This window comes from Myotis yumanensis, unplaced genomic scaffold (genome assembly GCF_028538775.1).
Source record: "Myotis yumanensis isolate MYYU_CA2020_CCGP unplaced genomic scaffold, mMyoYum1.0.hap1 SCAF_4, whole genome shotgun sequence".
Lineage (NCBI taxonomy): Eukaryota > Metazoa > Chordata > Mammalia > Chiroptera > Vespertilionidae > Myotis > Myotis yumanensis.
Genome location: NW_027223755.1, coordinates 113,064,344 through 113,135,908, shown reverse-complemented (window position 1 = coordinate 113,135,908; position 71,565 = coordinate 113,064,344). Strand labels below are relative to the sequence as shown.

The 71,565-nt window shown below is 50.3% G+C and overlaps 1 protein-coding gene across 1 annotated transcript; it reads right to left on the bottom strand.

Annotated features, from left to right (window-relative positions):
- Window positions 1-15,286: 15,286 nt before the first annotated feature.
- Window positions 15,287-64,534, bottom strand: GPR139 (G protein-coupled receptor 139). Its single transcript, XM_070411682.1, has 2 exons — window positions 64,414-64,534; window positions 15,287-16,221 (listed from the first exon to the last, which is right to left on the bottom strand). Exons 1-2 carry the CDS (start codon window positions 64,532-64,534, stop codon window positions 15,287-15,289), a joined length of 1,056 nt encoding a protein of 351 aa, XP_070267783.1.
- Between the last annotated feature and the right edge of the window lie 7,031 nt (window positions 64,535-71,565).

Below are 71,565 nucleotides of genomic sequence, written 5' to 3'. Positions count from 1 at the left end.
CTAATCTAGCCTTTGCCTACGGCTATCCAGCAAAAGCCTCCCTGCAGGACTTGGGCGGGGTGGGTTAACAGGGCCGGGCTAGCAGTTATGGCTGCTCTCAGTCTTGCCCTCAGAGGCTCTGCTTCTCAGTGTCCTGGTAGGTAATTGCTGCAAGCCCCTCGGAGAGAAAGCTGCCCTCCGGTTCAGACCGATGCCAGACAGTCCCGCTTCTCCCGTATGAGTCTGGGTCCCTAGAGACTTGCCTGGAACTGGAGCTCAGAGCCTGAGACTCCCTCCTGATTGAAAACGACAACCGTGCCCTCAGCCGCCAGCCCGCTCTGCATGCACCTCTGCACCTTAGTATTTTACTTCCGTACTGCGCCTCCTCTGAGTCTCGGTATGCTTTTCTCTTTCCTTCTAGTTGTAGAATTTCCACTCAGCCAGCCTTCCTGTGGTTCTGGATGATGCCCGTTCCATCTTTTAGTTGTATTTTTGAAGTGGTTGTTCTAGGCAGCAAACTCTGGTGTTTACCTATGCCGCCATCTTGGTTTTTTCTCTCATTTCTGATTTTATTTATTTGGGTCCTCTCTCTTTGTTTCTTGATGAGTCTGGCTAATGGTTCATCAATTTTGTTTATCTTTTCAAACAAAAGCTATGCCAAGTGACAAAGAGGAACACTACATAATGATAAAGGGAGCAATCCAACAAAAGGTTATAACCCTTCAAAAACATTTGTGCACCCTACATAAAAGCACCTAAATAAGTAAAGAAAATCTTGATGAACATAAAGGGAGAGATGAACAGCAATACAGTCATAGCAGGGGATTTTAACACCCCACTGATATTCAATGGGTAGACCTTCCAGACAGAAAGTCAACAAGACAACAGCAACCTTAAACATCACACTAGACCAGCTCTTGGTATGATTGATCTTCTGTAGAGTATTTTGTATATTTAAGCTCTGATCTTTATTATTTCCTTTCTTCTACTCACTTTGGGCTTTGTTAATTGTTCTTTTCAAGTTACTTTAAGTATAAAATTAGATTGTTTACTTTAGACTTTTCTCATTTCTTGAGATAGACCTGTAATATTATGAATTATCCTCTGAGAACTGCTTTCCCTGTGTCCCATAAATTTTGGGTTCTTGTGTTCTCATTTTTATTTGTTCAAAGTGTCTTTTAATTTATTTCTTGATCTCATTGTTAACTTAGTCATTATTCAGTAACATGTTTTTGAGCCTTCCATATCTTTGTGTGTTTTAGTTTTTGTTCTTGTGATTAATTTCTAGTTTTATACCATTACTAGAAGCCCAATGCACAAAATTTGTGCAAGAGTAGGGCTTCCTTGCCCTGGTTGCCGGCACTGGCTTCCCTCTGGCACCTGGGACCTGGGCTTCCCTCTGGCCCTGGCTTCATCTGGAAGGACATCTGGTCTAATTAGCATATTACCGTTTTATTATTATAGATGGTCAGAGAAGATACTTGATGTGATTTCATTTTTTTAAATTTATTGAGACATTTTGTGTCATAGCATGTGATCTATCCTAGAAAATGTTCCATTTGCACTTGAAAAATGTATATTCTGCTGCTTTGGAGTGAAATGTTCTTAAGATATCAATTAGACCAGGTTGACCGGCCATCTTCCAGATGTCTGACTTCCTTCTGGACAAAGCCATTGTGGTGGGGGCTGAGGCAGAGGCAGTTAGGGGTGATCAGCCTGGCAAGGGAGGGCAGTTGAGGGTGAGATCAGGCTGGCAGGGGGTTAGGGGCAATCAGGCTGGCAGTGGGGGGGGGCAGTTGGGGGCGACCAGGCTGGCGGGGGGGGGGGGGGAGTTGGGGGATGACCAGGCCAGCAGGAGGGCAGTTAAGGGTGATCAGGCAGGCAGGAAGAGCAGTTGGGGGCAATCAGGCTGGCAGGAGAGCCATTAGGGGTGACCAGGCAGGCAGGCAGAGGTGGTTAGGGGCAATCAGGCAGGCAGGCAGAGTGGTTAGGGGCAATCAGGCAGGCAGGCAGGTGAGTGGTTAGGAGCCAGCGGTCCCAGATTGCAAGAAGGATGTCCGACTGCCGGTTTAGACCCGGGCCTAAACTGGCAGTAGGACATCCCCCAAGGGGTCCCTGATTGGAGAGGATGCAGGCTGGGCTGAGGAAACCCCCCACCTGTGCACAAATTTTGTGCACCGGGCCTCTAGTATATATACATATATATATAAATGCTTTCTTATCATTTGCCTACCCTATGGGTTTTTTTTTATTGGAGTATTTAATTTGTTTACATTTTAATTGATTATCGATAGGCATGTATTTATTGCCATTTTATTCTATTAACTATGTTCCTCTGTTTTGTTTTGAAAGGCCCTTTAACATTTCTTGTAATACTGGTTTGGTGGTAACAAACTCCTTTAACTTCTTCTTTATTTCTCCTTTAATTTTAAATGATAGCCTTGCTGGGTAGAATAGTCTTGGTTTTAGGTCTCGCTTTTCATCACTTTGAATATTTTATGCCAATCTCTTCTGGCCTGAAGTGTTTCTGTTGAGAAATCAGCTGACAGTCTTTTGGGAGCTCCCTGTGGATAACTAACTGTCTCTTGAAACTTTGAGAGGGACAGTTATCCAAATGATTCAGTTATCCAAATGATCCTCTCTTTGTCTTTAACCTTTGCCATTTTAATTATGATGTGTCCTGGTGTGGGGCTCTTTTGGTTCATCTTGTCTGGGACTCTCTGTGCTTCTGGGACTTTTGTGTTTTCTCCTTCACCAGGTTAGGGAAATTTTCAGTCATTATTTCTTCAAATAGGTTCCCAATGCCTTGCTCTCTCTCTTCTCCTTCCTATACCCTATGATGTGGATGTTGTTACACTTGATGTTGTCCCAGAGGTCCCTTAAACTATCCTCCTTTTTAAAAAACTCTCTTTTTGGTGTTCTAGTTGGGTGTTTTATACTACCTTGTATTTCAAATTGCTGACTCAGTCCTCTGCTTCATCTAATCTGTTGTTTATTCCTTATAATGTATTCTAAATTTCAGATATTGTATCCCTCATTTCTGACTGTTTTTTTTTCTTAATGGTTTCCATGTTGTATTATGCTTCTTATATCTTTGCTTAAGTTCTTACAGAGTTAATTCATTCTTTCCCTAAGTTCCTTGATCATCCTTATAATCATTGTTTTGAACTTTTGATCTGGCAGATTGCTTGCCTCCATTTCATTTAGTTCTTTTTCTGGGGATTTATCCTGTTCTTTAATTAGAGGCATGTTTCTTTGTCTTTCCATTTAGCTACCTATTTTTACTTGTTTTTGTGTATTAAGTAGATCTTTTATATCTCCCAGTTTTGTACGGTGGCCTTATGTTGTAGGTCTCCTGTGTGGCTCAGTGGCACATTCTCACTGATCACCTGAGCTAAGGGTTCCAGAAATGTCCCTCCTCTGGGTTATATGAGCTTTCCTATGGTAGTTGAGTCTTGATTGCTGTTGACCCGTTTGTGGATGAGGTTGACCCTCAGGCTGGCTTCTTGTGAAGTTATCCAACCACAGGGTATGTATGAGCTGCTGGATGGGAGCTGACTCCGTGAGGTGGAATTCACCTCAGCAGGGTCTGGTACCTGCCAAGATCTCCCTGCGAATGTGAAGCTTGTGAGTTTAATTGGCTTCTACTCTGATATGGTCTTAAGCATATCACCAGGTGTGTTGCTTCTGGAGCCTCGTGGGAAGGACTCCAGTGTAAGTCAATGTCAGACACTGCCTGTGACCCACCCTGGGCTACCTGCTGGTAGCTACAAAGTGGCCTTGGTTGGTAGCTAACTCTGTTGGGCCCAGGTGTGTTTAAGAGAGGCCAAGCTGCATATCAAGGCCAGCTTCCACCTGTACTGAGCTGGGGGCAGATCAGCCAAGGGCTCAAGGCACTGAGACCCACCTCCACCTGCTGAGTATCTGTTAGGCTCCTCTGGTATTGCATGAGGTAGGTTCTCAGTAAGTCATCAGGTAGGGTGAGTTGTGTTCACCAGGTTGATAAAGATTCAAACTTGGTGCCAGTGCTGGGTCTGAGGCCACTTAAGGAAAGTGTTGGGGTCCTCCAAGGCCAGCCACCGTTTGAGGCCTGGGACCTTTACAGTGGGGCAGGGCCTCAGGGAATCATCAGTGTGGTGAGCTGTTTCTGTTTCCCGCGACCCGCACGGGAAAACGACAGGTTCTTGAGCGGAGGAGCTGGGGATTAAGAAAATAAAGAAAAAACGAGACCAGACACAGAAATAGAGAAAAGCTGGGGCCAGGTGGGGGGCTGCCACTCTGATGGAGAGACAGTCACACCCCACCACAGACAACACAGCGCATTTATTTACTTCCAAAGGGGAGATTTAAGGTCAAAGGAATTTTGGGTGTACCCAGGTCCTATTCATTCCTCATTCCTGGCACAAGGACAGGATTTAGCATATCAAGACCTGGGTGGGTCAATTCATTCCTTATTCCCAGCACATGGATAAAGATAAGATATCAGTACTGATAACAGTCTCCGACATTTTGGGAGGCTGTTTTTCCGGGAGACGGCCCTGCCAGTCACCTCGGACTCAGCTGACATTAATTTAAAGGTCATCCATGTGCATTCCCAGGGGGCCCTCTACAATCAGGATGAGGCCAATCATGTTTATCAGGCTAAAACAGGTTAAAGTTTGGATGTGTGAAATGGGAGGGTTGTGCACAGGAATGGTGACACTGGTCAGGGTGCCTGGGACAATGGCCTTACCATAGAGCAGTGGTTCTCAACCTTCTAGCCCTTTAAATACAGTTCCTCATGTTGTGACCCAACCATAAAATTATTTTCGTTGCTACTTCATAACTGTAATGTTGCTACTGTTATGAATCATAATGTAAATATCTGATATGCAGGATGGTCTTAGGCGACCCCTGTGAAAGGGTTGTTTGACTGCCAAAGGGGTCGCGACCCACAGGTTGAGAACCGCTGCCATAGAGCCATGTAAGTCAGCCTTACCCTGTGTGACACTGACACCTCCCGAGTCTGCCTGGACCTCCTGAGAGCCTTCCAAGAAAGACTGACCACAGGCCTCAGCTGGACACAGCCCTGATCTCTCTACAGGTGGAGGCTAAGCAGGTGCGGCCCCCAGGATTTGGGTGTGTGTGGCTAGTGCAGTGTTCCAGGTTGGTACCTTATAGAGAGGCATGACTGGCCCAGGAAAGATGGCACTGATAGGCAGGACAGGAGAGGAACTCAGCAAGGGACACAGGCAGAGGTCCTTCCAGCACTCTCCCTGGAGCCACACCACCCAACCTCTCCCTGCATAACTCCAGTCCCCTGACTGAGCCCAGGGTGCATGTCCATGCATGAGATTGTGTGTTGGCCCTGTGAGAGGGTGCCTTTGTGTCTGCAGACAGAATCTCTGCTGATTTTCACAGCCAGATGCTATGTGGTCTCCTCTTCCTGGCTTTGGTGCTTTGGGCTGGGGAGCTCAGAATAGGGCTGAGTGCCCATGTTCCTCAGGTGGGACCCATGTAGCTGAGATAGCCCTCCTGCTTCACAATTGCCACATGTGGGTGTGGGGCCAGCCTGTTTTGCATCACCACCCTTTATACTAGTCATGAGGTGGCTCCTTCATAAATCCTTGGTTACGAGGCTTCTGTTCAGCTAGTCCTTAGTTAGTTATTTAGGTTGATGGTTATAATTTAACTAGAGGCCCCGTGCACAAAAATTTGTGCACTCGGGGGGTCCCTCAGCCCAGCCTGTGCCCTCTCGCAGTCTGGGACAACTCCGGGGATGTCCACCTGCTGGCTTAGGCCTGCTCCCCGGGGGATTGTGCCTAAGCTGGCAGTGATACATCCCTTGGGGGATGTCCACTTGCCAACGGGCCAAAGCTGCAGTTGAATATCCACAGAGCTGCTGAGGAGGCAGGAGAGGCTCCCACCATCGCCAATGTGATGCCTTCAGCCTGGCTTGTGGCTGAGCAGAGCTCCCCCTGTGGGAGTGCACTGACTACCAGGGGGCAGCTCCTGCATTGAGCATCTGCCCCCTGGTGGTCAGTGTGTGTCATAGTGACCAGTCATTCCCAGTGGTTCTGCTGTTAGGGTCAATTTGCACATTACCGCCCTAACGGGTTTGGCTCAGTGGATAGAGCATCGGCCTGCGGAGTGAAGGGTCTCAGGTTCGATTCTCGTCAAGGGCATGTACTCTGGTTGCGTACACATCCCCAGTAGGGGGTGTGCAGGAGGCAGCTGATCGAAGTTTCGCTCTCATCGATGTTTCTAACTCTCTATCCCTCTCCCTTCCTCTCTGTAAAAAATCAATAAAATATATTTGGGGAAAAAAATTGCATGTGCACATTACCCTTTTATTATATAGGATAGAAGCCTGGTGCACAGGTGGGAGCCAGCTGGTTTGCCCTGAAGGGTGTCCCAGATCAGGGTGGGCAGGGGACCCCCAGCTCCCTACGATCGCCCACGCCGCCCCTGCTCACGATCACTGGCTCTGCCCATGCTCACGCCTAACACCTGTGGCCAAGGCATTAGGCCTGGGCAAGAGACCCCCAGTTCCCGACCATCATCAACTCGGCCCCTGCTCCCTGCAATTGACCGCTCCGCCCTAATGCCTCTCGCCCAGGCATTAGGCCTGGGCAGGGGACCCACAGCTCTCCAAGGGACCTCCTGCTCCACCCCTTCCTAGGCCTAACGCCTGTGGCCAAGGCATTAGGCCTGGGCAGGGGACCCCAAGCTCCCACCATCAGCGACTGTGCCCCTGCTCCCCATGATCGCTGGCACTGCTCCTGCCCAGGCCTAATGCCTCTGGCCAAGGCATTAGGCCTGGGCAGGGGACCCCCGCAACTGCAGCCTCCCAAGATCATGGGCTCCACCCCTGCCCGGCCTTACGCCTCTGGCCGAGGCGTTGGGCCCGGACAGTGGAGACCCCCAGCTGCAGCTGCCCCTGCCCCGGCCTAACACCTCCTCTGGCCGAGGCGTTAGGCCTGGGCAGGGGACCCCCCCAGTTGCAGCCTCCTGCGATCGTGGGCTCCACCCCTGCCTGGGCCTTACTCCTCTGGCTGAGGCGTGAGGCCCAGGAGTGGGGACCCCCAGCTGCAGCCACCCCTGCCCAGCCTAACGCCTCTGGCCGAGGCATTAGACCCAGGCAGGGGAACCCCCAGCTGCAGCTGCCCCCGATCGTGAGCTCCGCCCCTTCCCGGGCCTAAAGCCTTTGGCCTAGGCATTAGGCCCGGGCAGCAGGGAGCCCAAGCTGCAGCCGCCCACCCCGCCCCCCCCCCCTTCGTGGGCTCCGCCCCTGCCCAGCCTAACGCCTCTGGCCGAGGCATTAGACCCAGGCAGGGGAACCTCCAGCTGCAGCCGCCCCGATGGTGGGCTCCGCCCCTGCCCGGGCCTGAGGCGCTAGGCCCGGGCAGCAGGGAGCCCAAGCTGCAGCCGCTCCCGCCCCCCCCCCCCCCCCCATCGTGGGCTCCGCCCCTGCCAGGGCCTTACGCCTCTGGCTGAGGCGTGAAGCCCGGACAGTGGGGAACCCCAGCTGCAGCTGCCCCTGCCCAGCCTAACGCCTCTGGCCGAGGCCTTAGACCCAGGCAGGGGAACCCCCAGCTGCAGCCGCCCGGGCTCCGCCCCTGCCCGGGCCTTACTCCTCTGGCTGAGGCGTGAGGCCGGGGCAGTGGGGACCCCCAGCTGCAGCTGCCCCTGCCCAGCCTAACACCTCTGGCCGAGGCGTTAGGGCAGGGGACACCCCCAGCTGCAGCCGCCCCCCCCCACCCAGCTGCAACCGCTCCTTGATCGTGGGCTCCGTGGGCTCAGGGCGGCTGCAGCCACCCCAAGATCCCGGGCTCCACCCCTGCCCAGCTCCCATTGCTGGCTCCACCCCTACTTCCTGCTATCACTGGCCAGTGCGGCAAAGGCCAGGATTCTCCATCATGGCCTGGGGGCCGCCTTTGCCCTGCCCTCCAGCTCTTAGCTCCCCCCTGGGAGTGCCAGGGGGCTTCTTCTGTGTTTTCCATTTTGCCTCCCTGCATTGTGCCTACATATGCAAATTAACCGCCATCTTTGTTGACAGTTAACCGCCATCTTGGCTGGTGATTAATTTGCATATCTCGCTAATTAGCCAATGGGAAGGGTAGCGGTCGTACGCCAATTACCATGTTTCTCTTTTATTAGTGTAGATTGTGATTTCTATTTGGTCCTGGGAGGAAGTGAGTGTAGCTTCCACCCACTCAGCTGCTATTTTAGATCTCCCTCCATAAAATTTTCTAAATTATATTGTCTGTCTTGCTCAAACCAAAGTTGTTCCCAAATGATTTCAGCACCATGACAGGAGCACAGGTCATTGTTTTAAAGTGCCAGCACCTACGCTTGAGAAGGATCAAAAGTTGAAATCTGTGTATAAAAGTATTTGCAAAACAATGACATTGAAAATATAAGTAAGGGTGTTGCAGGAAAGTTTAAAAAGTATATACCTTTTTAATGCCTCAACTACCAGTAGAGCCTGCAATCTTGTGGGGCTGTGACTATCAGATTTTATCAGACACATGAATTGGGTCATGAAACAGAACCATATGATATTATGACCTGATCATTTCTGACCCCTCAGTAATGAAACTACAAGATGTCTTTAGCCTAAATATCAACCTTGCATGATGAAAAGGCTGTTAGGAACGAGTTGCTAATTCAGAAGAGTGGGTATCAGATGACAATGAAAAATGTCCTAATGAAGTGGCTCATGGGACCAGATAGGACTGAGCTTGAAAACAAACTCATAAGCTACTCATTGTGACCTTGAGAAAACTTAATTTAATTGCCCTGAGACTCAGATTTCTCTTCTGAAAAATGGAGGTAATAATATTCCCTTCATGAGTTGTTGTGATGATTAAGTGAGGTAAGAAGACATCAGTTTCTGACTTAATATTCCCACATGGCTTCCCACTGTTCCTCACCAGGGCCCACACATCTCTTCATGCTGTTGCTCCTGCCTGCCCCTCCCTGCCTTGTTCCACCCACTCCCCTAGGGGCACTCAGGTCATTTCCATCACAAAGCCCTTGCCCTTACTGGTGCCCGAGCTGGATGCTCGCTGCATGGCTGCCTCCTTCTGATGTGGGACCGAGTTCTGTTGCCACCTTCTTGAAAAGATCTTCTCTGCCTAACTTACCTCACCTGTTCTGCCTGGCCCAGCTGCTCACTGCTACTTATTTACCAGCACTTACCATGGCCTGGGATTTTCTTACTTACTTCTCTGGGTGTTGTCTCTGCTGCTAGAATGTAAGTGCTCCCAGGGCAGGGTCCCACCTGTCTTCTTCGCTGGTGAGTCACTACTTCTGTAACAGATCCTGACACACAGTCGTTTCAACTCATATTAGTCAAGTAAATGAATGACCACAGAGTACCTAGGACATCTGGTTATAAAATGAGTGCCCACCCTCTTGACCTTCTCCATTTTATTCCTGAACATGTTCAGGTTAAGAGTCTGATCATTAGAAATGCTAAGCATCAATAAAAGAAATGTCTAATGATGACAGACAGAAAACAAGTATGTGATGGTCTATACTATGTTTTTGGGGATGTGCTAGAAAATTGTTGGAAATAGGACCTACCAACATCAAAGTTGTGTGACTTTGGGTCAGGGGATCTCTGAGGCCTTAGCTTCCTTTGATATTTGAGTGACATGCTCCTTAAGGTCCCTTCAATATCCAATGGTAGAGAACTAAGACTCTAACCCTTGCTGGGCATTCTTCAATAGTTTTATGTCTCACTTCACCCTGGACCTTTTTTTTTACTGTTTTGTGTCTGGGTGTCTGGCCCCTGTGGACTGCACCACTTGCTCTCTCTTCCTGACTGACTTCTCTTTGAGCATGGCCAGGGGAGGCATCAGATAATATCAGGGGAGGGAGAGCGAGATAGGGCACCGCCCTCCTTTCTGGCATCATGGCCCTGGCTGGGCGTGGGTGCTTGCTGGGAGGCTGCCTCCACAGCACAGCCTGGCTGGGCTGCAGAGGCGGTTCCCGCTGTCACCCATGGCCTCAGGAGGGAAGGCTTCTCTTACTTCTAGTTCCTCGGTGCCTCAGTGGCTCCTGTTGGTTTCCGTATTCCTGCTCAGACCACTTTTAGCAGTCTCTTGATGAAAGGCTTTTCATTGAAACTCTCTGAGTGAAAGTTGATTCCCTCCAAGACTGACTGATAGTCCATGTGGAAATATGTCTGGGAAAATAGGTCCTACGGATGCCTGCAAAGACCGTTTGCAAAGTTAGTAGCATCACGTGGAGATTTCTTCTTGGAGTTTAATCTGGATGCTTCATGCTATGTCTAAGCCTCACCCTCCTGTCCTGTCTCCGGTGGAGAGAAAATGTGCTCCTGACACTCACAGGCAACAAAGCGCCTGAGACCCGTGACTCCTCCCACAGAGCTGATGAGAAAGCATCCTCTTCCCAGTGGCCCTGGTTTATTTTCTCTGTTTATTTTTTTAATCAGAAAAGTTTTATTTTTCTGGCATGACAGTGATACATTCTCGCAATAAACCAGGAAACTCCTGGTGTCTATTTATCCCAGTTGACACAAGCCTCTTTTCCTTGTGGTGCCTGGCAAGCATGTGGATTCATCGCACGCGTCCGCAGAGGCTGAGCCGTCACACTTAGCTGAGCACACCCACCAGAGGCTTATTATTACACAGTTCAGCTGCCATCACTTCACTCTTCTCCCGCCTCCCTGCATGGTGAGCAAAATTAATGAGGACGCTGTAGCTATGCCTAACAGAGTCTATGTGTGACCTTCCTAGCAAAGTCTTTGCTTTCCTATATCTCCTTCTCAACCGCTTGTAAGTTACTTTCATTCTCCAAGTTGATGCAAAGGTGGATTGTGACAACAGTTTGTGGGTGGCTGTCAGAATCTATGGTGGTTTGTGAGGAAAATGCATAACAAGTATGAGAGCTGTGCAGCCAATTTGAAGTATTTCCCTCACAGGGGAAGGTCAAACCAAATATTTTAATTATGATGCTTTTATAATAGATCTCGGGCTTGAATGCTCTGGGTTTGAAGAGTTGGAAAACTATGCAGTCTACCCAAGTCTAAAAAGGGCAAAAACTAATGTGACCTTTTGGAGCATGAGTCAGAATCGTGGAAGCGATGAGGCAGAGTGGGGAGGATAGAATGTTAGGTGACCTGCTTCTACTCTGGACAAAATCATTAACCTCTTTGGGCCCCGCATCCTCTCCTGGGAAAGGATGTACACTTGGCGGCTCGTTTTAGTTATACTGCTAGTAATTGCCCCATGAGGTATGTCCTGGGTTATTGTTACCCCTGTTTTAGGAGGGGAAATGGAGACCCAGAGAGATTGAGAACATTGCCCAGGGCCATGCAGGTAGGAAGTGGCAGAGCCGGGAAAGTTATAGCTCACAATAATGGACTCAAACCTTGGCTTACTGACCATGAAAGCTCATACATACCTTGCAGGCAACTGGGAAAAAATTATCTCATGCACCATTTTTCTGCCTGAGGATCACCTTTCAGAGGTCTCAGGGCTTTGCTCACGGCCATACATCTGGTCAATGGTGGAGCTGGGCCATGAACCCATGATTGTCTGACTTCTAAGTCTAAGCTCTTAGCCTTATGCTAGGTTTCTACCTACAATGAGCTCTGACTGTCTGGAAGACACAGAGAAGATGTGGACATAAGAGCATTCAGATTTACACCCAGCAAGCTGCCTAAGTCAGGACCGCTGGAATCTGAGTTCAGCGGCCTTAAATTCTGAAATATATCTGACTCACCAGGATGTAGGCCGGATCAGAACGAAGTATAAGCAAGATGCTCATCGAAACAATTTCAGTCAGTGTTCTGCAAGGGCTTGAACATATATGCAAATACCAAACACCACGTGTGCACCATATTAGAATTTATTATAATACAGACAAGTCCAAATACAATGTATTTTCTAATTAAGAAAATATGAACATTTCCTGGTTTTCTATTATAATACTCTATCCCGTTACTTGAGCTGGAATAGCCTACATTTAGGCCTCCCCATTGGACAAGGAGGAATAACTGTGCAAAGTAATCTTCTCCAGTTGCAGTGTTTGCAGAATGAAGTGTGTGCCCTCTCGTTTCCTGGCTTTTATGGTTTGTCTCTCATCCTCCTCATTTCCTTCCCCATGAGACACGTCAGTCCTCACATTATTCACCCAGAAGACATAGTGCGTGTGTCTGGAGCATCACTGTGTGTCCAGAAGGACACAGACACGGAGAACTAGAGGCAGCTAGCGGCACCACAGAGACCTGGGAGGGAGCTGCCTGGTGCTGTCAGCAGCAGCTGCTTACATGGCAGCTCCAAAATGTAAGGCTTTATTTCCAAACTGGCCTGAGGAAAAGACAAAATTAAAAAAAAACCTTTTTCATTATTGCCCACAATTATTACTGTAAATAGTAATAAATTGAAAATAACAATAAATTAGAAGTCCATAGATTATTTGAAATGCATTTAGGAGACATATATCAACCTAACCCAACAGGCATTCATATGCATTTTAGTCAAAAGACAGTACCGCAGAGTGCCTACAAGAATCAGACCGTCTGTAAAGGGTGAAGAAGTACCAATGGGCAGTAATGAAATAGCGTTGGGATGTGAAGTACAGCATTTTGTACTTTAATGTTGCAGCGTCATTAATATTGTGATAACTATATATGGTGCCAGGTGGGCACCGTGAATATCAGGGGGAAATTATGTGATTGAAAAGAATGTGATTGTCTAACTCTGAAACTGATACAAAATAATACTGAAAGCAAACTGTAATTGAAAAATAAAAATAAACAATGCAAAAGGAAAAATTTAAAAACTAGACCTCTTTTAAATATCATTCTATCAAAATACAAAATACAGTCAGAAGGAAGGGGTCACAGGGCCACTTGGTGCAGCCTCTACTGTTAACAGAAGTGACAAGCGAGTGAACAAGGAAAACACCTCGCACACACGCCCAGCTTTTACTTTTAAACATCAGCAATGACCTTTCACGTGTAACTCAAACCACGGAGCAGAGAGCACTGAGCGCACACGTACCTCTCCCATCTTACATGCATTCTAAAAAAGGAACTGCCTAACCTTCATGGACATTGCATTGTGGCCCGTTCACATGTGCTCAAGCTGGCATGTTCAGAATGACGGGCTACTATAAATGTAAGTGTAGGCAGCCACTGGTCAATGTTTATTCATAGGAGGTGTGGTGGAATCTCCTCATACACATGTTAAATGAACACACATCTGACTACATATGCTTAGCAAAAAAGAAACAGAAAAATGCAACTTCAGGGGTGTGGGAGCCTGCCCGCCATGCCACTCGGGGCGCAGGTGCCTTGGGGAGAGTGGCAGGAACCTGCTTGCTCCCCAGTCTCATGGCTCTATGAGCCTCTGCTAATGGGAGCCTGCCACTGAGCCTAACATTGTCACACACTGTAGAGTCAGACCTTGTGTCCCCAAACACAAGCCAGTTCTATCTTGTCCTCAGACTGAGATCAGCATCTGTTCGTTGCCGGAGCAAGACTTGCTGTGTCGGATTGTTCTAAGGAGAGAATGCGGCCCCACTAGGGCTCCCTGCAGAGGGTGCTGCTGGGCGGGCGGCTTCGGCTCTGCTGGTTTTTGTTTTCTGCACTGACTTTCATATCGGAACTTTGGGTAAGATGATATTCTACTGTGACTAGTAAAAAGGAGCGGGAATTAGGATCATCAGGACTAACATGACCTAAAATTACACGGAGTCAGCACTGAGGGCACCGGCTGACGTTCAGGGCTTCTGTGGCTCTGGGCGCTCACTACTGCGCTCATGCATCTAATTCCCTAGAAAAGGGGGACATGTTTTCTAATTTAGAAACAAAAATGCCGAGGAACCAAGGGTTCAGGCGGACCGTCTGCTGTTTGTTTGGTCACGAAGACTATTTACGCAATTCCAAAGCTGTTCGGGTGATTTACTCCAGAACAGGGAATCTGAGAGAGAACGAAAGGTGGAATAAGAGGAGCTCCAGTGTGGCTTTTCCTTTCAAACACATCACTAGATACACAGAAGCTAATATAGTCAACTGTGTGTATGTGCGCACGTGCATGTGTGTGTGTGTGTGTGTGTGTGCTCATGCATGCGCACGTATGAGTGGTAATTTCCAGGGAAGCTGCTATTAATTACCACCTCGTACTGTTCTTGCATTGGATAGGCAAGGGGAGAATAAATACATAAATTTATATTTTATCATTTTGCAAAGGATCTGGGTTAAATAGCTTCACCACCATCCTGTGCCATGTGCATCCAAGGGCAGACAAGTGGACAACACGGGCACCATGTCAACTGTGTCTGCATGTGTGTGCCTGCACGTGTGTGTCTGGATGGCAAAGCCAGCTGGCCTGTGGGCAAAGCAGAGAATCCCGTCTTCACACCTGGAGAGCTACAGCTCTTGGCCCTTGAAAATCAAATCCAGCTCAGAAGTCACTTCAAATAAAAGGAGGTGGTGGCGGCTTCAGCAAGCAAGGAGGCGGTGGCGGCTCTGTGTGCGAAAGGCTTCTCCGGGAAGGGCAGCAGAGCTGCAGCAGGAAGCTGTTCGACTAACAGGACTGCACACAGCTCACATGGGTGAACTGAAACAATGGCAAAGTGGGCTTTTTTCTTCTGGGCTCAAGAAACCATCCTCTCCGCCATGCAGCAGTAGGGTTTCTGCGTTGAAGGAGATGGATAAAGTGTCCACATCACGGTGAATAGAAAGACTGTGCCTCGGACCTCAAAGGCTGAGGGTAGAGTGATGTTGGTTTGGAGTCTTTCCGAAGAAGCTCTGGCCAGGGTCACACATGTCTCTACCCCGTCCTTACTGGCCACAGGGTGATGACACGATACCTCCCTGTTCTCACAGATTCGTTTTGCAGCGAGGAGTGCTGGGGTCACTCCAAAACCACAGCTTCTCTGGGACACAGGGCACTCCAGAAAAATCCCAAATTGGTCAGCACTGCTAGCTGCTGGGAAGAGCACTGGGAAGTGACGAGTGACCCCAGCTCTTTGACGAAGAGTGGCTCAGCTAGGGGTACTGCGCCTCATGCACCACATACAGTTCCGGTGAGTGTGACTGTCGCCAGGGCCAAGTCACAGACTATTTCACACGTGTCTCTACCCCATCCTTACTGGCCACAGGGTGATGACACGACCTTCAAACTGGCAGGGACTTTAGCTGTCACGGTGCCTTTGTGACAATAATGGCGCAAGTGGAAACTTTGTTCTCTTTTGTCTGTTCTCACCCGAAGTCTGAGCTGCTCAGCCCCTGGAGGCAGGCAGCCTCTGTCGCCGCCCTCCTACCCCGGCCTGGATCAGCCCGGGGTCACGGGGAGGCGCTGGCAGGCTTACCATCCCTGTCGTACTGGTACACCAGCATCTTGATGCAGTGTGAGTTGGCGGGGGAGACCCAGGGGCTGCTGGTGATGGAGAAGTTGTGGCTGGCGGGGAACTGCGCGGGCTGCTTGCGGCAGGTGAACAGCGCCCTGAGCGTGGTGGCTGCCAGCGCGCGGAAGCGCCTGCTGATGAAGCAGTACAGGAAGAAGTTGGCGGCCGTGTTCAGCAGCGCCAGCATGTTGGCCACGTCCACCACCACGTGCGCCAGCCGGCGGTTCCGCACGGGCGCGCCATACAGGTGGTAGAGGATGACGGCGATGCGCGGCGCCCAGAGCGCGGCGAAGGCCGAGGTGATGGCGAGCAGGATGGCCGTGGTGCGGCCCGCGGGGCAGCCGCGCAGGCGGAGCGCGCTCCTCCGCCGCAGCCTGCGCACGATGGCCGAGTTCAGGGCGAAGAAGATGGAGCAGGGCACCAGGTAGACGGTGACGCAGTGCGCCCAGACTAGCGCGTGGTGCGCGGCGGAGCTGGCGTGGCCCTCCGCCCAGAGGTCGGGCCACCAGTAGTAGGGGACGCTGGTGAGCAGGCAGGCGGCGTACACGCCCGCGATGACCCTGCGGGCGCGCGCGGGGTAGGACACGGCGTGGTAGCGCAGCGGGTGGCAGACGGCGATGTAGCGGTCCACCGTGAGCGGCACGGTGATCCAGGTGGAGGTGTGGATGGCGGAGAACTCCAGCACGCCCACCACCTGGTTGGGCACCGCGGGCATCTGGGTGCGCAGGATGAAGTCCTCCAGCAGGAAGTCCACGAACACGATGAAGAAGAGGACCAGGATGTCGGCGGCGGCCAGCGCCAGGAGGTAGTTGTAGGAGGACTTCTGCCTCCGCGCCACCAGCCGGGACAGGATGATCACCGTCAGGATGTTCGCTGCGGGGAGAGGAGGACCTGCTTTATCTCGGAAGCCAGAGGTCTCCCTGGCCGCAGGGGGCCCGGGCATAGGCGGCCGGCCCTCCTGCGAGAGTGGGGGAGACAGAGCCAAGGCTTTGGAGAGATCACGTTTGCCCGGCAAATCACACCTCCCGTGAATGTGCGGGTGCTATTTTGACACAGTTTGGTGCTCATGTTGCAACTTACTTTTTCCTCTGATAGAGCCGGTGGGGCTGCCCCATGCGCCCTTCAGGAATGCCCCGGGGCCCAGGGAGCTGAGGGAACTGCCCAGCCTCCCTAAGCACCAATCTCACACCCTCTCCTCCCTTTGTGCGACCTCAAGGCAGCATGGGGCTGGGTGTTCAGGGAGGAGGCTGACTATACAACCTCGTGAGAGCCTTTCATAAATGGGACTCAGGGCCTCTGCTTTTTGAGTAGGTTTAGAATGGAAGGAACGGACAAGATCGCGGCCTTTCAATTAATTTAAAAATAATACTGTTTTCTGAGCAGGTGACCTGCACACACGGCACATCATTTAAAATAACAGCAGAGGAAAGTCAAGCTTCCCTTCCACCACCCGCGCCCTCCCTCTGGCGGTCAGTCTGCGCAGACCTGCGCTGGCCGTGTCCGGGCCTGCGGTGCAGAGTGTGTGCTGGGACAGCAGCACCTGTTATTTCTCTTGGCGTCAGATTTGCTTGAAGCTGCACCCACATGATTCCTGATCAGTTTTGAAAACAAATGTCTCTCTGCATAGGGCACCTCTGGAAAGGCACTGGGACTCACGCTCCTACCACATGGCACGGCGTCCTGTCCCTCCCTCAGACGCCTCTGCCACCAGCTTGCAGGGCCCTGAATTGAGTGTTACTCATCCTTCTGTGAGAACTGGCCTCCGAGAACCTATGTCCTCTGTCTGAGGTCCAGTGGCAAAGCTGGAATCGGGGGTTGGAATCTCATTTCCTTTCTCTCCCTCCTTTTAAAATATGAAATATACATACCCCAGTGCATTCACGTTAAACAAACTGTACCATTTTGTCATATTTTCTTCTGTTCTCTCTCTCTCTTTTTTTTTTTTAAGAAATGACTCTATCCACACAGCTGAAGTCCTCTTAAATTCCCACAGGCCCATCCTCTCCCTCCTTCTCTTTCTCCCTGAAGGCCCATTCTGTATTTTTAAATATATTTTTAATTTCATTTTTTTAATCCTCATCCGAGGATATTTTTTCCATTGATTTTTAGAGAGAGTGGAAGAGAGATGGAGAGACAGAAAGAAACACTGATGTGAGAGAGACACATTGATTGGTTGCCTCCTGTATGCCCCCGACCAGGGCCGGGAGCCTACAACCAAGGTACATGCCCTTGATCAGAATTGAACCTGGGACCCTTCAGTCGCAGGCTGACGCTCTATCCACTGAGCCACACTGGCTGGGGCCCTGCAGTCTCACTCTTTCTCTCCCTCCTCTTTCCCATCCTTTCCTACCTCCTCTTGCTCCCTCAGGGGCAGCCACAGTCTCAGGGCCATGCTGTCTGCTCTTACTTTCTTTTACTGAGTCCACCATCCAGCTACTTTTTTCACTCAACGTTAGTTCTTGAGGCCTGTGTGTTTTGGGTACTTGTAGATCTCTTTCACTCCTTTTAACAGCTATGTGGCATTCCTGTGTGTAAATGTGCTGCAATTTGTTTATTCATATACAAACATATATAGACATATCTCTGCAAATAGACACACATCTATATATGTCTAGATCTGTTTATATACACACATATAGACATGCACACAGGTGCACAAACATGTCAATATGTGTTTATATATGCACAGACATTACACGTACATGTATGTGGGAAAAGCATTCCAGGCAGTGGGAACGGTAAGTGCAAAGCCCCTGAGGTGGGAATCATGGAAGAGAAAGGAGGCCTCTTGTCATGCCTACATCCACATTTTACAGATGAGGCTGGATTTTTAGGGATTTGCCCAAAGCCACATAGTGAGTGGGTGGGGGAGGGAGCAGTCGACTCTACTTGCCTGACTCTAGGCATGCCAAACTCTGCTCCGCTGATTTGGGTCATAGGAAAGGTTATCAGCTGGAGGAAAGGGACCCTGTCCCCCTGACTTAGAAAAGCACCTCATTTCTCAGAATCTATTTTTTCTATCCATTGAGCCATGCCCACGTTCTCTCACCCCACCTTGCCCGCAGCCCTAAGGAGGCAGGAATGAATAGATGCTAGGGTCTCCCCAGAAAAGAACGTTATATGTATCCTGACTTTTCACCAGTCTCTCACTCCCAGTTGAACCCTGCTTGACGGGTGGTGCTAAACTTCTCCATCAAACGCTTTCAAATGTCTCTGTCCCGTCTAATTATGCCTCCATCACGCGGCCGTCACGCAAACGCTCGGTATTCATAGCTGACATTTCCTTAGGTCTCTGCTCACTGCCTCTCCTGGGAAACTAAGCCACAGGCCCTGGTTTCCGGTTGCTTCTGTGCAGGTAGATGCCCGAGGCCCTCCAAAGCCACTCCGGTGGTCCTTGCAGGAGACAGACCTGTGCACCAGGGGCCCGCAGGGCGAGGAGGCCCGCTGGTGCATCGATTTTCTAAAAAGGAAACGAGAAGGCGGAGGTTTAACTCGGCAGGAGCGGCGTTTGCTGTAATTCCCGCAGCAAAACCGTCTCCTCCCCGAGGCACGCGTTCCCCCAAACACAGGGGGTTGTGGGCGGAGCGCTGTGCCGGAGCAGAAGCCCGGGCCCTGACTGAGGTCCTGCCTCAGTTTCCCTCGCCAGCCTCTGGGAGAGCCGGCCTCGCCAGCGCCCGGCCCCGGGTCCTCAGCCTCCGGGAGGCGGCCCTCTGTCCGGGCGTCATGGGAAGGTGTGAGCTGCGGCTCAAAGCCCAGGCTCCGCGCCCCGCAGAGCCTCTCAGTCACATTCCAGGACGGCTTCGCGCCTCTGCAGCGGGCTGTGCGGAAGCGCCAGGGCTAGGGGAGTGGCCGCCGGACCCACCGGACCCGGACCCGCCCGAGAGGCCCAGGGCTCCAGGGCATTTCCCGGGGGGCGCGGGGGAGGGCTCGAATTCCGAGTGTGTATCTCTTAGTGCTACGCGGTTTCTTTTTCTTTTCCGTCTTTGAAAACGATGTCTTCAATCACAAAAGGAAAACACACCGTGAAAGCAGGCGCTTCCGTGCACAGCGCTCGCAGCCGGCTTTACCGGGCATCCGCCTTGAGCGGCGCTCCCAGGCTGAGCGATCTGAACGTCGGCGCCCGGGGCGGCCAGTGACCGAGGCCACCCAGCAAGAGGCGCGCCAGCCCGGCAGCCGGCCTGGTCCCCTCGGTGATGCAGGAGCTGCCACTTCCACTGAGAAGGCGCAGGCCCGCCCGGCCCGTGGGTCAGCGCCCCCGCGACCTGCTCCAGCCGCAGGCAGGTCCCCGCGGCCCCCGGGCCCCCCCCCCCCCCGCCGCGCGCAGCCTCCTCTTGCTGAATTGGAGCTGGTTCTGACCAACAGACTCTGGGGGAGTGACACCCCAGCCAGGGCCATCGCTGGCTCTTTCAATACTTGCCTCTGGGGTGCTCCCTCTGGGAGCCCAGTGAGAAGCCCACCCTCATGGACAGGCCATGCCCAGGGACTCGGGGTGAGAGCCGGGTGGCTTGGTGACTCAGCAGACAGGGCACTGGGGCCGGGCAGGGGACCCTAGTGGCTGCCTCCCTGTGGCCCCCCGCGGGACATCAGGTGTGGCTGAGAGCCCCTGCGAGCAGGTGCGCTGTGCGGCCCTAGCTCAGCATTGTTACCCATGGGGTGGATGTCCTCAGGTGCTGATGTGCCCACATTCTAAAGACTAGACCGCACAGCCAGCGCCCGGAACGCTACTGTTGAAGTATGGTAGCAATCATCTCAGGTAGAAAATGCAGTTTAACTTTAACCCTGCTGTTTGGTTTCTGTACTTACTTGCTTTGTTTAACAACAGAAAAGTTACTTTGATTTTCTGAACTTATGTATGCTATCCCAATCGATTGAATCCTTCTCTGTTGGTGGTTTGAATATCCCATTGATTGTGATCTTACTGGTCATCAAAGCACATTCTTCTGTACCTGGGAACCAGGACAGCACAATTACCCTAAATTGCCTCAGTGGCTACAGATAATGCGTTCCGGTTGACTCAGTGGTCCCAAGACCAGGACAACACAATTATTCTAAATTGCCTCAGTGGCTCCAGGTAATGTGTTTCCGTTGATTCAGTGATCCGGAGACCCAAAACTATAATTAATCTTTATAGTTAACTAACTTGCTCAATTTCGCTTCTGTAACTGCTTTGTGCAAACCAGGTTCCTCATTCCAAACCCAAAGATGTAATCGATACCTTTGTAATATTTGCCTATAAGCATGATGTTGCCACCATTTTGGGACTGGGAGATTTGGAGCCATAAGTCCCTCTCAGTGGCCAGCTTATTAAATGACTCGATCTGGTCTTGCGCCCTGAGTATTTACTCGCGGGGCACAATACAACATTGTGTGCACCTGATTGTTTTCTGTTAGAAATAAACCAGGGGCTTTTTTTCTACGTCAGTAAGACGTAGAAATAGTCACCCAGGGCCAGACATTGCTGATTTTATTTTTTGTCCACTGCAGACCTTCATTAAGCATCTTTATCTATTTCTGTCGAATAAACTCCCCAAAGTAAAAATGCTTGTTCAAAGGGTGACACTATTTCCCCCTCCTCCCCTTCCTTCCCAAGGCAGCTGGGAGGGTTTGTAAGCAAAGAGCTCAGGCCCGAGCACCAGAGATTTAGGTCAGACACCGAGACCTCCTCCCGCATCGGCTGGCGCCCGGACGGAGCAGCCCTGATGGCTGGTCCCTGGTCCAAAGAGGTCTTCGGAAGGACAGGGACCTGCTGATCTCAACGAGTAAACTCTGGGACTACATTCTGCAAACCCTCTGTCTCTGCCCTCTGAGTAGGTCCTTGTGAATTTCCCAAGGAGAGCCACCTGCCCCTTTCACCCTGCCCCCTGACCTAAGTGCATCCTTCCTCCTCCAGCTGCCTGTCTTCTGCTCCTTTGCACCCGAAGAATCAGCCCCCAGGACTTGCAGACACATACAGACAGACCCTCCACACCAGGGGCAGTCCCAGTGGTTCTTTCAGTTGCTCCTAGGGGTGGCCCTTGTGCAGACCAGGTGGGAACAGGAGACTGAATTGCATGGGGGGACGCTGCCTCCCTCACAGCTTCCTGTTCCACTCCTGGAGGAAAGGAAAATGAAAGGCGGTGCTGGCAGGACTTGGCACTCGGCCTTCGGCCTTCGCCGCTGAGAGAGCGGGGTCCTCAGGAGGCTCTGTCTGTGGCTCCCTTCACAGAGCAGGAAGGGTTTCCAGAGGCAGCGGTCCCACCTGCCACTTTCCACTTCCCACCTCCCACCATGGGGTTCCAGCTCCAGCCACTGCCACAGGCCAGTGCCCTCCCTGTTTCTATCACCCACTTGCCCAAGGCAGAGACTTGGGACACGAGGTGTTTTTCCTGCAGCTGGTTACCAGGGGCACGGAACTGGCTGTGGTGGGTGAGTGGGGGGCAGGCAGGGGAGCTACCTCAGGTGAGACTGGGATCTGACATGGACCCCATGTGCCCAGGGACCAGCCCTCCTCCCAGGGCTTTCGTTCTCTGCTCTGCAAAAATAGTCCAGTCGATAGTGAAGCAATAATAATAATGACAGGATCACACCTCATATCCGGTGAAGGCGAGAGTCTAAAGGGCAGATGGGCCACAGGGCTCTGCAGAAGCGAACAGTATGTGCAAAGGCAGAGTGTGAAAGAGAGGGCCTCACGGTCCTTCAGAGCCGCTGGAGGCTGTCCCGGGCGTACCCCGAATTCAGCCTGAGCTCACATCTTCATGAACTATTATCTAATACTAGAGACCTAGTACATGAATTCGTGCATGGGTGGGGTCTGACCAGCCTGCCGCCATCAGAGCTGATCAAGGGTGGGGCCAATGTCCCAAATAAGCTTCTATTTCTTATATATTTAAGGCCCGTCACCTATGTCGAGGTGCGGGGGGTTCCCATATAGGTGCTGCTCCTAAGTGGAACATGCACAGGTGGTCTGGACCATCTGCTTGAGGCTTGCACCAATACCTTCTGGTCAGACACTTTCACAGAGACAGCACTGCAATCTGAGCCGAGCCGGAGAAATTACACACAGACAAACAGGTTAGATGCAAGCACACAGGGGGTTTATTTATCAGTTCCTGATGGGTCTCAGGCCCTGGGAAGGATCCACCTGGCGATGCTCGCTGACACACACAAAGGGGTAGACAGCGCTGTTGGCTGCTGGCTCCTTCGTCGATTGACAGTTAATTGGGCAGAGTTTCGTGCTGGGAACCAAGACGTGAGTACACACAGGTCTTCACGCTCTGGTGACAGGAGAGCTATGAGCTGCTGAGTTGATCAGACTGTCTGATTATATACCCCTCTGTAGGCGTGGTCTTCATTGGTGTGTGTGTTATCAGCGGCTGCCATGTGTGGATCCACCCGGGGTCTGTTAATCTATGTGTGTGTTATCAGCAGCTGCCATGTGTGGATCCACTCGGGGTTTGCTAATCTATGGGTGTGCACAGGCTTTGGGCATTCCCATCAGATAGGTTATTTACCAGTACTAGTGGGGTTACAAGAGTGCATTCTTGAGTCTCACACAGTATTCCTATATCTAACATTATGTACTATAATCTACACTAATAAAAGAGAAACATGGTAATTGGCATATGACCGCTACCCTTCCCATTGGCTAATCAGCGTATCCTTATGCAAATTAACTGTCAGCCAAGATGGTGGCCGGCAGCCAGGCAGCTGGAAGCGAACATGAGGCTTGCTTGCTGCAGTGACTGCAGACTGCAACGTTCCCCGCCTCACTTGCCGGCCTCTGAGCTGGCAGTTTGAAACATTCTAACAAATATAGGCCGGGATCTCAGAGCTGGAGTTATACATTGTTTCGATTATAGAACCGAAACAAACCAGATACCTGCTCTCAGAGCTAGAGCCAGAGCTAAAGCTGGCCCAGAATAAAATAAAAAAAAGGAGCCGTTGGGAGCTTCAATCAACAACCACCAGCCTGAAAGCAGCCCTCAGCCCCTCATCCAGGCTGGCCAGGCACCCCAGTGGGGACCCCCACCCTGAAGGGTGTGTGACCAGCTGCAAACAGCCATCATCCCCTCATCCAGGCTGGCCAGGCACCCCAGTGGGGACCCCCACCCTGATCCAGGACACTCTTCAGGGCAAACCAGCCGGCCCCCAGGCCTCTGTCCTATATAGTAAAAGGGTAATATGCCTCCCAGCACCGGGATCAGTGGAGCCTCGAGGCCCCCTGGCACCGGATCAGCGTGACAGGGGGCAGCGCCCAAACCCCCTGATAGGCCCTGCTCTGTGTGTGACAGGGGGCGGTGCCCCAACTCCCCCCCACCCCCTGCCCCACGGGCCCTGCTCTGTGTGTGACAGGGTAGAACCATAACCTCCCCATCGGCCCTGCCCTGAGTGTGACAGTGGCGGCGCCCCAACCCCCTGATCGGCCCTGCTCTGTGGGTGATAGAGGGCGGCATCCCAACCCCCTGATCCGCCCTGCTGTGTGTGTGTCAGGGGGCGGTGCCCCAACTCCCCTATCGGCCCTACTCTGTGAGTGACAGAGGGGAGCTCCTCAACCCCCTGATGGTCCCTGCTCTGTGTGTGACAGGGGGGAGCTCCCGAACCCCCTGATGGGCCCTGCTCTGTGGGTGATAGGGTATGGAGCCCCAACCCCGCTGATGGGCCCTACTCTGTGCATGACAGGGGGCAGCGCCCCAACCCTCTGATCTACCCTGCTCTGTGTGTGACAGGGGGCGGTGCCCCAACTCCCCTATTGGCCCTACTCTGTAAGTGAGAGGGGGGAGCGCCTCAACCCCCTGTTGGGCCCTGCTCTGTGTGTGACAGGGTATGGAGCCCCAACCCCCCTGATGGGCCCTGCTCTGTGGGTGTCAGGGGGTGGCACCCCAACTCCCCAATCGGCCCTGCTCTGAGCCCGACCAGGGGCTGCATCCAGGGATTGGGCCTGCCCTCTGCCACCCAGAAGCAGGCCTAAGCCAGCAGGTCATTATCTCCCGAGGGGTCCCAGACTGGGAGAGGGCACAGGATGGGCTGAGGAACCCCCTTCCCCCCCGAGTGCACAAATTTTTGTGCACCGGGCCTCTAGTAATTACTATAACAGTCCACACAGGGTTACATGCTTTAAGTCTTACATTCTAAGGTCCTAACATTAAGTACTATAATGATTACTATAACAGCCAACCATGGGGAGGGGCCTCAGGCAGTTGGCCAGTCGGCCCCACCCCCTGGTCAAACTCCTGGTTGAACTCCCAGTCAAGGGGACAATTTTCATATTAGCCTTTAATTATATAGGATTAACTATCCAGGTTAACGCCTCATTAATAACATGTGTATCATTTCCACTCCCTGGGTGTTCATGAGAAAGGCTGAGGTTCAGGAGGGGTGAGAAGAAGACTGAGGCTGGACACAAAGGATCAGTTATCCACTTATCACACCTGTTACACAAGAGCTGAGCACACTTAACAGCAACTGGTACATTCATTAACCACAGTCCCCTTGACGGAGCACTTACCATTGTGGGCCACTTGGGAGAGGCATTACTTGCATTAAATCTAATCCTCACAGGACATTAGCAGGTAGTACTATCAATATCTCATTATAACAACTGGACAGACGCATCCAAAAAACTGAAATGAGACCACCAACTTATACCACACACAAGAATAAACTCAAAATGAACAAAAGACTTAAATGTAAGTCACAAAACCATCAAAATCCAAGAAGAAACCATAGGCAGTAAAATCTCAGACATCTCATGTAGCAGTATTTTTACCAGTACACCTCCTAGGGCAAGAGAAAAAAGGAAAAATAAATAAATTGGACCACATCAAACTAAAAAGCTTCTGCCCAGCAAAATAAACCATCAACAAAAGGAAAAGGGAACCCACTGTATGGGAGAACATATTCCCCAATGATACATCTGATAAAGGGTTAATATCCAAAATATATAAAGAACTCATACAACTCAACACCTGGGAGACAAACAATCCAATTAAAAGATGAGAAAAAAAAACCCTCCACAGTGGACATACAGATGACCAGTAGACATATGAAAAAATGCTCAACTTCACTAATCATGAGAGAAACGACAATGAGGTTTCACCTCACACCTGTCAGAATGGCTACCATCTACACATCAACAAATGACAAGTGCTGGCGAGGATGTGGAGAAAAGGGAGCCCTCATGCACTGCTGGTGGGAATGCAGACTGGTGCAGCCACTGTGGAGAACAGTATGGAGTTTCCTCAGAAAATTAAAAATGTTATTGCTGTTTGACCCAGCGATTCCACTTCTGGAAATATATTCTAGGAAACCTGAAGCACCAATCAGAAAGAATGTATGCACCCCTATGAGCAGCACAATTTACAATAGCTAAGATCTGGAAAAAGCCAAGTGCCCATCAGTAGATGAATGGATAAAAAAAAGCTGTGGTGCATTTACACCATGGAATACTATGCAGCAGTAAAAAAGAAGGATCTCTTACCCTTTGAGACAGCGTGGAGGGACCTGGAGAGTATTATGCTAAGTGACATAAGCCAGTCAGAGAAAGACAAGTATCATATAATCTCACTTATCTGTGGAATCTAATCAACAAAATAAACTGAAGAACAAAAATAGGTCCAGAGACCTGGACATACGGAACAGACTGACAGGTCTCAGGGGAGGGCGGCTGGGAGAACAGGAAGAGATTAACCTGTGAAGGCAGGGGGTGGGTCCGGGGCTGGATTGAGGAGGGAAACAGGGAAAATGGGGAACATCTGTAATACTATCAACAATAAAAAATAAAATAAAGTGGACCAAGAGTCTTTCCTAGGGTATTTTTATAATTAGCCATGTAGTTTGCTTTTCCCCAGAAAAGACAAAGCAGTTTAATTGTATTTTTATTGATATCAAAATAAACTTGTTTATTTTCCTGTTTAAACAAATATATCCCCATTGTAGAGACCCGAACACCGAAGCTCAGTGGATAAGAGCCTGGCCAGTCAGACATTAAGCATCAGCCATACCCAATGTACTAAACGCTAGAGCCCATTCGATGCCCCTGCTCACCCAGATGCTTCCAGATTAGCTGGAGAAAATGGACCATTAGCCAGAGGTGCACCTGTTCATCCCTCGCTTTCCTTTGCAAAAACAAGCAGTGCCTATCAGCCGGCAGGCTGTGCCATGGGGTCTGGGGAGGGATTCCTGGGAGGCCTTGCAGGGCCTGTGAGAATGCCTGCCACTCCCGCCCGGGGTTAGGGGATAGAGAGACAGTGAGTTCATCTCTGTGCCTGAGGATCAATCACTTTCTTGAAACCCACAGCACATGACCGAGACCCTGACCACTGCCCCTCCCGGCATCGCATGGCACCCCCTGGCTAACTCTCCCTGTACTCATCCGAGGGGCTGTGTCCAGCCACACCGCCCACCCCTCACTCCCAGCTGGTGGCTGCCGTGTGCACCGGGGGCTCGTTTGGCTTTTTTTTCTTTTGCAGACCAAAGTGACGAGCACTGGGTGCCAAGGGACCCGCTGGGGTGTCAGCGACTATGCTACGGGGGCTCAGCTGGGAGTGTTGCTGTTTGATTAAATATCTTCGGCTCAGCACCACCCACCTGCCCAGCGGCTACAGGGGCAGGTAGTTTAGCTGCGGGCAAACAGCTTATCAGTTTGCATACAAAGCACAGCCGACACAAAGCCTTCATTTTCTTTCCTTTTTAAATTTATTATTTTTTTATTTTAGTTTCATTTTTCTCTTCGTTTTTATCCCCTCTATGCCCACCCCCACAGTCACCACACTGCGGAAACCTGCATTTTCTGTTGCTGCTCTTCTTTGGGAGAATTAAAGTAGGTCGTCGGCACTCACTTATGCACTCAACAAACATTCGCTGAGCCGCCCGCCATGTACCAGGCATTGTGCTGGAAACGGGCCGCAGACAGGAACACACACACATGTGGACTGAGCCCACATGGAGCTTAGAGTCTCTGTGCAATGCCACTGGCTCCCTGCAGGCTGGGTGCCCTGAGCAGGTCACACATTTTTCTGGGCCCCTTCTTCCAGCCAGACCGCGTGTGCTGTGTGCCCTTCAAGGTGCGAGGCTGCTGGGGAGGGGAGTGTCCCCCCTTCCAGGGAGGAAGGCAGAGAGGGGGGGGGGGTGGCATGATAAGCAGCAAATGTGACCTGAAGCCCAGGCCTCTTCTTGGGCCAAGAAAGAGAAAAGGGCTCCCGATGCATTTAGAAAAGCACACCGAGGCCTGGAGGAGGAGACGGGCAGCCCTCCAGGACCAGGTATGGCAGGAGCAAAGGAGGCCTGGCTGGCCTGCTCTCCTTGAGGTGTCTCTTCCCTAGGACCACGTCCCTGGACAGCTGGCTGCCTTGCACATAGAGACTGCAGCTGTCAGTTGCTGGTCGCAAACCCGCTGCCTCCTAGTGCTAGTCCTGCATTGGGTGCCTCCAACTCAAAAGAAGAAGCAGAAACGTGTGCCATCAGGGAAAATTGGTTACTATGGGCACGAGTCAGAGCCTGCTGTTGGAGCTCCTCTGCCTCCAGGGTTTCCATTGCCCTAGGCAGCGCCAGGGCCGGCCACACCCGATGACCAGCATGCTGAGGCTCAGCGGGCACCTCCCAGTGCCATTCCAGCAGGACAAGCGGCAATGAGGACAGACTGGGGGCCAGGCTGCGAGGGCCCGCTCTCCAGCTGTGTGACTGTGGGTATCACCTCCGCGTGCCTCGGTTTACTCACCTCTGAAATGCATGATGACATGGCACCCATCACAGACTTAATGGTACCCATCACAGCATTAAATGAAATGGTTTAGGGAAGTGCCAAGCACAGTGCCTGGTGCCATGCATGCCATATGAATTTACCATCGTTACTATTAAGCAGTAAGTCAGAAGAGCAAGAAGTATGTCTGCTTTGCTTATTATTGTTAATAAATTATCAACCTCTTATATAATTTCTGGCATTTATGGGTGCTTCATAAATACCTGTTGAACCAACGAATAAATGAATGAACGGATGAGTACGATATAGATTCACACAGCATCACAGACATGCTGAAGGACTGGTTAACGTTTTGAGTAGAAGCAATGAAGGGTTTACTGCAGGGAATGTGTCCGGGAGTGCGATCACGGCGATTGGAAATTAACTCAGTGTTCACTGTGTGAGGACTATCAGCTACCCGAAAAGAGGTTTTGTGCCAGAATCTTTCATGTGAATCCAATTCGGTTCAACATAAATGTAGTGATGCCCAGCTGTGTGCCAAGCCTATGTCGGGCTCCTGGGAGCCCACTCCCTGTGTGCAGGGTGCTCAGAAGACAGACTGAGGGCTCATGTTAAACTCCAAGCTCCCTTTAACAGCTCTATGCCAGGGCTTGCACACTCACCTGGGGACAGGGGCCTGGCAGATAACACCAATGTGTGAGGGGGATGTGGGCAACTTTCGTGAACCGGATAGCTCATGCCCCTTCCAAAGGGCAGTCACTATTTAGGTCCACTTGTGGTTTCCCAGAAGGAAAGGACAGCCACCTGTGGCAGGTCTTCCAGTGTTTCAACAGAGGCTTGCCAGCAACACACACACACGTGCACACACATGTGCACACATACACACATGCACACACACATGCACACACGGACACACACGCACACTCCTTGGCCAGTGGGTTGCTGGTTTAAGACTCCACACTATAGCCCAAGGCCAGTGTCTTTGCACAGTCCACACCATCAGCTCCTCTGCAACCTGAGATGCACCTGCTCTTTGCTTTACACGGTGCCTGAGTGAGCAGTGCTCCCTCCCTCCTCCTAGCATTGCACGACTAGTTTTTCTGCCTGGAAGGCCTTCCCTGCCTGCAACCCTTCAATTGGCAGACCTTTTATTTTAAAGTCATCCCTGATCTCAATGGGCTGAGTTAAGAATCTCATTGAATAAAGCATTTAAAACAGTTTTGTAATGATATTCAAAATCTCTCTCACCTGCTCCCTGGGTGCTCCTGGAAGGCAAGGACTGTGTCTCTTTTTACTGCTCAGAGGGCCTATCAGGGCATAAAACTGTGTGCACTTCATCAGTGTTTGTGGGATAAAAGAGTGACAGATGGATGAGTGGATGGATGGATAGATGGGTGGGTGGGGGATGGAGGGTGGGTGAATGAGTGGGTGAATGGATGGATGATGGATGGATGGGTGTATGGATGGAAAGGTGGATGGATGGATAGGTGGGTGGGGGATAGAGGGGGGTGAATGAGTGGGTGGATGGATGGATGATGGATAGATGGATGGATGGGTGGGTGTGTGGGGGATGGAGGGTGGGTGAATGAGTGGGTGAATGGATGGATGATGGATGGATGGATGGGTGGGTGGGTGGGGGATGGGGGGTGGGTGAATGAGTGGGTGAATGGATAGATGATGGATGGATGGATGGGTGGGTGGGTGGGGGATGGAGAGTGGGTGAATGAGTGGGTGAATGGATGGATGATGGATAGATGGATGGATGTGTGGGTGGGTGGGGGATGGAGGGTGGGTGAATGAGTGGGTGGATGGATGGGTGTATGTATGGAAAGGTGGATGGATGGATGGATGGATGGGTGGGGGATGGAAGGGGGTGAATGAGTGGGTGGATAGATGGATGATGGATGGATGGGTGTATGGATGGAAAGGTGGATGGATGGATGGATGGATGGATGGATGGATAGATGGGTGGGTGGATAAGTGGATGATGGATTCCTCAAGGCCCTCTCTGTGGAACATTCATCTGCTTGCTGTCACTTTTCTGTTTTTCCATTATATATCCATGTTGACTGGTCTTATTCTTTCCCACTGCTTTCTTCTCTCTAAACCCAGTCTCTCTAAGTAGCCTCTTGGGAACTCCCCTGTGTTACCTCCTGTGATGGCTGATGGATCTGAGTTCCAATTCTCCATTTACTCAACTCAGTTTCCACCTCTGGGCAATGGGGACAATGGCATCTTCCCATAGGGCTTTTAAGAAGCCCGAGTAACTTAACATATAAAAGTACTAGTGCCATGCCTAGCTGCAGTTGGAGCTCAGACATATTGTTCACTTTTCTATTGAATGTGAGTTTCTTTCTTAGAGTCCGACCCCTTTCTTTGTTGAAAGGTGAAGAGGCCCTAGTGGGTTTGGCTCAGTGGATAGAGTGCCGCCTGCAGACTGAAGGGTCCCAGGTTCGATTCTGGTCAAGGGCACATGCCCAGGTTGTGGACTTGATCCCTGGGGGGGACGTGCAGGAGGCAGCCAATCAGTGATTCTCTCTCATCATTGATGTTTCTCTCTCTCCCTCTCTCTTCCTCTCTGAAATCAATAAAAATATATTAAAAAAAGAAAAAGAAAAGTGAAGAGGTCTGCCAGAGGCTAAGACCAACAAGTAGTTAGCATAATTATGTGAGAAGTCTGCTGGAAGGCTAATGGACTTTGATATTCAGCAAGGGCTGAAAATCAGCATAATATTGCCCTGCTTTGGCCAAATAGCTGAAGGCAATCCCCTAACCTGATAATCCTTTTGTTGTTTACCAAACTTGACCACTGATATGCCTGTTTGCTTTGCTAAAGGGCAAATGTGTATTCTAGTAAATAAAAGCTAAAGGGTCTGGGGATTGAGAGAGCCTCTCCACTGGAGAGTGAGGTCTCCACTTGGCTCCCCATGCCTTCTAAATTTATATTTCTTGTCTAGTAAATTCATTTGTGTTCAGCCCCTTCTCCAGACCTTGAACCCTATCCGCAAATGGATGCAGCATTCACATCTGGCTACTCGAAAAGGGACATGGAGAAGAAGATTCACTGGAGTGAAAAACAAAGAAAGTTCACCAGAAAGGTGGGAGCACTGAAAAGGTGGGAAAAATCACTGCATACAAAGCCCGTGCCAACTTTGGAAGTCATGAACCATAAAGTGGGTAGGAATGTCTTTTATTTTAGTGAGGCTATAATGGGGAAGAATTTGAGTAAAAGGCAAACACATCATTGTAAATTTTTAGCTTGTATACTCAAGGATAAAGAAATTAAAATGTCAAAAGGCACTCTCAAAGTGCCCTTGTCATCTTTAACTAGATGGGCTCTTGTTCAAACTGCATTATGCCTAATTCGTATTGTGGATCAAAAGTTTGTAATACCTAAGGCCCCAGATCCTCTGCCTCTAGTGTGGGAAGGCTCAACAGCTAGAGAAAATAGGGCTACCAGTCATTTTACAAAAGGATTCTTTAATGCTTTGTCTGAAAATTACCATATGATGCCTTGGGACAGGCATATTTTAGCTAAAATAAAGTTAGAGGCCAGTCAATGCTATGGAAAACAGAATAGGAAAAGATCCATGAAAAAAACTCTGATTTATTAAGTCTTGTCTATGTGTTATGGGTGCTTGTCTGTTGATTGTTGTTTTATCTGTCTTTGTTGTCTATTGTTAGTTAATTAAGATGCATTTAATTTAATTTAATTTAATAGTAAAGAAACAGTAGGTGGCCAGGCCATTACTAAATTTCCCCAGAGCAAACAGAATGTGGGGGTAAAAAGAAAGAATATGAGCAGTACATGTGGCTGATAACAGGTCCTAGGAAAATTCCCGAGGCCTAGACCAAGGGAGTGACTGAAAAGGCTCCAGCCCAGTAATTACTAGGTCTTTTGGTGATCCTGTAAAATGGATGCCCACTCCCAAGAGTGCTATTAAAAGTCTCATTTTCATCATGTTTTTATTTCCCAGTCCTTCATTTGAATAGATGAGACATTTCTCACAATTAGGGATACGTCTGGGATTTCTGTACCCGTGAACAGAAAAAGGCTAGCTTAAGAGAAGGCAGGCCCCGCCCAATTTGGGGTGGCCTCTTGAGCCCCACCTCTTTACGGATGCTATAGAATAAACCCAAGATTGTTTTTCCTTAAAAGATGGCAAAAATGACACAAGGAAAATATACAGGCTGGGTTTAGGCAACAAGATTAGTGTTTCCATACTAAAGGGTCATCTACACTAATAAAAGAGAAACATGGTAATTGGCGTACAACCGCTACCCTTCCCATTGGCTAATTAGGGAGATATGCAAATTAACCACCAGCCAAGATGGCGGCTAATTTGCATACTACAGGCGGGGCCGACAGTGCCAACCGCCAGGTCCCCTCCATCCAGGGCTGGCGGCAGAGGTCCCTGCCCTCATGCGGGCCTCCCGCAGGGAACCCGGGGCTGGCGGGTGGGACCGAGGTGTTGAGCACCGGCTCCACCCTCATCCGGGCCTCCCGTGGGGAACCCAGGGCTGGCGGGTGGGACCGAGGTGTTCGGCACCCGCTCCGCCCTCATCCAGGCCTCCCGCAGGGAACCTGGGGCTGGCAGGTGGGACCGCGGTGTTTGGCACCCGCTCCACCCTCATCCGGGACTCCCACAGGGGACCCAGGGCTGGCGGGTGGGACCGAACCCGCTCTACCCTCATCCGGGCCTCCCGCAGGGAACCCGGGGCTGGCAGGTGGGACCACGGTGTTCGGCACCCGATCCGCCCTCATCCGGGCCTCCCTCGGGGGACCCAGGGCTGGCAGGTGGGACCAGGGTGTTCGGCACCTGCTCTGCCCTCATCTGGGCCTCCCGCCGGGTCCTGAGGTTGGGGGTGGGGCCGCAGTTATCAGGTACCCACCCGGGTATCCGCTGTGCTACGGGCCGGGCGGCAGCAGTGATCTGCCCGCTGGCGCATCCCATGTGCTACCCAACTTGGGCGGGCAGGTCACGGGCATGCCTGGCAGCCTCAGTCAGTGCCTCAAGCCACAGCAGCAGCAGCAGCAGCAGCAGCAGCAGCAGTGGCAGTGGCAATAGCAGTGGCGGCAGTGCCCCCGACCTGCCCGCCCAGGTTTGAGCGGCCCCAAGCAGGCAGTGCTTTCCATCAGCCTATGGTTGGCGAACACGCATGCAGGTGAAATCACCAGCGCCTGCTTTCCCACAGGCCTGAGCCCCTCAGGCCTGTGGGAAAGCAGGCGCCCTGAGCTGGTGATCCCAAAGGCCTGATAGCCGGGCAGTGGAGGCCTTGTTGGGACTGGGGAGTGGTGAGCAGGCAGAACATGGCCCTGATTGGGCCAGTCGCTATGACGCCCACTGTAGCCAGCACACCACCTGATCAGGGGGCCAGCAGCCAACCTCGCAGCCCCTCCCCCCTGCAGGCCTTCCCCTGATCAGACTCTCCCATCCACAGGGAGAGCAGGGTGCTCAGAGCCTGGACCCTTCCTGGCAGCCCCGAGTCTCTGGGGTTAAGAATTCTGATGGCCCTGCCCAGAGTAGAGGTGCCTGAGGGGCAGGGACGGGGACCACAGGCCTCCAGGGAGCACCGCAGAGTTGGCAATGAGAGGAGAGGGCCTGTGAAGGGGGAGAAGGTGAAGCCAGTGGACATCAGCCCAGAATCCAGCTCTTCCCCTCCAGAGGCAGCAGGACCTAAACCCCAAACCCCAGCCAAAATTGGAAGAGCCTGAGGGAGCTTCAGGAAACTCTACGAAAAGCTGCACATTGAGAATGAGAGATTTCGTGAGGCCCTGACCCAGACCATGCTGCGGCTGGAGCAGCTCAAGGTGGAGCTGGAGCGAGCCATGAAGAGGCAAGAGCACTTTGCAGAGAGGCCGGCCATCCTGGAGCTGGCGAGATTTGAGTGCAGGGCCCTGGAGTGCAAGGCCGCTGAGCTGGAAGAGGAGCTGAAGGGCCTGTCCAATCTTCGAGCTGACAACCAGCGCCTCAAGGATGAAAATGTGGCCCTGATCTGCGTCATCAGCAAACTGTCCTAGTGACCCCGGAGGACTTGCCCCTGCACCCGCATTTATACAGCTGCTTTTGCCACATGCACCCCTTCCCTGTGTGAACATGAGTGATAGGGCTGTCGAGGAGTCTCTGAGAAGCCATAACGTTCCTTGAGATCTCCAGGTTAGGAGGGGAGGACAGAGCCCCCAGGAGCCAAGGGGGCCATCTGAGGCCAGGTAGGGGGACCAAGGCTGCAGGCAGGACCAGAAAGGAACTGGGGACCAGGAAGTGCCAAGACCAGTAGCCAGGACCAGAGTGGTCACCCAGAGGTCCCCTCTCACGTGTGCTGCCACCAGTCACCCCTCCAGGCCCTGAGCAGGGATCCTAGAATGTGCCAAGCATCCCGCCGGCCTGGGCCAGGTGAGCCTGTATATAGGGTCTGTGTGCAACAGGGAGGGATGTCTTCTATTTTTTGCTGCCCCCTCCCCATCGCTCTCCTGGGCAGGGGAAGAAGGTCTTTTTCAGACATAGCATAGGCACCACAAATTAAAATTGTGGAGTTGCCAAAAAAAAAAAAAAAGAAGAGCAGGCCGGCTGGCCAAATACCCCCTCTCTTCCCACCCCCCTCCCCCCCCACCAGCCACATCCTTGACCAACCTGCCCCACCACAATAGGCCCACAGCCCCTCCCCGTGGCTATCTGCCCCTGATTGCACCCTCCCACCCCAAGAGGGGGCAGGGCTGGGTGGCCAATGTCCTGCAGCCCCTCCCCAGGTTGGCCCCACCCTTGATCCTCCCACTCCAATAGGGGGCAGGGCTGGCCAGCCAATCTCCTGCAGCCTCTCCCCTTGCCCAGCCCCACCCCAGATTGCCCCCCCACCCCCACCGCAATCAGGGGCAGGGCTGGCTGGCCAACCACCCATGGCTCTTCCCCCAGGCCACTGGCCCTGATCGCCACCCCCCAACCCATTTGGGGGGGGTGGTTGCCCAGCCCACCAACCACAGCCCCTCCCCATGGCCAGCCCCACCCCCAATCGGCCCCCCAACCCCAATCAGGCTGGTGAAGGGGGGGCAGTTGGGAGCAATCAGGCTGGTGGCAGGGGGTAGTTGGGGGCAAACAGGCTGGCAGGGGAGGCAGTTGGGGGTGATCAGGCCAGCAGTTGGGGGTGATCAGGCTGGCAAACAGAGTGGTTAGGGGCAATCAGGCAGGCACGCAGGCAGGTAAGTGGTTAAGAGCCAGCGGTCCTGAGTTGCGAGAGGGATGTCCGGCTGCTGGTAAAGGATCGGGCCTAAACAGGCAGTCTGACATCCCCTAAGGAGTCCCAGATTGGAGAGGGTGCAGGCCAGGCTGAGGGGCCCCCTCCCCCCAGTGCACGAATTTCGTGCACCGGGCCTCTAGTTCTTAAATAATAATGGACCGCATTCCAAGGTTAACATTAAAGCCACTGAAAGTCAATAAGTTATCTCTGTTACAGAATTTGCCAAAGAAAATGCCTTGGATAATAATAATTGGCTTTAAAATCTCAAAAATTGTTAAAAACATAAATAAATAAATGTAACTAAAATGAAGACTTTGTAGTGGAGCTTTTCAGTAACAATTATAAATACATTAATGATGACGGTCCAGTCACTGAGGAGAGGGCTGACTGCGCTCTCTGTTGGAGGAAAGGGCCAGTCGCTCTTCTACCTGTAAAAGCAGAGAACCCGGCAGCAGCAACCTCAGATGTTATCTCTAAGGAAGAATGTGGCAGTTTTAAAATTTAAAGTAATTAAGGCTTGATGTAGTTTACTTACAGGATATTTCTTCACTATTCTCCCTTTTTTGTTTTTCAAATTGGGGTTTTTAGATAAGGTCTTAACCAATTAATGTCCTCTAATAATTATAGTGAAGAAATTTCCTGTAAGTAAACTACATCAAGCCTTAATTACTTAAAATTTTTTCACTTGTAATGATGATGGCAAGACACCATGGAATTACACTGGTGTCAGAATAAGCCAAAGGAAATGGTCTGGTTAAATAAAAAGAAATCCTAAGTCTACTTTATGGAAGGATCCCTTTATTTATCTTTGGTGGAGGATATGCTTGTGTATTTCCAGAAAACTCCTCGGAGCCTGTGTGGATTCCTGCAACAATGGATCTGAGAGAGGAACTGATCAGACTACTCCAACCACAGATAGCAGTAGCCCCAAGCAACATGCTGACAGGACAAAGGAGAAACAGTCCAGAGATGTGGGATGGTAAAGACGCCTTGCCATGCTAGCAGTCATCAGCTGTGCATCGGTGCAGGTTGCCCTGGGCAAAGTCAAAGAAGGTGGGACCTGCATTGCCATTGCCCACCGTTTGCCCACCATCCACAACTGGAATATCATTGCTGTCAGGTCACAGGGGACAGTGATTGGGAAGGGGACTCAAAGAACTGATGGGTCAGAAAGGAGCCTGCTGCAGACTAATTCCTTAAATGCCTGGCAGCAATTCAAAGGACATGAAAGAACTCAATCCTTTTCATTGAATCTAAAAGTCTTAAAAAGACTCAAGCCCTGCAAATGGCGTACACCTTTCTAAAATTATTAAGAAAACAAAAAGGGGGAAATGCCAGAGCTAAGACCAACAAGTAGTTAGCATAAGTATGCAAGAAGTCTGTTGGAAGGCTAATGGACTTTGATATTCAGCAAGGGGTGAAAATCAGCATAATATTGCCCTGCTTTGGCCAAATAGCTGAAGGCAATCCCCTAACCTGATAATCCTTTTATTGTTTACCAAACTTGACCATTGATATGCCTGTTTGCTTTGCTAAAGGGCGAATGTGTATTCTAGTAAATAAAAGCTAAAGGGTCTGGGGATTGAGAGAGCCTCTCCACTGGAGAGTAAGGTCTCCACCTGGCTCCCCATGCCTTCTAAATTTATATTTTTTTGTCTAGTGTGTCCATTTGTGCACATCCCCTTCTCCAGATCCTGAATCCTTGCTGCAAAAGCTTGTGGCAGAGTTCAGACAAGAACTTGTGAAATAAGCTTGCCCATTTGTGATCCTGTCTAAATTTCCTGAATACTCTGTGCCTTGCTGTTTCTTATCTGTAAAGAGGATACTTGGCACCATCTCAGGGGTTCTGGGGGGATTAAACCAAGTGCTTCGAAGAGTTTATGGCACAGAGTGAGTGCTCACCCACCTAGCCGAGAGGTTCTGGGGGTGGATGGGTTGCACTTCACTAAGACCACCCAAGCTGCTTCTTCTGTTAGAGACCTGCTCCCTCTGTGTGCAGGTGCCTTCTGTGAGCTGCTTCACAGTAACACCAAACCTTTCTCCTCCCCGAGCACCTCCAGCCTGGCAGGAGCAGAGACAACCAGGGCAAAGGCCCAGGTCCACGAGGAAGGCGAGGAAGGCGTGGAGGGCGAGAAAGGCGTGGAGGGTGACAACCTGCCTTGAGGGTTATGGGAGGCTTATTGGAGGAAGGGGCATGTGTGAAATGAGGTGGAGGGGGAGTCAACCCATGGCCTGGGAGCAAAGCAGGCTGACCAGAGGACAGATGCTTAATGGCCAGGAGATGAGCGAGAACAGATGCTGCTGGAGGCTAGTTTGGTGAATTCCAGGGTGCAGATGCGTCTTTAAGATTTTCTAATCAGTTGCCATGACAAATTGGAGGATTTCATGTCCAACCAAGGATTTGAGCTTCTTTTGAAAATCAGAAGGAGAGGCTATGCTGGGCCCACATTTCCACCTGAGGCTGCCCTCTCGCTCCACAAGTCCCTCTGGCCTCACCCATTTCTCCCCCTGCCTGTCCCTGCAGGGGTTAAGCTGGGGAGGGGGGGTGGGGCGGCTGGCAGAAGCAGCATGGACAGGAACCAGTCAAATGGCTTCTCAGCTCAGTTTGAGCTGCTTTTGTCCGAAGGCAATGGAGGGTTTTTGATGGGTTTTTAGCGTTAAAGGGTTTTACTAAGTACAGGGCTTATTATTCCTGTACCAAACCACAGACATTCCCAAAGGGAGACAGGTCGGGGGTGAAGAACAGAGAGAGGGCCCTTTATGCACCTCATTGAAAGTGTCAGATGTGGGCTGGCACTTAGCTCCCTTGACAGGAGCCGGCAGAAGTGCTGAGAGGCAACGTCTTCTCCCATGACCTACCCCCTTCCCCTCTAGGACTTGTGGGGTATACTCCATGGCAGTGGTTGCCAACTGGTGGTTCGTGAGGTCAGAAAGTTTGGCAACCGCTGCTCCATGGGATCCAAGTGTTCAAGGACATTTGGACAAACTATAGTCCAGCTTTATTCGTTTGCATGTGGCTTTCCAGTTTTCCCAGCACCATTTATTGAGGAGACTATCTTTACTCCATTGCGTGTTTCTGGCCCCTTTGTTGAAAATTATCTGCCCATATACATGTGGTGGTATAGCTGAGCTCTCTATTCCATTCCATTGATCTGTGTGTCTGTCTCTCTGCCAATATCATGCTGTTTTGATGATTGTAGCTCTGCAGTATAATTTGAAGTCAGGTAGCATGATACCTCCGGCTTTGTTCTTTTTTCTCAGGTTTGCTTTGGCTATTCAGGTCTTTTGTAGTTCCATACAAATCTGATGGTTTCTCATTCTATTTCTTTAAAAAATGACATTGGGATTTTGATGGGGATTGCATTAAGTCTGTATATTGCTTTGGATAATATGGCCATTGTCTCTATGTTGATTCTTCCAATCCATGAACACAGGATATTTTTCCATTTTGTTGTGTCTTTTTCAATCTCTTTTAATAATGTTTTGTAATTTTCAGTATATGGGTCTTTCACATTCTTTGTTAAGTTCATTCCTAGGTATTTTATTCCTTTGGTTGCAATTGCAAAGGGAATTTTTTGTTCATTTCTGAAGTTTTATTGTTAGGAAGGCAATGGATTTTGCACATTGATTTTGTATCCTGCAACCTGACTGTATTTGTTTATTGTTTCTAATAGTTTTTTGGCAGAGTTTTTAGGGTTTTCTATACAGAGAATCACATCATCTGTAGAAAGTGACAGTTTGACTTCTTCCTTCCCTATGTTATGCCCAGATTTCAAGATCCCCAAGAAACCACATCAGGGAGCCAGCCAATCCGATGCAAAAGCATAAGAATCTGTATTTCAAGCTAGCTTGAGCTCCCCGTCCATGAGACTCACCAACACAACAGCAAGCCAAGTGGCTGAGAGACCGAACCCCGCGTAGAGACGGGGATTTTATAGCGGGGGTTGGAGTAAGGGGAGGAGAAAGGACTGTGCTCTGCCGCCTGGGTGTGGCTAGCAGAGTAGGACGTAGCCCCTACCCTGGGGCAAGGTGGAGGACCTAGCCCTTGCTCTTTCACCCTATTTTGATGCCTTTTATTTCTTTCTCTTGCCTCATTGCTCTGGCTAGGCCTTTCAGCACTATGCTGAATAAGAGAGGTGAGAGTGGGCATCCTTGTCTTGTTCCTGATCTTAGAGGAAAAGCTTTCAGTTTTTCACCATTGAGTATATTAGCTGAGGGTTTGTCATATATGGCCTTTATTATGTTGAGGTACTTGTCTTCTACTCCTATTTTACTGAGTGTTTTAATCATAATGGATGTTGTAACTTATCAAATGCTTTTTCTGCATCTCTTGATAAGGTCACATGATTTTATCCTTCCTTTTGTTGATGTGGTGTATTAGTTTGATTGATTTGCATGTGTTGAGCCATCCTTGTGCCCCTTGAATGATGGTTTATTATTATGTATTTTTATTTTTGGTGCACTGTTGTATTTGATTTGCTAGTATTTTGTTTAGGATTTTTGCATCTGTAGTCATCAGAGATATTGGTCATGCAAAAGATGAAACAGGATTACAGTAGGTCCTCATGTACAAATACTAATTCAAAATGGATCAAAGACCTACATACAAGACTGGAACAAGGAAATTGAAACTGGTGGACACAGAGGGAAGGGGGTGGGAAGTGAAGGGGGTACCAATAGATGGTGATGGGAGATTTGGGTGGTGAGCACACAGTGTAATATACAGATCTTGTAATATTGAAACCTATCTATACTAATAATAGAGGAATATGCAAATTGTCCAGGATGCCGTCACAGTAACAGTAACTACCAACAGGCTGCCTGGGGTGACAAGGCCAGCAGGGGGGTTAGTAAGGGATGACCAAACGACTGAGCAAGCAGGCTGCATGGGGCAACCAGACCATCAGGGGTTAGTAAGGGATGACCAAATGACAGAATAGCAAGCTGCGTGGGGCAACCAGGCCAGGCGGGGGGCAGTTGGGGGTGACCAGGCCAGCAGGGGGGTCAGTTAGGGGCAATCAGGCCCTCAGGCAGAGGCAGTTAGGGGTGATCAGGCTGGAAGGCAGGTGAGCAGTTAGGAGCCAGCGGTCCCAGATTGTGAGAGGGATGTCCGACTGCTGGCAGTCAAACATTCCCTGAGGGGTCCTGGATTGGAGAGGGTGCGGGCTGGGCTGAGGGGATCCAGTGCATGAATTTCATGTGCCGGACCTCTAGTATGATCATATTAACCAATGTCACCCTAATAAATTTAATAAACGAAACAAAATAAAAAAACATTGGAAGCTCTCTGGTGCCCATTGCCGACTGCATGCCCTCCCATGTCGCTGTCCTGGTGAACATTGTCCCCCATGGGCGCTGCGTTTTCCCAGCATAGATGATGCTGACATGGCAGAACCTGTACCAGGGGTGTGGATGGGTAGGGACAGGCCATGTCCAGAATGTCTGATTGCCCCGCATCTCAGGAAGCAGTTACTCTTGTTGGAAAAAGGGGTTTTTGTGCTGCCAGCCGATGCACATAGCCCAGTAACATGTAGGTTAAGGAGGATTAATTATACGGAAATGGTTTTATGTTTAGAAACTTCTAAAAACCCACCTGTGCACATTGGGAGGGGCAGAGAGAGCTCAGTGTCCACTCTGCCCTAACCAGGTCAGTTTCCACTCCACCCTAGCCGGGTCAGCGTCCTTTCCCCCTAGCCGGGTCAGCTTCCACTCCACCCTAGCCGGGTCAGCGTCCTTTCCCCGTAGCCGGGTCAGCGTCCACTCTGCCCCAGCCGGGTCAGCGTCCACTCCTCCCCAGCCCGGTCAGCATCCACTCTGCCCCGGCCAGGTCAGCTTCCACTCCACCCTAGCCGGGTCAGCATCCTTTCCCCCCAGCCGGGTCAGCGTCCACTCCACCGTAGCTGGGTCAGCATCCACTCTGCCCTATCCGGGTCAGCGTCCACTCCGCCCCAGCTGGGTCATCCGGTGCAGGTGGCTTGCTTCCTCTCACTTTGGAAGCCTGTTTCCTCCCTGGCTCCGGGACACCTGCCTCAGTGTCACAGAGGAAAGAGCAATGCCTTCCTGATGCAGCGTGGACGCTGGAAACAGACTGACATGTCCTTGCTCTGTGACTTTGGGCAAGTTACCTAATGCTTCTGTGCCTCCCTTTACTCATCTGTAAAATGGGCTGACTGTGAGGACTAGGTAGGTAAATGCACAGGAAGGGCTTAGGAGAGTGTGGGTTGCATAGAAGACACCAGCTGTGGCCTCTGCTCCCCTCTGCACCCATTTCACTCCTGCCGACCCTCTGTCCTGGCTAAGCCCCACGCTCCTAGCCTCGGGGCGTGTGCCTATGCAGTGTCCCTTCCGGTACTTTCGCATCCACCGTCTGACCTCCAGGACCCAGCTTGTCCCGCCCCAGTGAAGAGAGATTGATGCCTCCATCACTCTGCTGTCCTCCCGCCTATGACAAAACAGACTCCTCCCACATCATTTTCAGGGGAGGATAGGGGCTGTGTTAGCGGGAAAAGCAGGCGGGTGTTCCTGGTAGAAATAAGTGAGGATGTAGATAATCCTGGCAGCAGTAGCAGGAACAGTGATGAAGATGATAAGGGGTCTTGTACGTTCTCCTGCCATGAGGTAAGTGTCTTAATAATAAAATAATAGCTTCTATTTAGCAATCTGTGTTATATGCTGGCAGCCTGGATACGTGTTTTACGCTCAGTAGCCACTACTGCTCGCTTTACTTTGAAAGTGGATATTATTGGGTCCTTTCCTACGGTGGGCATTTAGGACGAGGCTGAGGGGCCCACGGAGAGTAACAGCTAGGAAGTCACAAAGGCCTCAGCTGCACGCAGGTCAGCCCGCGTGTTGCTGCCGGTGACACCCGATTCAACTGTGGAGCAGGACCTGTGCCTGTGGCCTGCTGCCACCTGAGGTGCATGCTGTTGGCGCTCCACTCCAGGCTGCCCAGGCCTTCTGTGCCTTCGCCACCCAGGGCGCAAAGGCCTTTCCCATCTCGCTGCGGTCCCTGGAGTGAGCAGGGGTTCTGTGGTGAAACACGGAGGGATGGGCTTCTCTCTGGGCAGAGGGAACTGCCACGCAGTCAAGGATGCTGGGAAGCAACAGGCGTGGCTGGTGTGTGGGTTCGAGGGGAAAAGAGGTGTGAGAATCCAAGAACCCAGTGTGCTAACCTCAGGGAAATTGCTTTGCAACCCCCTGAGGTGGTTGTGGGGACTGAAGGGAACAATGCGGGGAGGGGGGATGAGCAGCTTTGCAAACAGGAAAGTATTTACTTAGGCAAATGTTAGTCATCATGAGACAGTTCAGAGGTCGCCTGATTGGTGTCAGCAGTGAGAGAGCAGACAATTAAAATATCTGCTAATTTCTTTGCAACCCATATTCTCAAAGCATTCATAAATTTTAAAAAGTTCTAATCTCATTGCTCTCCTCTCCTTTTTCTAGATTAAGAGATTGTCACACATTTCAGAAGCTTATACAGTCACTACCTTGGTCATTATCAATGATAGCCCCCCCTCTTTGAGATTCGCAGTAAGTTTTGTTGCTCCCCCCCAACCCCCCACCCCCACCCCCAAGGCCATGTGCAGAGGGTTTGCTATGCAAATGCCTCTCAGATGCATTCTGTCCTCTCTCTCTCCTTGGTCATCCTGGCACGGGGAGCTCTGGGCGGGCAGCTCTTTTCTGATGTGTTTGGGGCCATGTTCTTAATGCCAGCACCATGCCCACCACAGAGTAGCTGCTTGACAACTGTTTGGTGCGGCATCTGAGCCTAGCGGTCCTCATAGTCCCACCCGAGCTCCTGCAGGCTGCTCGCTCCTGCTGTGGCCCCTCGTTGCCCAACTGCCTGCATTTGCTCAAAACTCAGTCCATCTCCCCCAGTTTAATAAAACACTATGGTAAACGAATTTAACTAATCTTAAACACTAATGCTACCAGTGAAGAACCCAAACCTACAGGTTAGCCAAAATGATAAGGTAGGAAGCTAAAATGAGAGCTGTAACTGGAAGTAGGCATAATAATAATTATTATGTGCACATAATGTAATAGTATGCTTAGAAAACTCAAGAGCATTTGCTGAATTGTTACTGGAACCAGCAAGAGCCTTCAGGGGGACCCAAGCTCAATGCAATGGCAGCACTGGCTAGACAATGGGGTGGGAATGGATTCCACACACAACGCTGCCCAGGGCTGCACTCTGAGCACAGCTGTGGACTGCAGGGACGCCAGCTCCCAGGAAGCTTTGCATGTGCTCGCAGTCCCCAGAGTCTCCCACAAAGTTCTTCTCTCAGCTCTAGCTCTTACCAGTGCGAACAGCCAGCTCCGGCCCAGGCTGCCCGATGGGATCAGGTGCCACCCTCCTCTCTACCTGGTGTGTGAAGATGCGCCTCTGGCCCCCCCTGGGCAGACTTTGCAGTTCCCTCCCCTGAGGGTGGCTGTCTCACACATCTCCACTTCACAGCAAGAGGCCGGGCTTCAATGAAAACGCCCACCTGTGTAGTCTTGGAGCTAGTGTCCTGAGCAAAGCACGACTGAGCAGGTGGGAGCACAGGCTCCGGGTCCTGACGTGGGGGTCAGAAGCCTGACCTTGAGCCACATGACCACTTAACCATGTTCCTCAATGTCCTCATCTATAGAATGGGGTAATAATAGCACCCATTTCATGGGGTTAGAAGGATTAAGTTAATTTATGAAAAGTGCTTGAAACAGTGCCCAACAGGATGCAAGCGCTCAAGGAGTTAGTTATAATTTTGGTAAATGACTATTAGTTTCTACCAGCAATTGTGCTATCCAGGGATGCTGCTGTGTGCGGGACAGGGTGAGGAGGCGTGGATGCCGCATTGGGCCCCTGCTTTGGGGCTCCCATATCACCCCAAGCTTTTCTTCAGGACAGCAGATTATTACACTACAAGGTAAAATATTGAACCACATAAATGGACATTTAAAAGGTAAGAAGTGGCCAACTATTGACAATTTCACATGGTACAATAATACTTTTCAATTTATTTGTTTTTCGCACTTGACAGTACATATGTCGAAGCACATGTATTCACCCCTTTTGTCCCTGGTCCTGATGCTCAGGAGACGCTCAGTGCGTGCGTATGATGGAGAAATGGACGTGTGATCTGAGCACATGGCATATCGGCTCCCAGAAGGAGGAAGGTGAGTGCCAGACAGTGAGGCACAAAGTCCCATCTGACAGCTCTCACTGCACCCACAGTCCTGCCTCCTGGGCAGGGCTGGCACCCATGCCTTCCTCCTTGTCCTGTGGTTGGGGCCTCCTCCGAGAGAGCACTCGCATGGATCTTCACATCAAAGCAGTCTGCGCCTTCATTTCTCCAGCTAGAGGCTGTCCTCCCTGAGGGCAGGAACCTGCATCTATTTGTCTTTGTCAGTAGCTAGCACACGATTTGCAAATGAATGTATGATTCAAAGTCCCAGCAGGATTCAGGGGGTGGCTCTGCTGTGGGGCCGTCCATGCTTTGACAGCTTTGTATATTCAGTGCAACCCTCACCCTGGGTTTGGGTTTTCAGCCCTGCAACCAGCAGTAACTTGGGAAAGCATCTAACCCAGCCAGGCGCCAGCTTTGTGATGATGAGACAGTCCTTTGGACATTTTCATTCACTTTGCATACTGGCCAGCACTACATTAATATTAATGTCTGTTAATGACAGTGCCTTTAAAGCATTAGGAATAGAGCCTGGCATGTAATAGGCGGTCAGTAAACATTCACTATCTAAACCGCATTCTGAGCACTTAGCTGAAAGGGAGCCAAGTTATGGCTGAAAAGGGAACCTTGGAAAATCACAGATATTTTCAGGGGAATTGTTTCATCACAAAATGCTACTTTAAAAAAGAGGCAACTAAATATTCATTTTGTAGGTGAGGTGTGAGGAGGAAAGAGAATTCACCTGCCTATCCTCGCTTAAAAATAAAAATTTTAAATGTTGTTCTTTAAAAAGATTTTCTTTATTGTTGAAAGTATTACGTATGTCCCCCTTCCCCCCACACTGACCCACCCCTCCTCACACCTGCCCATCCCAAGTCTTGTGTCCAGGGGCTATACATATATGCATATACATTCCCTGGTTGATCTCTCCCCTTCTCACCCCACCCCCGCCTTCTCTCTGAAATTCTTCAGACTGTTCATGGTTCTATGTCTCTGGATCTATTTTGTTTGTCAGTTTCTTTGTTCATTATATTCCATATTTGAGTGAGATCATGTGATACTTGTCTTTCTCTGACTGGCTTATTTTGCTTAACATAATACTCTCCAGGTCCCTCTATGTTGTCTCAAAGGGTAAAAGATCTGTCTTTTTTACTGCTACACAGCATTTTTTGGTGTAAATATACCACAGCTTTTATATCCACTCATCTGCTGATGGGCACTTAGGCTGTTTCCAGATCTTAGCTATTGTAAATTGTGCTGCTATGAACATAGGGGTGCATACTTTCTTTCTGATTGGTGTTTCAGGTTTCTTAGGATATAGTCCTAGAAGTGGGATCACTGGGTCAAATGGCAGTTCCATATTTAATTACTTGAGGAGACTTCATACTGTTTTCCACAATGGCTGCACCAGTCTGCATTCCCCCCAGCAGTGCACGAGGGCTCCCTTATTTGTCCTTTGTTAGTGGTAGCCATTCTGACAGGAGTGAGGTGATACCTCATTGTCATTTTAACTAGCATCTCTCTGATTATTAGTGACTTTGAGCATTTTTCATACGTCTCTTGGCCTTCTGTATGTCCACTTCAGAGAAATGTCTATTTAGGTTCTTTGTCCATTTTTAATTAGATTGTTTATCTTCCTTTTGTTAAGTGTATGAGCTCCCTATAAATGTTGGAGATAAAACTCTTATCAGAGACTAGTAGCCCGGTGCACAAAATTCGTGCACTGGGGTGGAGGGGGAAGGAAGGGGCCCCTCAGTCTGGCCTGTACCCTCTCCAATCTGAGACCCCTCAGGGAATGTCCGACTGCCTGTTTGTGCCCACACTTTTAACAGATAACAGCTCCATTGTTGTTTCTTTCTTCTCATGCTTAAAACCACTGGAATTAGTAGGTATTCAAAGTGTGTATACATTTTGGGGAGACACCCTGTATATCTCTAGTCAGCGGTGAAAGAAACCAACAGCAGATTTGGAACCCCCAGACAGGGAACCTCACTCACTCCCCACATGTCTCCCCACTTCACTTTCCACCTTCGTGGGCAGCAGGAGAATCAATGTTTTCTCTCATTAATTCGGAAAAGCACGTCCTGTCACCCGCTGCCCGGCAGGAGTGCGCTAGGCCCCAAGGAAGTGAGGCTCAGTCAGGGCAGCCTTCTCTCATGGGTGCTGGCACCCAAAGTGCACATTCTTCCTCTACAGTTGCCCCGACTATCCCACTGTTTCACTAAGAGGAAGGAATTCCTCTCCGCCTCTGGGTTCTTGATCTTGAACACTGACCGAAGGCACCTCAGCGAGGGCCGCCTGCGCCCACCTGGTGTGTCTGTCTGCACCTGCTCCCACTTCAGCACCTGCATTAACTCCCTAGAGGTGATCTTGTAGCTGCATTGGCCTCCTGCGGGAACATGATGTCACCACTCCGCCCTCTCACTGGCATCTCACAGGCGCCCACCCTCAGCACCCAGAACACCAACACTCTCCACAGGACGTGAGCGCATCAGAGGGGACGTGTGCACATCCTGTGGGGGTGTTAGGCATGCTGGGGTTGATGGAAATGCAGCAGAGAGGCAGGGGAAACTTGCGCACGCCTAGGTCTGTGACTGTTGCAGGCGCGAGGGTGACAGTGTGCTGGGGGACGTTCGCACGCAAGGGGGAGGAGGAGAGGATGTGCACACCAGAGGCCTGTGGCTTTGCAGATCTGCAAACCCCCGTGGTGTGGCCAGGAGGACGTCAGTCTGGCCCCCCATGGTGGCTGTCCCTGAGATCCTGCACCTTCTGGGCCAGGAGGCAGGACTTGCGCAGCCACTCCTCAGCGCTGATGGCCTGCAGGTTCTACTTCAGCTCAGCCTGCAGGCTCAGCTTGGCATGCTCACAGCTGCCACCGCAGCCATGTGGGGAGTACAGCCCACCCTCCACTGGCCTGTACTCCCCTGTCCAGAGGCTCTCTGCACGCTGCTCACCTGCCCAGAGTGACTGGGGCTGGGCGGAAGCCAGGGGTCCTGCCCTGCTCTGCCCAACCCCGCCAAGCAGGGTCACAGATCTGGGTCCCTGGTCTGCTGGCAGCCTCTCGTGCTGCTGCCCCGTCTTCAGTATGCAAATTAGCTGCCATCTTGTTGGTGGTTAATTTGCATATCACGCTGATTAGCCAATGGGAAGTGTAGCGAAGGTACGGTTAATTACCCTATTTTTCTATTATTAGATAGAATAACATTGGCAAATATGTTCTCTCATGCTAGGGGCTTTCTTGTTATTTTATTGATGGTTTCTTTTGCTGTGCAGAAGCTTTTATTTTGATGTAGTCCCATTTATTTATTTCCTTTGCCCAAGGAGATGTATCGGTAAACGGTAAACATATTGCTATGAGAGATGTCTGAGATTTTGCTGCCTATAATTCTTCTAAGATTTTTATGGTTTCATGACTTAAATTTAAGCCTTTTATCCATTTTGAGTTTATTCTTGTGTATGGTGTAAGTTGGTGGTCTAGTTTCATTTTTTTACATGTAGCTGTCCAATTATTCCAACACCATTTATTGAAGAGACTGTCTTGACTCCATTGTATGCTCTTGCCTCCTTTGTCAAATATTAATTGAGCATAATGGCTTGGGTTCATTTCTGAGTTCCCTGTTCTGTTCCATTGATCTATATGCCTGTGCTTGTGCCAGTACTAGGCTGCTTTGATTACAGTGGCTTTGTAGTATAACTTGAAATCTGGTATTGTGATCCTTCCAACTTTGTTCTTCTTTCTCAGGATTGCTGTGGCTATTTTGGTCTTTTTTGGTTCCACGTAAATTTTTGGAGAGTTTGTTCTAGTTCTGTGAACTGTGCTGTTGGTATTTTAATGGGGATTGCATTGAATCTGTAGGTTGCCTTGGATAATATGGACATTTTAATGATGTTGATTCCACCAACCCATGAACATGGTATTTTCTTTCACTTGTTTATATCTTTCTCTACCTCTTTTTTAAACATCCTGTAGTTTTCAAAGTACAGATCTTTTACCTGCTGGGTTAATGTTATTCCTAAATATCTTAATATTTTTTTTGCAATGGTCAATGGGATTGTTTTTTCAGTTAGTTCATTATCTATATCATAAAAGGCCTGTGGTCATGACGCTTTACAGCATCATGACCAAATGAGCAGCAGCTCCCGCGGAGGGCAGGGCAAGCCATGAGCTACTCGAGCTACTCGTGGTGGAGGACGGGGTGCAAGCTACTAGCCTAGTGGTAGAGAGCTATGAGCAGCGGAGGGCGGGGCTAGAGCTAGGAGCTGCGATGGGTGGAGCAGCCAGCTCAGGCAGGTGGAAGCAAGCTACTCGCTCACAATTTTGTGTGTGCTGGGCCTCTAGTTGGTATATAAAAATGCCATAGATTTCTTGGTGTTGATTTTATATCCTGCTATGTTGCCGAATTCATTTATTAAATCTAGTCATTTTTTTGTTGGAGTCTTTAGGGTTTTCTACTTACAATATCATGCCATCTGCAAATAGTGACGGTTTTACTTCCCGCTTTCCAATTTGGATGCCTTTTATTTTTTCTTCTTGTCTGATCACTGAGGATAATACTTCCAGTACTATTTTGAGTAAGAGTGGTGAAATGGACATCCCTATGTTGTTCCTGGTCTTAAGAGAATTGGTTTTAGTTTTTACCCATTGAGTATGATGTAGGCTGTAGGTTTGTCATATATGGCCTTTATTATGTTGTAGTATGATCCCTCTATTCCCACTTTGTTAAGAGTTTTTATCAAAAAGGCTGTTGGATTTTGATGCTTTTTCTGCATCAATTGATATGATCATGCGATTTTTGTCTTCCAACTTGTTTATATGATATATTACATTTATTGATCTGGAAATATTGTATCATCCCCACATCCCCAGAATAAATCCCACTTGCTCATGGTGTGTATGATCTTTAAAATGTACTGCTAGATCCAATTTGAAAATATTTTGTTGAGGATTTTAGCATCTATGACCTGTAATTCTCTCTTTGTCGTGTCTTCATCTGGTTTTGAAATTAGGCTAATGCTGGCCTAATAAGAAGAGCTTGGAAGTGTGCCTTCCTCTTGGAGTTTTTGGAATAGTTTGGGGAGGACAGGTATTAGTTCTTCTTTGAAGGTTTGGTAAAACTCTCCTGTGAAGGCATTGACCAGGGCTTTTGCTTGCTGGGAGTTTTTTTGATTATTGCTTCTATTTCCTCAGTAGTTATTGGCCTCTTCAGGTTTTCTGATTATTCTTGATTGAGTTTTTGAAAGATTGTATTTTTCTAGGAATATGTCCATGTCATCCAGGTTGTCCAGCTTGTTGGAATATAGCTATTCATAGTATTTTTTTTTTTTTACAGTCCTTTATATTTCTGTGGGATCAACTGTTACTTCACCTCTTTTGTTTCTGATTTTGCTTATTTGGGTTCTCTCTCTTTGTTTCCTGATGAGTCTGGCTAAAGGGATGGAACCCAAGACTACTCTATCCAGCAAGCTAACATTCAAAATCAAAGGTGAAATCAAGAGCTTCACAGACAATAAACAGGCTAAAATAATTTATTGCCACCAAACCAGCACTGCAAAAAATGCTAAAGGGACTGTTGTAAAAAGAAGAAATAGAAAGAAAGACAAGAACCTAGTCATAAAGAATAAATATGGCAACAAACAAGTACCTATCAATAATAACCTTAAATGTAAATAAATTAAATGCTCCAATTGAAAGACATAGAGTACTGAATGAATAAGAAAGCATTACCCATATATATATTCTGTCTACAAGAAACTAGCTAGAGTGTGAGTGCTGTAAGGGCAAGGACCACTTCCTGGCCACCTTTGTCTTTTCCCCAGGGCTGTCCTCTAGGGCCCGGCATAACACGGGGCCTCAGGACACAGAGCCTTGTCCTTAGTGAGCCTAGAAAGCCCAAGCAAGGACCTGCTAGACAGCCGTGGGCAAACTACAGCCCGCGGGCCAGATCCGGCCCATTTGAAATGAATAAAACTAAAAAAAAAAAAAGACCGTACCCTTTTATGTAATGATGTTTACTTTGAATTTATGTTAGTTCACACAAACACTCCATCCATGCTTTTGTTCCGGCCCTCCGGTCCAGTTTAAGAACCCATTGTGGCCCTCGAGTCAAAAAGTTTGCCCACCCCTGTACTAGGAGGTCCTTGTCAGTCTTAAGAAAAAAGCTTCTGAGCACATGCACTTTGTGGGCACTGTCTATGTACTCCCTCCCTTCACTCAGGCAGGCCCTCTTGTCCTCAAGTACAGATACGGAAATAGAAGTTCGAGAAGTTAATTACACACAGCTAGCAAGTCCAGGTGGAGCTCAAATCAAGGTCTTGCCAACTTCCCTTCTTGCAGGAGAGCATTTAGAGTGACTGAAAAGAGGAGATGAGGCCGAAAGTGTTTGTGGAAATGTGTGTGTGTGTGTGTGTGTGTGTGTGTTGTGCACGCAGTCAAATCTGAAAAGGCATTCACATAGTAAAGTCAACATTTTATAAGGGCAACCCAGGGGCACAAGTGAGAAAGGCAGGCCGGGTATAAGGCAATGTCTTTGTGGTGGGGACCCAGGGGGAGAGGAGGGGACTGGTGACTTGGGCAGCACACAGCTGGCCAGGGAGGTCTGCTGTACAGATGTCAGGAGTTCCCAGTCGCCCGGTTTTGTGTGAGCTTGCCTCTGAATGTTAACTGGAGAGGCACTGCTTTTGAAGAAGGCAGGCTTCTCTCACGTTCGGAAGGAGAGCTGGCAGGTGGCTGCTGGCTGGCTCTGACCCCAGCCCAGGCCTCTTCCGGAAGTTAGATGAGGGCGCTGAGCAGGATGTGAACCAGCATGCCTCTGACCAGCACTTTCAGGGAGTCATTCAGTGACGATGACAGCGATTAAGAAAAAACAGTTCTCTCATTTCCCAGAGCCACCTTCTTCAGCCAGAGATGCACTCTGAGGAGATCCCGGCTTGCAGGATTCCCTGAGAGTCTCCACCTCAGTCTCGGGCCTTCCCCCTCTTCCTGCTGGGCTCTGGGTCCCTGGATTGCATGCATCACAGTGACCCGTCTCTCCACACGCCGGTGAGGACACAGTCCCACTCATGTGCCAAATGACGTGCTGAAGGACCTGCGCTCCTCCTTGCCAGGCACTTGCTTTCTCTCTGTCCAGGGCTCTTGCACTCAGCTGGGCAGGAGCAAGGCCTGCCCACCACCCCCTCCAAGATGAGGGCTCCCCATGACGTATTCCAGGGGCCTGGCAAGCCAGGCACCATCATTACTACTTTATTCACTTCCCTTACTGTCTGCTTTACTTGGAGACTGAGGCTGGGCTGGATGGGGTAGGAACAGGGTGCGAGGGGCTATGGCCGTGACCTTGACCCGCACTCCCACTGTGCGCCACTGTGTTGGGCACCCTCGAGGCATGGTTCACTCACTCCTGCCAGAGCCCAGAGCTCCCACTGCAGCCACCGCCTTCCCTTCCTGCCACCTCCCTCTCACCATGTGCCACCTATTCCTTCCACAGCAGCCAGGAGACCTCTGAAAACTCAAATTAGATCGTGCCATCTGCTCAAAGGGCTCCTGTGGCCTATGCAACATGCAGAGTATCCTCAGGGGATGGCTCCAGGACCCCCAATACCAATATCCTGGGTGCTCAAATCCCTTCTATTAAAAAATGTAGCATTTGCATATGACTACACATCCTCTGAACACTTTAAATCATCTCTAGATTATTTACTGCCCAAAACAATGCCAATAGCTGTTATACCAGGTTGCTTAGGGAATCATTTGTCAGAATTTCTCTTTTCAAGTATTTTTCATCTGTGGTTGGTTGAATCTGCAGACAGGGAACCCACAGATAGGGAGGCTACTGTAAATTCCAGGTTCCTCACCAGGGACCAAAAGTTCCTACAGTCCAGCCCGCCTCTCCTCCCCCACCGCTCCCTCTGGCCCATGCATCCCAGCCGCACTGGCCCCCTTTGTGCCGCTTGTCCCCCTCCTGGCTTTCCCCTGGCTGGTCCCTCAGCCTGGCCCACCCTTCCCCAAGGCTGGCTCCTTCTCACTGTCCTCTTCTCCGCCCCCACACCAGCTCTTGGAAGCCCTTCCTGACCACGTGTCTAAGGCAGCTCCCTCCCGCCTCACCAGTTTCCTCACCCCCATGGCACATTTCAGGGTCTACAATGGTGTGTGTGCATTTGTTTACTGCTACACTCATCTCCCTGGGGGGATGTACACCTGAGCAGGGCCTTTTGCCTTCTCCTTTGCTCTTCTGGTACCTAAAACAGGGCTGGCATAGAGTAGGAGTTCCACACAGCAGCCCTTGTCCACAGGGGAGACGTTCAGGACCCAGTGGGCTCTCGAGGCCGCGGGTGGTACTGCACCTCAGGTAGACGGTGTCTCTCTTGTACACGCACATCTATGATAGAGCTTAATTTATGTTAGGCAAGGGAAGAGATGAACAATAATAAAATAAAAAATTGCCACAATACATTTCTAATAAAAATAATGTGACTGTGGCATTATTAAGGAAAACAAGGGTGACTTGAACAAGTACTGTGATACTGTGATGGCTACTAAGTGACTGGTGGACAGGGTGTGTCCACAGCATGGGAATGTGGAGCAAAGGGATGAGTTGCTTCCGGCGGGTGGGGGGCGGGGGGGGGGGCGGGGAGTGAGCAAGACTGCACGAGATTGCACCACACTACTCAGACAGCTGAGATGTAAAACTTGTTAGTTTTGGAACTTCCTATTTAATATTTCAGGCGGTGGTTGACCTTTGGTAACAGAAATGGTAGAAAGTAAAGCTGCAGATAATGAGGAACTATGGTATGTGTGCTAAGTGAAAAAAGTTGACATTCTCACCTCCATTCCCAGATGAGAAAACTGAGGCTCAAAGAAAGGGAAAGCACTCGTTCAAGACCTGCCAAGGAGCACAACTGAAGGCCTGGGACTCAGGTCCAGGGCAGGTGAGCCCACTTCCTAAGCTAGTGTCACTCCCCTGGTGCCCTCCAGCCGGGGGAAGTCATGCTTGTGATCGGGAAGGGTCCTGGGTGGGGAGGGTGGACAAGGTTGGTTACTCACCCTGTAAGGTTAGGAGCGTGGGCCCACCCCACCTGCTCACAGCACCAGCCCCTCCTGAGTCCTCTCTCCAATTGCTGCTCCATTCTGCCACCTTCCAGGGAAGCCACTGATAGTTCTTCAAAAGGTAGATGATGGTTCTTGTTGGCAGCTCTGAGTGAGGCCAGGAATGCAAAAACAAAGGGCTGCAGCCAGCACAAAATAACCAGGCCGTGTTATGCCTTTGACGTGGGAGGTGCTTGTGCACGTCTCTGCGTGTATGTGTGTGTGTGCATGCATGTCTCTGTGTGTGTGTATGTGTGCATGTCTCTGTGTGTGTCTCTGTAGAGTCCCTTCAATGTGGCTGCTAGTTTGCTCTGCATTTAAGCTGAAAATGATAAATGCCTGTGGCAGAAAAGTGAAACCCCCAGCTGAACTGACTTCCAAACATGCTAGCCAATGAGAAGGAAAAGAGGTGACTGGTGGACACATCAGTCCTCTCACTGTAGCATGTGTGGTCCCAGGTCAGGGTCCATTTGTGTGGTTTCTATTAAGTTCTGGCTTTCTGTTTCTCTCTTCTTGCATCTCACACCATGTTCTGCCCAGGTCCCACCCCACCTTTGGCACTCCAGACTCCAGCAGCAGACCCCCTTCTCAGGACCATTGCACAGTCCACCCCCTTTGCCCTCTTCCTTCATGACTCCTTCCTCAGCATTCAGGTTTCAGTTGTTCAGAGGACAAATGAATGTTCCTCTGAACACGGGTGGATGGATGGGTGCATGGATGGATGGATGGTGATGAGTGGGTGGATGGATAGATGGATGGATGGGTGGATGGGTGTGTGAGTGGGTGGATGGATAGATGGATGGATGGATGGATGGATGGATGGATGGATGGATGGATGGGTGTGTGGGTAGATGGATGGATGGATGGATGGATGGATGGATGGATGGATGGATGTGTGAGTGGATGGATGGATGGATGGATGGATGGATGGATGAATGGGTGGGTGGGTGGATGGGTGGATGGATGGATGGATGGATGCATGGATGGATGGATGGGTGGATGGGTGGATGGGTGGATGGATGGATGGATGGATGGATGGATGAATGGGTGGGTGGGTGGATGGGTGGATGGATGGATGGATGGATTGATGGATGGATGGATGGATGAATGGATGGATGTGTAGGTAGATGAATGGATGGGTGAATGGATGGATTGATGGATGGATGGGTAGATGGATAGATGGATGGATGGGTAGATGGGTGGATGGATGGATGGATGGATGGATAAATGGGTAGATGAATAAGTGAATCAATGAATGCAGATGAAGTCTAATTGTGCTCTCATCTTCTTTACCATGTGGCAAAATTAAAACATACATTTGGGTTAAAAGTCCTTGTGTTCTCTCATTGTTGTTCAGTTAGTCATCACCTTTACTCAAGAGAAGTCAAATTCATTTTTTTCTGTTTCCATTTCATAGAAAAGCAAAGGAGTTCCCTGCCTTTGAATCCCACTGGGACCAAGTGCCATGTCCTTGCCATATCCACCCATACCTTCTTTATATTTCCCTTAGGAGTGGGAATGCCAGGGTTATTCCTGCTGCAATGTCCAAAGCACACTGAATTTGGAACTGGAAGACTTAGGGTCGAGGTCACCCCTGGCTCTGTAACCTTGGGGAACTTCTTCATCCTCTCTGGTCCTCAGTTTTTTCATCGAGACCATTGTACTAGAGGAGTGTTACCCAGATTTTAGAGATTGGACCACCAACATATGATTTTTGCTATATTCTTGTGTCCCCTGTACTATTATTTACTTATATTTTGTTTTAAAGTGATTGGCCTCTTTTTCTTGAATTTATACTTTGTGTCATATTGCTGCCCAATCTAAAATAATGTGAGCCACAAAAGAAATTTCCATTTTTCTTGTGGCTACATTAAAACACACACACACACACACACACACACACACACACACACACGTGAAATAAACTTTAATGATATATTTTATTTAATCATGTTCATCTAAAATGTAATCAAAGTAAATTATTAATGAGATATTTAACTTCTTATTCATACTAAATGTCTAAAATCTGGTGGGTATTTTACACTCAGCATATCTCTCTATAGATGCTGAATTTTCCCTGGAAATCCCTGATCTCTGTCCAGGTGTCATTAATGTATAGTGAATACATTTAGATTGAATACACTGAGTAGATTCATATATCCAAGTTATCCCAAGTATACAGTGACTTTCCAATAACAGAACTGAACTGAGTATCAGATATTAATTATAAACTGATTACAGTGAAATGAAGTGAGCCTGGGTTCCACCCTTGCACCAACTAAGTGTCACACATTCCAGGGCCACGTGGCTGGCGGTCACTATATCGCGTAGCGTGAAAGCATGGCTCCCCCACCTCCCTGCTATAAAAGAGGCGCCTTAAAAATAAGTACCCTGACAATACATCAGTGACACTAAATTCCACCTAGATCTGCTGCCTGTAAGGCGCCAGGCCTGGGCCTGCTCTGTGTCCATTCAGAAGGATAAGTTAGCACATATGAAAGGTGTTAAAGACACACTAGCCCCAAGCAGAGACTCCCGTGAGGGAATCAGCAGGACTGAGAACACTGGAAAGGGACTTAATGCTGCAGCACTGTATGCCCGAAATAACCCAGCAACGAAACAACAACCCCGGCAAGGAGAGGATCTCCAAGTGCTAACATTCTGGTTATTTCTCTTGTGTTCCTATCACTTTGCTTCCTCTTAGAGGCCACTAGCTGTGGGGATTTGTGAAAAGCAAACTAAGCCAGAGTTGGTTCCATCTCTGCATCCCGAGCTCTGTGACTCTGGGTGAGGTTGGGTTCCGTTTGTAAATGGGGTGTTTAGACTCATCAGAAAGCAGCAGCCTGGAGTGGCAGGACAGACCCTGTACCAGTCACAGACCATCTTATTTTGTCTACCATAAACACTGTGAGGAAAGCAGTATCATGTACTGGGCCTCTAGTTTCATATAAAAATCTAGATTTCTAAATTCTCCTGAACAATTTGGCAACACTGGGCCACTGGCTGGAAGGCAGAGCAGTACCCACTCTCCCTATTGTCTCCACCGCTCCCTCTCCACCCAGCCTGAATGCCAGTAGTCAGCTGCCGGAAGCCGGTCCATCCTTGCTGCTTGACACAGTCGCTGCAGGGAAGAAACATCTGCACAGCATATGTTTCAAGGGACCTGGCGTATATGGCATACTGTTCTTAATATGTTTGCTCGCCTTCTTGGCGCTATGTGTTTTAACCAAGGTCACCTCTCTGAGAAAGGTTGTTTCCCCAGGTAGGGATTTTCCCCTGAAGTTAGGGAGGGAATAAAACCCCTTAACTAAGTGCTAGGTGGGTGGTTAATAACTTTAACTACGAACAATCATGCTTAAGCTACATAATCTTTACTCCCTAGAATGGAGATAAGAAACACCCTAACCTTTGGAATAGAAATTGATAGGATTAAAATCAACTGGTATAAATACAGATGTAACAAGACAATAAGACACAGAACCTAGAGACAGAACCTAGGGAGAGAACATGACAAAAGATCCTGGACAGAACCTGGCTATAGAACTTGGCTGTAGAACCTAGATAGAACCTGGCTGGGATCCTGGAGAACCTGGCTACAGAACTTAGCTGGAGATCCTGGAGGGAGAACCTCGCTATGCTGATCAACTGAACGCTGCCTCCGTGTCATTCCCTCTTCGCCGACTCCGTCCACACCTTTGGGGACCCCTGGACCTGCTGGGGCTGGACCCCAACAGTCAGCTGTCATTGCTGCCATTTTCTTATAATGCAGGTGGAACGCTGCTCGGTCACTTTCCTAGCTGTGTGACTTTGGGTAAGTGTTTTAATGTTTTCATCGGAGTAATGGGCATAACAATTACACATGCCCCAAAGGGTTGTCATGAGAGTTACATGAATGAATCATGTAAAGTGCTTTGAAGACTCCCTAGTATCTAGGAAGAGCTATGTAAGTGCTGGCGATTATTCAGAGGAAAGTGCAGTGTTTTAGCACATGTGTCTCTAACACTGGAAAAAATGAGAGAGAGCAAAAGAGCCACATGTTTTCAGAAAAACAGGAGGGAAGCGCAATTCTCTGGGAAGGCAACACATTTCCTAAAACTGGGCCACTTGGCTCATTCATGCTATCTGACTGCCCCTGGCATTCAAGGCTCCCCCATCCTACCCACCCAGCATTTCCTGTGCCTCTGCAGGGCGAGCACCCTGCCAGCAGCACCCACAAACCTCAGCTTCCCAGGAGGTTCCAGGGCAGACCTGTGCTCCCTCCCACTCCCTCTCTGCCCCTGCCAGGCTGCAGCAGAGGGTCCTGCGGCTGGAGCTTGTCACTGCCCAGCAGCTCCAGCTGGAGACGTTCACGTCTGGGCTGGTGTTAGCTCCATGGTTTTTCTCAGGGCCACACATTCCCTGGGTTCATCAGGGACTGACTGCTTCCTCCATCAGGTCATTCTCTACTCATCTCCCACCAGCAGGCGTGCCCTAGGGTGGGGTTCTGCATTTAAGGAAAAGACCCTGCAGAAAGCAGTGCATTGCTGCAGGGCACTGGCAGGGCCCAAGCACGCTGGCACATCAGACCGTAACACAATGGCAGCCACTATCTGTTAGGCTCCTACAATGTGTAAAGGACACCTTCGTCTCCACCTCCGTGAGCTTCATTCCAATCAGCACAGCAGCAATGAGGCACAGAAGGTGAATGGCATTCATTGAACTCGTACTCTACAGGAGAGCAAACACTTGCCAAGAATGGTGATACGCATGTTTAAAACTTCACTTAACCTTTACAACAGCCCTGCCTGTGAGGGAGGTGTTATTGTTATACCCTCTTGCTGATGAGGAGGCTGAGGCCCAGAGAAGGTGAGCAATTTCCTGAGGTCACAGATTAGCAGGCAGGGGAGCCAGTGTGACCCCAGGCCGTCTGACACCAGAGACCACTTGCTTAGCTGCCCAACTGGCCTGCACACTTTCTTGCACATGAAAACTGGTTTTCAGAGAGGTGGGGTATCACATCTGCAGTAACACTGCAAACAAGAGTAGGATTTAGGATTCAAATCCATGTTTGTCCAGTTCCACAGCAGTGCATTTTACATCCAGTTTCACAGAGCAGAACTGATACAGGGGCCATTCTAGAAAGCGCAGGGGCAAGGATTACAAAATGAGTATTCTGGACCCCGGCCCAAGGCAGCCCAAACAGCCTCCAGTGTAGCTGTTTCACTGGCCAGTGCTGTGTCCCACCCATGGGCCATGTCTCCCACTGGGCTGCACAGCACAGCCTGGCTCCCCTGGGCCTTGGACAGACGCACTGAGAATGGCTTGTCCCAGGGTGCCAGGGAGTTATTACCTGCGCCACGCCTGGAATCTAGGGCTGCTCATGCAGGGCTCCTTCTCACCTATCACAGCAGTGACCTGAAGGCCAAACGTGCACAGAGGGCCAGGCCAGTTACATAGGAGTATGATGTGCTCCATGTACGGACTGGCTCAAATTGGAATGCATGTGTGCTTTTTAAAGGGGCAGCTATTAAATATTTACAGATTAGGGTGTAAATTCCAAATACAATGGAATGCTATGCAGCATCATAAAAAAAATGAAAAAGCTTAATAGATACTGGTATGGATGACCCTATATAATAAAGCCTGATATGCTAAGTGTCTGGTCAACCAGTCGGCTGTTCAACCAACCAAAGCATAATATGCTAATGATATGCTAAGGCCGCTCAACCGCTCCCTATGATGTGCAATGACCACCAGGGGGCAGACAGTCGACCTGTCAACCAGTCTCTATGACATGCACTGAGCACCAGGGGGCAGATGCTCCGACAGGTAGGTTGCTGCTGGGGTTCGGCTGATTGGGACTGAGCGAGATGGGCTGGACATGCCCTGGAGCCCTGGAGCCCTGGAGCCCTCCAGTGGTCCCTCCCTGGCTGGCCAACCTCCTGCATCCCTCCTTGGCCCTGATCATGCACTGGTGGGGTCCCTCGGTCTGGCCTGCACCTTCTCACAATCCAGGACCCCTCACGGGATGTCAGAGAGCCAGTTTCAGCCTGATCCCACAGGCCAGGCCTAGGGATCCCTTTGGTGCACGATTTCGTGCACCAGGCCTCTAGTTTATAAGTGAAACAGCAATATGTAGGATTGTGTGTAGAATGTACTCATTTTGCAGAGAGTAAAAAAAATTGGAGAGTTAAAATTACAATGTGTGCCTATTTATAGTTTTAGTTTTTTTAATAATATAAATGTCATTACCTATTTAGTGAACACACACACACAGACACACACACAGACACAGACACACAAGGCTGCATGAGAAAAGCATCCCGTTCCTCTTCTTTAGCCAATGATAGCATCTGAAAATAGAAAGAAGTTCTGTAGAGGTTCTGCCTGGGAGGCACCGAGGCATTTTCTTATAATTATTCTCAGCTGAACTCAGAGCATAGGCAGCCACGCCCTGGGAACATGCTTCCCCAATAAGGCTGGACATGTTAATCAGGCAGGGGCGGAACTAGATATGTAAATCTAGGCCTTTAAAATAAACCTGCTGTGTGGCTCAGCCCGCTTTTGCCGCCTCTCCATCAGAGAGGATGGCGCCCACCTGGCCCCAGCTTAAAATCTATTTCTGCATCTTGGTCTTTCTTTAATTTCTTAATCCCCAGGTCCTCCACTCAGCAAATGGACTGTTTCCTTTCCCATGCGGGACATGGAAAAGAGAGAAACAGCCCCCCACAAGTTCTATCTCTGTTCCTAGTTTGATAAGTTTTTATTATAAATGAAGGTTGAATTTTGTCAAATACTTTTTCTGCATCTATTGAGATGATCATGTGGATTCCCTCTTTCAGTTTGTTAATATGGTGACTCACATTGAATGACTTTCCAACGCTGAACCAGCCTTGCATGCCTGGAATAAAGCCCACTTCGTCTTGATGTATTACCTGCCTTACACATTCCAGGACTGAATTTGCTGATACCCTGTTGAGGAATTTTATGTCTATGCTCATGAGGAATATTGGTCTGTAGTTTTTTGTAATATCTTTGTCTGGGTTTGATTTAGGGTAAGCTGGTGTCATAAAATAAGTTGTCAATTTTCCCTGAAATATATTTTTTTAATTCTCACCCAAGGATATGTGTGTGTGTGTTTTAATGATTTTAGAGAGAGATGAAGGGGGAGAGAAAGAGAGAGGGGGGGAGAAACATCGATCGGCTGCCTCCCATTTGCACCCACACCAGGTATCAAACCTGCCACCTTTTGGTGTTCAGGAAAATACTCCGACCAACTTAGCACTGGGCCAGGGCCTAGGAAGTAATCTCTAAATGACAAAAAACGGCTTAGGGACGGGTGCGGTGTGCAGACATGGTGTGACATGGTTAGCCCATTGGGCCCTCCCGGGAGCCCTATGAAGTGTGCCTACACTTACCTGCACTTTGCGAGTGAGGTCAGTGAGGCACCCGGGGAAGCCACTTGTCTAAGGTCACACCCTTATATTAATAAGCCGCAGAGCCAGGCTCACACTCAGGTCCAACTCCAGGCTTTGTCCTCTTACCCCGTTTACCTCATCTTCTCTGAAGATGTTTCTGGGCAGGAGAACACACCTGGAGGGCTCGGTCCGGCTTTCCGATCACCTTCTTCCACCTCTGGTTGATGACAACCATGACTACCGTTGCCAAAGCACTGACTGCCTCCCAGGCCAGGCAGTCACTGCCTCCATCTCACAGCCTGAGGCGGGCGCTATGCCCTCACTGGGCAGTTTGGAAACACTCCCACCTGCTTGGTGGCCACCATTTTCCTCACCTTGCCTCCCTTAAAGGTAAAGACTACCTCTAAGTGAGGTTAAGGTGGTGCTGCTTTCCTTCCGGTGGGCTCACTGCCCCCTCGCCCAGACACTCAGGCTTGCCTTTCCTGCCGGCACTGCCTCCTGCTGTGCATGTCTCATCCCAGCGGCCCAGCCAGTGTCCCCAGCTCCGGGTGGGCTCTGCTATGTATGTTCACAGTTAGAAATATCTGGCTTACCTAACAAGGAGGTGGAAAGGGATGGAGTTTAAGGAACAGCTGAGCCAGCAATCTTCACACTGAGCACACAGCCTTAAGGGCTGAGTTAGTGCAGAGAACTTCGTGGCAGTGATGAAGGTGCTGGGTGCAATGGCTTCCATAGGTACCTCAATAATATCAGCTACCTGTGTGGGTGGCTGTTCCTTGATTTTCCAGGGGGAGGAAATCAGGGTACAGAGTAGTAGGGAATTCTCAAGTGGCAGAGCTCAGTCCATATTTCAACATCAGAGCCCCCTGCACCCACATCAGCCTGTTAAATGCACCTGCCTGGGCAGTTCCTGGAGGCAGGGGACTAGACCACATGACCCATCTCAAGCTCTTCCTCTTCATTGAGAGAAGGAAGGTGGTAGGAAAAGTGGGCCCTTCCTCCTAGTCACTGCCTCCCCGCAGCCACACAGCTGCACCCCACTCCAAACCCCCACCTGCTCCCATCCACACCTCTGGCCACCACGGTGAAAACTCAGTCAGGCTGAGTCCTCTGCCAGGAAAAGGGATTCAATTAAAATCTCAGTTTTCAACAATATTCCCAAGCCTCGCGTGGTCATTACCTCACACCCAGCTGAGTGGGGTGGAGGGGCGTCAGGGGGTGGGGCAGGAGAGTTTGCTAACTGCTGATGCTGGGGATGGGGGTAGGGGATGGGGGATGGGGAGGGAGGCAGAGGCTGCAGTGAGCAGAGCACTGGGAGTAGGTGCTGAGCCAGGGCTTTTCTCTGGGTCTCCCAGGCCTTTCTCTGGCTCACTGCAGGACAGCTGCTGCTCCTCCTTACAACCAACAACCTCCTGGTCACCAGCATGGCATCAGCAATGAAGGGGCCAGGCCTGAGCCCAGTGCCCAGCTCCTGCCACCTCCCTGGTCCACCTGGCCCCTTCTCACTGTGGTTCCAGGGGGAGCTGCCCTCAGAAAGCCTGTTGACAGATGTGGAGACAGTGGCACCGGATACAAAAGGCCACAAATTAACACCAGTTCTGCTTCATTCTACAAACTGCATCTTAGTCACCAGGCAGACTTGCCTGCCCTTTTGGTTTTAAGAGAGTAACAAGGAGTTCACCTTGAACCACCTCGCATACAGTTAACAAAACAACCATCATCAGCCCATGACCTTTATGCGAGCGGCCTGTCAATCATTCTTCTCTAAAATGCCGGCCCCTGTACCCACCGCTGCCTCTAGAACCACAAGCCTACACTTGTGAACCCAGGAGCTTCCCAGGGCTCCCTGAGTCCCTTTGGCACACAGTAGGTGATCCTAACACTTAGTTGGGTGTTTAAACATGTAACTGCCCTTGACTCTCTAATCTCAGTCCAAGGCCCTCCTCCCTGCCCCCACTCTTAAAGTCTCCAAGCCCTGGCCCAGCCTTGTTGAATCCATGCCTAGTGCCATGCCTGGCATAAGTAGGTGCCAATGCTGTGGGTGGGGCAGGCCCAGCTGACATGGGGCTTAGGCTGTGAGGTGTGAGGTGTTTGAAGGTCTGAGCTTCCCCTCGCTCTGTTCTCCCCACCCGCATGCCCCTGCTTTGGGTCAGCCTCTCCTTGTCCCTATGACTCTGTCCCTGACTGGCCAGTGAGGGTGGCTGCCTCAGTCAGCAGGGAGGGCTGGGGAGACACTCTCTGATGTGAGGGCTCAGGGGAGAGGGACCCACCACATCTCCAGGTCAGTGACCTCCTGAGAAACCCACTCCCCAGAGAGAGCTCCGGGCGGCCCAGGAGGGCAGAGCAGAGCGGATGCAAGCGGGCCGAGTCCACCTGCTCCAGGTCGCTGCAGGACAAGGGCAGTGCCTGTGGCTGTGGCTGCGGGGCTGGCGGCTCAGAGGCCAAGCAGCTCCCAGGGCAGGGCCATCAGTTAGTAATAAAGCCTCATCGCTGGCTGGGCAGGGGGAGGTGTGGGGAGGCAGCTTTAGTAAAGTTATGGTTTCTGGCACCTGCATAATTTGGTGGGGGGTGGGGGGCGGTATTTAAACTACCACATCGGGGCCCTGGCTACCCAGGTGAAGGTTTGGAATGGAAACCTCAGACGGGCTCTCAGAAACACAGCTCCCAAGCCTGGGTCTCAGGGTGCTGGAGGCCAGGGATGGTGCTAGGATCCCAGTCCGCACAAGGACGCTCTTCTCCCTGCCCTTCGCTCTCTCCCATCTCTTGCAAGTGCTCACTGGGAGCCTTTCCGCACTCAGCCACCTGGAAGTGGGGCCATCTCTCAGAGCCCAGGAGCCCCCACCCCCACCCTCAGAGGCATCCTCCCAGCTCAGATCTCTGAGGAGCTCAGCAAAACTCCCAGCGCACTTAGGATATGGGGTGTTTGCCCGCAGAGCTGGCGGGTGGACCAGGTGGCACAGCCAGGGGTGAGGCTGGTCCTCAAGGAGACTGCAACCCTAGGTGGCGCCTTGGCAGCGCCCGTGTCTCTGCACCCCTGCCCCTGCGGAGCTTGATCCCAGAGTCCCCCCCGCCCCCCACGCTGGCTGGGGACAGTCCTGCTTAGGGAGTGCAGCGGGGGCGCAGTCCTTCCTCCGTCCCAGCGCCTCCCTGTCCCAGCGGAGACTGCCCAGCATCAGGCGGGAGAAGGAGGCCCGCGGAACATCTGTCCAGATGTGCAGTCAGGCACACGCCGCCCTCCCTGACCGCTCGCGGACCACAGTCCCCTCAGACGCACACACACTCACCAGCACCCTCCAACCCACAACCACGCAGCCGCCGCGCACACGGGTGGAACGCATACATCCGCGCCCTCCCACCCCTCCCCCCCCCCCCCCCCGAAAACGTCCGCAGTTGCCCTTTAGGCTTAAACTTTCTCAGAGGGGCCACGGGCGGCGCAGAGGAGGCGGACAGCCTGGGTCCCGGGCAGGGCGAGCGCTCTTAGGGCTCCGCCCCCCTCACCTGGTACCCCCTCACCTGGTAAGCCGAGGCACAGCAGGAGGCTGTAATAGACCACGGGCAGGAGGCCCAGGCCGCAGGCCGAGCCAGGGGACCAGGACGAGCTGTTGGCGGCGAGGTGGGCGTGCGTGTGCTCCATGGGCCCTGGGCGGTCTCCTGGCCGCTGGGCTGCGTCCCGCTCCGCCAGCGGGGCTGTGGGAACGTCGCCTCCTCCACGCGGGACCTGCGCCTCCCCTGGCCCTGTCCTCTCCGCTCCCTCCGTGGTCCCTGCTCCCTCCGCACCTGCACCCGCCAGAGCCCGCAGCCTCAGGGGGGCTCCAGAGTGTGTACGGCTGGCTCCTGCCTCCAGCCTGAGCCGAGGGCGGGGCTGGCGGGGCGCGCTCCCCAGAGCCAATCAGCACCCGCCTGGACGGGTGGGGGTGTGGGGAGAGGGGGTGGGGGATGCTCAGAGGAGGGTCTCCCGGCTGCCTCCCTGGGCTCCAGGGTCAGGAGAGGAGAAGGAGTTCCACCGGGAACCCCCAGGGAGGCAAGTGGGGACCAGGAGCGGGCGCCCCGCCTCCCCGCTGTGGGAGGGTCGGAGGGGGTGCACCCTCTGCTCCTGCTGCTCGTCCTCCCCTCGCGTGTCCTCAGTCTGCCTCCTCCCCCAGCCCCGCTCCCCCAGCCCCGGTCCCCCAGCCCCGCTCCCCCAGCCCTGCTCGCCCAGCCCTCCACCCAGGAGCCGGGAGGCGGCGCGGTGGCAGTGGCGGGAGCAAGGATGCTCCCTTCCTTCAGCTCCCTGCCAGAGGCTGAGCTGGAGAGAATGTGTGTGTGTGTGTGTGTGTGTGTGTCTGTATGCATGCGTGTGTGTGTATGTGTGTGTGTGTCTGTATGCGTGTGTGTGTGTGTGTGTGTGTGTGTGTGTGTCTGTGCACCTGTGACTGGTTCTGGAGCAGGAGCCTCTGAGAGGGTGCAGGCTGGCTCAGGGAAGCCTCCTGTCAGGACCAAGGCTAGTGCAGCCTCTCAGATACACACCTACTCCCACAGCCACTCACACACACACACACTCACACAGACACACACACACACACTCACACACGCACACACCCACTCACACATGCATACCCCCACTCTCACAGATGCACACACCCACTCACACACACATACTCACACAGATGCACACCCACTCACACAGATGCACATATCCACTCACACATGCATACCCCCACTCTCACAGACACACACCCACTCTCACAGATGCACACACCCACTCACACAGACACACACTCACACAGACACACACACACCCACTCTCTCTCTCTCTCTCTCTCACACACACACACACACACACACACACACTCACAGGGGCATGCAGAGGCCCCCTTATTCCACTCAGACACATAAAAACCTGGACATCCTTACTACTGTGCACGGGCCACACTCACACCCATCCCAGCATACACACCCACAGGAGCCATGGGGTGTGGTCTAGTCTAGTGTGTGGAGGCCTGGAAGGTGAGGAGGGGGAAGCGGTGGGTCTGGTTACCTGGAGAGATGGGGTGCACAGCCAGGTCCTTCTCAGGCAGGCAGAGGGAGAGCCCCCCAGGCAGCTTTCCTGGGCCACAGCAGAACTGAGCAGAGAGAGGAGCTGCCTGGGGCTCAGGACAGTGCGAGAGTCAAAGCTTCTGCAAATGGAAGGGAGGAGCCGCCAGGGCAAGTGGAACTGTGGTGGCTCAGAGGAGCCACAGAGGCCTCACAGCCCCAGGAGAGCCATGTCTGAGCAGAGGGAACTGGCTGCCCTTTCCCCACCTCCTCCCGGGGGCTCCCAAGGTGGAGGGGACCCCCACCCTCAGGTCAGGAGAGGAAAGCAGTGGTATCTGCTGTGCCCACTGGGCTGGGCCCCTGGTGAGCAGGGAGGCTGTGGGCCTAAAGGGACAGATTGTTACTAAGAGTCCTTGGGCACAGAGAGTGCAGGGCTGGCATCTCAGGTGGAGTTAGGTACTGGAATGTGGTTGTGAATTCTGTTGTTTGAATGTGAATAACCCCAAACAAAAACAAAACCCACGTGATGATAATAAAGCAGTACCACTCATAGAGGCTCAATAAATAATTGTTCAAAACCCTATACACTGGATTGGTCTGCAGTCAGCTAGTCGGAGATGGACACCGGGATCTGAGGAGGGGAGGAGATGGACTTGACAAAGCTCCCTGTCCATCAGACACCTCTGTAACCACAGCAGTGCCGCAGGCTGTAGCCCTGAGGGCCCCTTGTCCATCAGACACCCCCTCTGTAACCACAGCAGTGCCGCAGGCTGTAGCCCTGGCTGCTCCCTCTGCCTGGAATGCTCTTTGTCTAGAAAGCCGAATTAACCTGCTGCTTCACCCCCTTCTTTAGGTCTTACCTATTGTCCCCTTCTCATAGAGGCTAACCCTAAATATCCTATTTAATCGAACTCTCCACTCCCAAACGCTCAGTCCCTCTGCCTCTCCCCTGCTTCTTTTCCTCCGGGGCTAGCGCTCTGGCCTACCATATACTATTTATCAACTTAGTTTCTCATCTTTTCCCCTCTTAGGGGCAGGCCCACTGGCATGTTTTGCTTATGGTGACATCACTGGCTTTTACACAGATCCTGAATGTTGGACTTTCCAGAAGCCTTGAAGAACGAAAGGCCCCTCTAACGCGCACTGGCTGGGGCATGCAGGGCACAGGAAGGTGTGTTGTTCTTTGTGTGTTTCAGCCACAGGTCACAGCGTGGATCCACTAGGTTTGGGGATGGGGCATGACCTCAGACTCAGCATGTACGACCCGATGTGACGGCCACTCTGTGATGAATTGTGTGGCGTCTGGGCTGCAGCTAGACTCCTTATGAAACTAGAAGCGTGGCCAGGCAGAGGTACTGGGCTGCAGGGACTCCTAATGAGCCTTATTGTGTCTGAGCCTCCATTTGCCCATGTATAGACTGGGGATGAAGGACGCTGAGCCACGAGAGGGGGTAGGGGGCATGTGCAGGTTGCCCTGTGGAGACGGGGACGGGCCTGCGGCCTCTCTTTGGCAGCCAGTTTCCCAGGAAATGGAGGGGCTCTCCATTGGATGGAAGGACTGTAAGGCCTAGGACAAGCCTTTGGTCCCAGGGAAAGGGCAGGTGAGTCCACTTCAAGGGGGGACTTTGCCCCCTGACTGGCTCTTTGGAATAATGGGTGCTGCACTGACAATGTGGGTGGCTAAGCTCACCCACCCATTCATTCTTTCAAAAGACTTTTCCTGGATATTTAATGTGTGTTTATTAGGACTAGACACATAATTGCAGAGCTTGATGCAAAAATAAAAATATTCAAAAATTAAAAATTCCAGATGCAGACTGGTGCATTCCTCAAAAAGTTAAAAATGGAACTCCCATTTGACCCAGTCATCCCACTCCTAGGACTATATCCCAAGAAACCAGAAACACCAGTCAGAAAAGATATATGCACCCCTATGTTCACAGCAGCACAATTCACCATAGCGAAGATCTGGAAACAGCCTAAGTGCCCATCAGTAGATGAATGGATTAGAAACCTGTGGTACATCTACACAATGGAATACTATGCTGCTGTAAAAAAGAAAGAACGCTTACTATTCGCAACAGCATGGATGGACCAGGAGAGCATTATGCTAAGTGAACTAAGCCAATTGGAGAAAGATAAATAACACATGATCTCACTCATATGTGGGATATAATGATCAACATAATTTGATGAACAAGAATAGATCGACCCAGAGACAAATGGTAGGGGAGGTGGCGTTAGAGAGCAACCAAAGGACTTGTACGCATGCATATTAGCATAACCAATGGACACAGACACTGGGGCGGTGGGGACTTGCCCGGGGTGGGAATGACTTGGGGAGGGGGAGTGTCAATTGGGGAAAAAGGAGACATATGTAAAACTTTAGACAATAAAATAAAAAAAGAAAAAGAACGAAAAAATAAAATTAATCCCATAATCTTTTCATTTGATACCTAAATATAAATACAAGGTTAGGATAGTTTTAAAAATGTATTAGCAAGGTTCCTATATATTTGTGCTGAAAAAAGGGAAAAGGGTAGTGTTGCCATCTAAATATCACTTAAGTTATTACCTAGATTCTGTCATCTGTGGAGTGGGTGGTATGTATCCATTCTGCTTCAGAGATGCCAACAAACCTTATTTACTTCCCGACATTGTTGTTTTGCAAAACACTGAGGATTCTCATGACTTCCACGGTATCAAAGTGTCAGTGTGATGTAACTTTTTTGGAAATACCGTGTTGAGGTGTGTTCCAAAGACAGTCCTGTAATTTGAAGGGCAGGTTCTGAAGTTATCTGAAGTACACATTCTGATGTGATTTCTGAAGTAAAATTACCATATTTATTTTTGGCTTCTGCAATCAAGTTGGGAAGGTTTGTGCTGTATTCCACTTTGTGTGAGTAAAGTTGTGAATAGAAATTTTTTTTAAAAATTAAGAATTCCAGGAATAGCAGAGCTTTACACTAAGCACTGAGCCCTGCTAAGTGTGGGGCCCTGTGTGACTGCCCAGGCCACACACCGTGAGCCAGTCCTGCTTAAGGGACACAGGTGGGTAAGAAGAGCTCACCTTTACGAGGGGTTTATTAGGAGAAGCTGTGTCTTATCTCATCCTCATGCTTACACTGGAAGGAAAGGACAGTTACTAGTCCCATTTTACAGCTGAGAAAAGCAAGTCACAGAGAAGTTTGGCAATTTTCCAAAGGCCGCCCAGCTGGAATTAGATCCACAGCAACAGGGCTTCAGAGCCTGCACTCTCACCACTAGGGGAGCTCTGTGCAGTGGAAGGACAAACCTACAACCCAAAACTGTCACAAGATATACTGTGGGTCCATGTGAAACAAGGGCAAGCATGTCATTGCATTGTCCTTCCTTGGCACTGTGTCCCACTGCCCACAGCAGTGCCAGGACACTGTCCAGAAATAAATCTTAAATAAATATAATAGGAATATACGAAGACTGTTAGGGGAGGGGATTGCAAACTCAAATGTCTATAAGCCGAGGCAGCAATTAGCATGCATGTGGAAGCACTAATGTACATCCTTTTCTTTTATAAAAAAAACTAGAGGCCCGGTGCATGAAAATTCATGCACTCGAGGGCAGAGGGTGTCCCTCAGCCCAGCCTGCACCCTCTCACATTCCGGGACACCTTGGGTAGGGTCCCTAGGCCTGGCCTGAGATCACATTCTTACATCATACACAAGAATAAACTCAAAATGGATTAAAGACTTAAATGTTAGACCCAAAACCATAACTCCAAGAAAGAAACAGTCAGTAAACTCTCTGGCATTTCTCTTAGTTATATTTATTCTACTGTATTTCCTTGGGCTACAGAAACAAAATAAAAAATAAACAAGTGGGTCTACATTCATCTAAAAAGACTTTGCACAGCAAAGGAAACCATCAACAAAATGAAAAGAAATCCTTCTAAATGGGAAAGATATTTGTCAATGACACATCTGATAAGGGGTTAAAATCCAAAATTTGTAAAGAATGCATACAACTTAACACCAACCAACCAACCAACCAACAATCCAATTAAAAAAATAGGCAAAGGACCCAAATAGACACTTCTCCAAAGATGACATACAGACAGCCAAGAGACATGAAAAGATGTACAACATCATTATTCATCAAAGACAAATTAAAACCACATTAAGATATCACCTCACACCTGTCAGAATGGCTATCATCAACAAATCAACAGAAAAGTGCTGGTGAGGATGTGGAGAAAAGGGAACCCTCATGCACTGCTGGTGGGAATGCAGACTGGTGCAGCCACTGTGGAAAGCAGTATGGAGTTTCCTCAAAATATTAAAAATGGAACTGCCTTATGATCCAGCAATTCCACTTTGGGGTATATTTCCAAAGAAACATAAAAACACGAATTCAAAAGAATATATGCACCCATATGTTCATTGTAGAGCAATTTACAATAGCGGAGGTATGAAAACAACCCAAGTGCCCATCATTAGACAAGTAGATAAGAAAGCTGTGGGACAATTACACCATGGAATATTACTCAGTCATAAAAATAATGAAATGTAGTAAGATTTGCAACAACATGGATGGACCTAGAGCAGTGGTTCTCAACCTTCCTAATGCCACGACCCTTTCATACAGTTCCTCATGTTATGGCGACCCCCAATTTCATTGTTACAAATTAAACATAATTAAAGCATAGTGATTAATCACAAAAACAATATGTAATTATATATGTGTTTTCCGATGGTCTTAGGTGACCCCTGTGAAAGGGTCATTCTGCCCCCAAAAGGGTCGTGACCCACAGGTTGAGAACCGCTGACCTAGAGGGTATTATGCTAAATTAAATAAGTCAGTCAGAGAAAGACAATACCAAATACCATATGATTTCACTAAAGAAATCTAAAGAAAATAAATGAACAAACAAAACAAAAACAGACTCATAGGTATAGAGAACAGGCTGGTGGGAGGGTTAGGGGACTGGGTGAAGGAGAAGGACTGAGACATACAAACTGCCATTACAGAACAGTCACGGATGTAGCGTGCAGCCTGGGAGCAGTCAGTAATACTGTGGAACTGTGTGTGCTGCCAGGTGGGCACTAGAGCTCTGCGGCCTGGCAATCAGGGGAGGCTTTTCTGAGGACGTGATATTTGAACCACAGAGAAGAGGCAGAGCATGATAAAGGTTAATGAGGTGAATGTATGTGCAACTGGGGGTGAGGGCAGCATCTCAGGGAGAGAAAAGAGCAAGTGCAAAGGTCCTGGGATGGGAGGGAAAGGATTCTTTGAAGAACCACATGGCCAGGCAGGCTGAGTGCGGCCAGTGGGCGAGCACATGGAGCTGGAGGCAGCAGGAGAGAAGGGAGGCTTCCACAGGCTGTGGCCAGTGTTGTCTTGACCCCAGGTTTTAAGCAGGGAAGCACCATGATGTGATGTTCATTTGAAGACATTTGCTTTGTAGGAGGCAGAGGATTGATTGGGGAGGCAAGAATGGAGGCAGGAAGATAAGTGATGAGGCTATTGAGTTGGACACATGAGAAGTGATGGTGGCTTGGGCTAGGGTGGAACTAATGAAGTGGGCTGTACCCCAGAAGTTAGGAGAGAGTGCATAGACGGAGGGGGAGAGAGAGGGAGAGAGAGGCAGGAGAGAGAGAGGGAGAGAGAGGCAGG

Bases quoted from the DNA above. Each gene is read 5' to 3' on its own strand.
- GPR139 (XM_070411682.1), bottom strand. From the start codon at position 64,534: ATGGAGCACACGCACGCCCACCTCGCCGCCAACAGCTCGTCCTGGTCC. The intron at 16,222-64,413 runs GTGAGGGGGTAC...CTCTCCCCGCAG, and splicing joins GCTGTGCCTCGGCTTACCAG to CGAACATCCTGACGGTGATC.